The 72089-nt window shown below is 41.5% G+C and overlaps 1 protein-coding gene across 1 annotated transcript; it reads right to left on the bottom strand.

Moving 5' to 3' along the window:
• Nucleotides 1–15200: 15200 nt before the first annotated feature.
• MINDY4B (MINDY family member 4B) lies at nucleotides 15201–52804 on the bottom strand. Its single transcript, XM_032263256.1, has 12 exons — nucleotides 52556–52804; nucleotides 52313–52340; nucleotides 50534–50701; nucleotides 41204–41323; nucleotides 40309–40400; nucleotides 37689–37854; nucleotides 37074–37139; nucleotides 32171–32241; nucleotides 29401–29473; nucleotides 28609–28770; nucleotides 18406–18586; nucleotides 15201–16204 (listed from the first exon to the last, which is right to left on the bottom strand). Exons 1-12 carry the CDS (start codon nucleotides 52666–52668, stop codon nucleotides 16062–16064), a joined length of 1383 nt encoding a protein of 460 aa, XP_032119147.1. The 5' UTR covers nucleotides 52669–52804; the 3' UTR covers nucleotides 15201–16061.
• Nucleotides 52805–72089: the final 19285 nt, after the last annotated feature.

Below are 72089 nucleotides of genomic sequence, written 5' to 3'. Positions count from 1 at the left end.
GCCTGGGTGCGGCCAGTAGATTAGAATCACTGTTGTTCACAAAAATTTCTTTGATTGTTCCCGGAAAGGAGTATCACATTGAGGACGGAACAAGGAGATTCATCAGACCTTATGTCCTTAGTCCTTGGATCTATTAAATTCTTGGCTCTTTCATCTTTTCCCTTGTACTAGCAGCCTCCACTTGAGTATTCAGGACAAGGTGACCTGGGTCACTTCATGGAACACAGCGTTTTCCATGGTGTACCATTTCTTTTTTAAAATGGAAAATTTTTGCTCTACGGAAGAAATTACAAATTGGCTTTTAATTTTACATGGCAATAGCTGGGGCTGCTACAAATAACTTGAAGCAAAGATTATAGCAATGTGTACATAACAATTTTTTGTCTTTTTGTTACCCTGAAAGTTTATGCCCTGGAGTATAACATGCCTGATGTTACTCTGAACTGGATTCACAACTCAGAAATGTCTCATAGTATGCATGCTTGCACATACCTCATCTGAGATCCAGCACTGCTTGTATTCTGAGACTATCCTTCAAACAACCAAATGGGAAGGCCTATTTTATTTTCTACAGTGACAATTGAGTTTGCTTAGCTAGCCCATTTGTAAACCTCTTGTCTCTCTGTGGTTTTAAATTGCTTAGTTAGTGAATCCATCTTGCTTTTGAGTAGCAGTCAAGTAGTTGCTTACCTGCCACTTTCATTTTGTCCATCAGGGTTTCCCTGTTTTTCTGCCTGGCCATGTCTGATTAGTTCTTGAAACTGCATGCTACCTGTAGCACATCGCATGCCCATTATGGTCAACCACTAAGGAGAGGAAGGATAAAGAGGATAGTGAACTTGAGTGTCCTCTGGGAGAGGAAGGGGCCAGTTGAACTACACTAACTAAAATTGAGTAGATCAAAGAATGAGCCAGATGAGGGGTCTACCCATTTTGACCAAGCAGTCTGTTTGTTGTTCCTATGCAAGTGAGTCTCTTTAATACCTAATGTATTAATATATACGCAACAAGAAGTATCAGCAACTGCACAGATTTCTGCCTGTTCAGCCGGTAGGCAGTCTAAAGCAGTTCTATTATCTAGTACAATTTTAGCAAGATGATTTAAAGAAGTTTGTTGTACAGCTGTAGCTTTTCAGTAGAATCTGCTATAGAGCCAATTATGAGGGAAAGAACCTAGCAAATAGTGTCCCTTCAGAATGGTTAATGTTTCTTGGCAATGTTCTCTTTAATCTATGATGTAGGTTGAATAGTGGACCGATGTTCTGTTTTTGACTGATTGTGGAACCACAAGGGTATCATTAAAATTCCTAGCTGATGTTGGCCTTCATCTTCCATCCATCAAAGCATTAGATTACCTACACGTAAGGTTGGCCATGAAATTCTCCACAAATAAAAGTATACCCCATAGGTGACACAAGGTTCCTTTTCCAGTTCTCTTGTTCATGGACACATTATTTGGAATGGTGGAATTAGCAGCTTCTACCCGGGGGTCTGAATCAGTGTTACTACAGGTTGAAGAATGCTATAGTACCTTGTACATATGTCAGTTTGCAAGAAACTCCATTTGGGCTTTTGAGGCAAACCTATCTTGTGATATGCTCATTGGTTTGGTTTTTGTATTACATTACTGGGTTAAATTAAAATAGGGAGTGAGAAAAAGCGGGTCTAGAAATCTTAGCATTGGTACAGTTTCAACAGCAGTCTTGTCAGGAATGTTGCTAGAGTTACCCATAAGGAGAACTAAAGGATCTCTTAGGTCATGTAAAGATCTGTGTTTGGCATGACAGATCTAACACTTCATCAAGTAGCCCCTGGAAGACACTAATCATGAAATTTTAATTTCAGCATGATCCTGCCAAGTGGAAGAGATAGGCATAAGCAAGGAAACGTTAGAGAAGTAAGAGTTTCACGATGGTGGAGAAGTCTTGATCTGGGATCTGGGGAAGGCTGTCCACATCTAGGATGTCATCTGCTTCTAAGGGGCAAATTTCCTCGTTAGCTTTGCCTTAAGGTCTCCAATGGGTGTTACAGTTCTAAGACATTGGAGAAGCCCTTCTGAGTTTTGAGATTATGGACCCAAGTTTTGAGGTCCAGAGATTTTGCTGCAGTGTGGACTCTAAGAACGTGGTATGATTCCTTTCAATGAGGTTCAAAGGTAGTCTTTGTCTGAAGTTGTTGATTGTAATTTCTGCCTTCTGGCTTTAAAATTTTCTCCAAACTGGGGTAAATAGAATGAATTGATTTGGGATCTTGTAATGTTGGCAAACCAGCAGGGGTCCCTCTGTTCTGTCCAATCTTTGGTAGATTTAGCCTTTGTTTTAACCCTATCACTATCTGCTCTACTTATCCCATTTTTCATAACTATTAAAATTTTAAAAAATATTTAAAAAAGAGACAGGGTTTGGCTGTGTTACCCAGGCTGGTCTTGAACTCCTGGGCTCAAACAGTCCACCTGCTCTGGCCTCCCAAAGTGCTGGGATTCCAGGCATCAGCCACTATGCAGGGGCAACTGTTAAAAAGTTTTAACTCAAATTTGCATTTCCAAAATGCTTAGTAAACAAGATAGAAAATTTCCAACTCAAAAGCACAGAGCTGAGACATCAGGTCTAAATACCATTATTTGCCCAGACCAAGAAAGAGGATATAGATAAAGGCCCAGTTAAGACATAATGGCCAAGAAAAAAAACCTTAAACAGGTAAGGCTTGCTATACAAGCCTTACCTGTTTGAGTTGTAACAGCATTTCCTGCCTGATATTTTCCTTCTGAGTATTTGGCATAAGGCCAATTCACAGAAAGTATTTATTCAGGATTATCCAGTGGGGTATCTTGTAAATCAACACGAGGTGCCACTGATTCTAATATTACATGTACATAGTTACTGTCTTCACTGTCATCCAGTAGAAGTGGTGGAGTATCACTGTTAAGTAAGTTGCAGTGTTTTATTTATTTTATTTTTGAGATAGGGTCTCACTTTCTCACCCAGGCTAGAGCGCAGTGCATGGTCATACTCACAGCAGTCTTGGACTCCTTGGCTCAAATGATCCTCCCACCTTAGCCTTCAAAATAGCTTGGACTACAGGTATGTACCATCATGCCTGCTAATTAAAAAACAAGTTATTTTTTGTAGAGACAGCATCTTGCTATGTTGCTCAGGCTGGTCTCAAACTCCTGGCCTCAAGTGATCCTCCTGTCTTAGCCTCCCAATGCATTGGGATTAGAGGTGTGAACCATCACACCCAGACGATAGTGTTTTAGATGGGGTTTGGAAGAAGACAAAAGAATTTCATAAGATGTTAGTTTACTTACTGACAGATGTTAAGTTTGACTAAAATTTAATGGGCTTTCCACAGCATATGGAACTTGCAAAAAAGAGCCTACTCCCTACTAACTTCCCCTTTTTCTATTATCCCCAGAATGAAAAGGTAATTGAACAAGAAGGTTAATGGACTCAAAATATTGAAGTAAAAATAGATGGAGAGAAAAAGCAGCTCTAGGGTTAAACCAGAGTACAGTCCTTTTTCATTACATTCTTAGTTGTTGTTTAAGATTTTTATCTGCCTTTTGCAATTTTTTTTTTAGGAAAGCAAATGTTGATTTATTTAATCTTTTAGATGGCTTTACATACCAGTTAAATAATGCATTTCCTTGTTTTTGCTCAGTTTTTGATTCCTTCTTTTCTAATGTCCCTTGCAAATAAACAACTGTATTCAAATTGAAACTTTCCCCTTGTGGCCTGATAGGGTCTGGCTCTGTGTCCCCACCCAAATCTCATCTTGAATTGTAATTAGAATTGTAGTCCCCACGTGTTGGGAGAGGGATCCTCTGGGAGGTGATTAGATCATGGGGGCAGTTCCCCCATGCTTTTCTCATGATAGTGAGTTTGTTCTCATTGTCCTTGCTACTGCTATGTAAAGGATATGTTTGCTTCCCCTTCTGCCATGATTGTAAGCTTTTTGAGGCTCCCCCAATCCTACAGAACTGTGAGTCAGTTAAACCTCTTTTATTTATAAATTACCCAGTCTTGGGCAGTTCTTTATAGCAGCAGGAGAATGGACTAATACATGGCCACTTTAATGTTGAGTTGTTTCTAGTGAAGTTAACCCATTCTTTCAAAATGCACACAATCTGGGCTCATAAATTTTGATACATAAAATTAGCTGGAGTCCCAAATGGTGTCATCTCAGGCACCTTGAATTGTGACAATCAATTTGCTGCTCGACTCAATTTAGTTTCTGTCTAATCCAGTCAGTTACCTGACGTCTCTTGAGTTCAATTCAGTTAACTATCAAATCTAATCCAACTCTGGACCTAGCACAGTTTTTCCAGAGACTTTCCAGTCACTGCAAACCCCAAAAGGTTATATGCCGTCTCACACTACAAAACCATGGATTCAAAAGCCAAAAACTGAATGGAGTGCTTAATGAGAAAAGAACAGAGCTCAACCTTAGAGGAACTCACAACATTTGAGGCTACATGAAGAAGACAGGTGACCTCAAAAGAGGTCAGCAGTACTTCTCCTGCCTTCCACAAGGGGTCTCAGAAGTTAGGTCTCATCTGGTTCACCCAAAGTGTTAAAAGACAAAATTCCAACAAATTTAACTTAAAGAACTTAACTAACTTTTATTCATGATTCCAGAATCAACATACAAACAGCAGGATTAAAAATTTGCTCACACAAAACTCAGCTCAAAACACAAGCCTGTGGAGCTTTGGAATTTGAGAACTTAACTATAATCCTCAGCTAGGCCTGGTGGGTGCCTCACTTGGTCACTTGCTGTTCCTGGGAGTCACTGAAAGCTCTACCTCAGATCCCACTTCTGACACTAATCTGTTAAAAGAAAAAACTTTAGGCAAATTACATTTCACAGAGTTTAACTGAGCAAGAAATGATTCACAAACCAGGCAGTCCCCATAACCAGAATAGGTTCAGAACAACTCCAGCTGCATGGTCAGATAACATTTATGGACCGAAAAAGAATAGTGATGTACAGAAAACAGAAATGAGGTATAGAAACAACTGGATTGGTTACAGCTCAGCATGTGCCTTATTTAAAAATAGCTTAAACAGTTGACCACTCATGATTGGCTGAAACATGGCTGCTCTGATTGGTTGAGACTCAGCTACTTGTTACAAGAGTAAGTTACAGTCTGTTTACATATCAAGTTAGTTTATGGTTCACTGTGCATGGAGAAACTTTTAGTCCAAACTTAAAATACCTAAGGAGGCAGCTTTAGGACAAACTTAATTCAATTTAACATGTCCTTTTGATTATAGTCCTCTTAGAGGGTGTGAATTGGTATCTCATGTAGTTTTGATTTGCAGTTTTTTAATGGCTGATGCTTGATGGTCTCCGTCTGGACTTGATTTGTAGTTCTTTAATGGCTGGTGCTTGATTGGTATCTCATGGCTTTGATTTATAGTTTTTTTAATGGCTGATGCTTGATGGTCTCTTGGCCAACCCAGCCTCTCCCACACCTCTTGCTTGTAGTTCTCTGAATAACTGGTGAATGTTCTGGGAATGCAACACCCTGAGATAGGGAGGGACTGCCTAAAATACCCTGGGCTTTGTTCCTATCCCTACTAGGAAATTTAACATCTTGAGATAGGGAGTAACTGTCTGAGACAGCTTGGGCTTTGTTTCCCTCCCCTAGAAACAAGATGCCCTTCAATGTTTTAGCCTCATGATTCATAGCCCAAGGTGGGCTGCTTTTCAAGGTAGCTCAGCTGCAGTGCAAACTGGGGAAACAGTCAAGTCTTCATGCACCCCAGGCAGCTTTCCTGAGCCTTGGGAGACTGGCTCTCAATGAATCCAGGCTTCTTGATATTGGGATTCACTTGGGGTGGCTGGCAAAATATTAGGGAAATATTAGGAAAAGTTATAAGATTACAAACCTTTGGCTTAGGAATGATCTTTGGTGTCCTCCATTCCATGGCAGTCATCCTTTGGGATTGATCATTAGTAAACTTGTTCACAGCTAATGATGTTGATGATCTTTTCATGTGCTTATTTATACATTTGTTTATCTTCCTTGGAGAAAGGTATATTCAAATCATTTCACATTTTTAAATTGGGTTGTCCTTTTATTATTGAGTTATCAGTTCTTTATTCTAGATACAAATCTTATCAGATAAATGATTTGCAAATATTTTCTCTGAGGTCTGTTGATTGTCTTTTCTTGATAGCATCCTTTGAAGCATGTTAAGTTTTTTTACTTTGATTAAATCCAACTTATCAATCTTTTTTATTGCTTATGCTTTGGGTGTTGTATCTAAGAATCAATGCCTAATTTCAAACCACAAAGATTTACTCCTGTATTTCTTCTAAGGATTTTATAGTTTTAGCTTTTACATTTAAGTCTATGATACACTTTGAATTAGATTTTGTGTATGCTATGAGGTACTAGTCCAACTTCATTCTTTTGCATGTGAATACCTAATTGTTCCACCACCGTTTGAAGAAAAGACTGTTCTTTCCCCATTGAATTGTCTTGCCTTCTTTCTCAGAAGTAAACTGAGAAATAAAATTTAGTGCTTATTTTTGGACCCCAAATGCCATCTCATTGATCCTCAAATGTCCTATTTCAGAAAAAGCTTCTTACTGGAATATATATAGAAATAAATTTTAAATGTATACTTTTGATGAATTTTTGCAAAGTGAACACAACTATGTAGCCAGCACCCAGACTTAGAAATATAACATTACTAGCACCTCACAAAGCCCCTTGTACCTCTCCTAGTCACTATGCCCAAAGGTAATCACTCTCCTGACCTTTATCACCAGAAATTAGTTTTGCATTTTTTAAATTATATATAAATGGCACCATATAGCATGTGCTATTTCTTATCTAGCTTCTTACCCTTTATATTTTGTTTGTAAGATCCATCCATGTTGTTGCATGTAGCAACATGCATTCTTATTACTGTATAGTGTTCTATTTTGTGGAACTCTACTGTTTATCTGTTCTACTAATGATGGACATCTGGGATATTTCCAGTTTTTAGCTTTGGAGAATAGTGTTGCCATACTTAAACCTGTCTTAATTTAGTAAGCATAAATATGCATTTTAGCTAGGTAGATTCCGCCTAGAAGTGTAATTGCTGGGTCACAGAGTGTATAGAGTGTATATATTCACCACAGTTTTTCAAAGAAGTTGCACAAATTTACATGAAAATGAGGACATCTGTTTGTCAAAAGATGCCATTAACAGAGTGAAAAGTCCACAGAGTGGAAGAAGGTATTTGCAATACATGTATTTTTGTCAGAATGAGCAAATAACTCTTACAAGTCAAAAAAAAAAAAAAAAAAAAAAGACAAGAGAGAGACTGAGACAACAGAATTGCTTCAGCCTTGGAGTTTAAATCCAGCCTGGGCAACATAGTGAGGCCCTATCTCTATTTAAAAAAAAAAAAAAAATCCAAGACAGTCCAATAGAAAAACAGGCACATGACCTGAACAGACACTTTCACAAAGAGAGCAGAATGGCCAAAAACATATGAAAAGGTGCTCAAATTTATTAGTCACCAGAGAAATGCAAATTGAAGCCACAATGTGTTGTATCACGATGTGATACAATATACCTACCATAATAGTGAAGATGCAGGCAATAATGTGGAACAATGGAAAACTCTCCCACACTGTCAGGTAGTTTAAATAGGTACAAATAGCCTTTCAACATGTTCTAGACTATGGCCACAATATTTCCATTCTCTTCACCTTCACTAGATTGTGCAACCCTTCCCCCACCCTGCAAAACATGTTAATGGGTTGAGGAACTGGGGTGGTGTGGTCACCTAGCCACTGCCTGCTGAGCATTCCCTTTTTTTTTTCTACTCTGTGATACACTTCTAAGAAAATCAGTGTCTGATTTTAATCCTGAGGCTGTGGTACTTTCTATAGCAGGGGCGAGCAATCTTAAAGCAAGTGGGTCTGGCTGGGGCAGCACTACAAACCCAGAAACTTCTATATGGGGCTTCCGACATCTCCATGGTTCCACCTGGCTGACTTCCTAGCCCTCTGTTTGCATGTGCTCCTGTGCCTCTTACAGCTTGCTTCTGGTTTGGAATTTGGGTCTCGGCTCTTGCAACTAGACTCTCACTTGCCTGTTGCCTACTCTAGGCTCTGCCTGAGCCTTAGCTCTGCCTTGCAGGCATCACCATCATCTATACATGACTCCAAAGTACTGGACATGGGAAATCAAAGCAGGACCAGGAGTGCTCATATTGAGGTGTGGTCAAATATTAAGTGGGATAAGAGGGCAGGAGGAGAGCTTAATCAGGGCACAAAAGTCAAGGCAGGTACAGTGAACATTTCTTGTCAGCCCAATATCCAGTCACTTGTAACAACTCACTGATTGTCCTTGAGGAAGTGTTGTTTCTGCTCTCTGTTAATATGATTTGGATAAAGCTAAATCCATCCCCAGTTTCAGGGTGCTGAGGTGACTGGAGACTGGTCAAACAGCGTTATGTTTCCCCGGTCACAGAAATGGATGCAGACATGTCCATGTGACTCTGAGCCTTGGTAACATGTCGGGAAATAACTGCTTTTTCTGTAGGGGAGGCTGAGAAGAGAGAAGAAGTGTAGGGTTTGGTTAGTAGCCATGGCCATCTTGCTGGTAGGAAGGGATACTTGCCTCAGAAAGAAGATAAATTGCAGAACAGAGAGACTGAAGAGAGACCAGGCCCCAATCACAATGTTGGAACTCCTCAGTCTTTCTGTGGAAAGCCAGGACCACACCTAGACTTGTCAGTTATATGAGTCTGCTAATGCTCTTTTTGTTTAAGCCAGTTCGAATTGGGTTTCTGCTACCAAAATAAATGGAACTAATTCCACAGGCAGGACTATCAGTGGTTTTCAAAAATAGTTGCTGCAGGAAGGAGTGGATTCAAGGAAGGCATCTGAGGCAGCACCGTGAATGAGAAAGGAGACAAAGTAGGCAGAACAATGGGCCCAGACTGCTTTATACACATCAGCTTTGTGTGTATCCGTTGTGCATGTTAGGATTCCGCATGAAATTTCATGTGAAAACTAGATTTTGCTTCTAAAAAATTTGCAAACACAGTGGGTGAGATAACTGAGGAACAACAAGAAGAAACACCAGAATGTGATTTTTCTGAGAATGAAGTCTGTTTTTCTCATTTACCTGCCCTGTAACACATTTTAATGACAGCTTTCCAATACTTAAAGGCTTTTCTGATGTGATTGGTGGTGATAGTAACTACTGAGTTGTTTCATATGTTATAAAATGATTTTAATAGTCTTCATAATTCATTGAATCAGTATGTTTCAAATGACCAATGCATGGGGAAGATCCATTCAAAGGGTAAGATACACCAGTGGAGTTTAATAAAACAAATTTGAAAGGTTCATTGATATAGTTTCAGGTTCCACTTTGCGACTGACCCCTTAAGCTGTTACCCCTTGTAGAGTTTTGGTGTAGTATCAAAGAATAGCCACAAAGCTATTAAGATTCCTCCTCCCTTTTTAGACTAAATATGTGAAGTTAACTTTTCTTCATGTATTTCAACCTAAACAACATATCACAACAGATTGAATGCAGAGGCAGATATGAGAATATCACTATCTTATATTAAGTTGGCCACTAAATAAATGTACAGAAATGTAAAATAATGCCACTCTTTTTACTATTCTTTCCTTGGAAAATATAGTTGCTTTCCATAAAATACTATTTTAGGTAAAAATGTAAAAGGTTTTATTGTTATTTTAAATGAAGAGATAAATATTTAAACATTTTTTCAGTTTTAATTTCTGATAGGATAAATACTAACAGGTGTAACCCAGATAAATAAAAGCTCTTTGGGGTTCTTAATTTTTAGGTGCTTAAAGGGATCCTGAGATTAAAAAAAGTTTGAGAACCACTGACTAGTGGGTAGTTAGATATTTAACACATAACCTCCAAATAAGGATATAATTGTAAACCTGGGTATATTAGTCCATTTTCTTACTACTATGAAGAAATACCTGCATCTGAGTAATTTATAAAGAAAAAGAGGTATAATGGACTTATAGTTCCACATGGCTGGGGGGTGCTTCACAATCACCGCAGAAGGTGAAGGAAGAGCAAAGACATGTCTTACGGAGTGGCAGGCAAGAGAGTGTGCAGAGGAACTGCCCTTTGTAAAACCATCAGATGTTGTGAGACTTATGTCATGAGAACAGCACAGGAAAACCCACCCCTGTGATTCAATTACCTCCCAGCAGGTCCCTCCCATAACACTTGGGGATTTATGGGAGCTACAGTTCAAGATGAGATTTGGGTAGGGACACAGCCATATCACTCAGTGATATAAAGGAAAAGAACAAGGTGCTAAGAGAGATGAACCAGGAGACCTCATTTAGATGGGGGATGGTGTGAGAGGTGGCACCACTGAGGAAGTGGTTTTTAAGCTAATCTGAAGGAAGAGATGGGGGTGAAGATTGTTGTGGGCAGCAGGAACAGCAGGAAAAAGCCCCTGAAGTGGGGACAAGCTTGGCTTGGGTGGAGCATGGTGATAAGAGGAGAGTAGCCTGAGAGGAGCCTGGCAGGAGATGAAGCAGGGGCTAAGCCTTGCAGGCTCTTATAAGTCATGTGAAGATTTTGGCATTTTTGCCCTAAGTGCATAGAAATGATCATAACGTGAATTACTTTACTATAGTTCATCAGGCTTGAATTATTTAAAGATAAACTAATTAGGCTTGAATTGTTTTGAAAGATAATTAATTGCTGTGTGGTGCTGTGTGGAAAAAGGGATTGGAAGGAGACGAGAGACGGTGAGGAGAGCAGTTGGAGGGCTATTGTAATAGCCTAGGTGAAAAATAGTGGTACCTGTATCATGGAGACAGCAGTGCAAATGGAGCTATTTCAGAGCTATTATGATACCATTTACAGGTTTTGCTACAGCATTGAAGTGGAAGAGGTGATAACTCCTAGGTCACAGCATTCCTACACACTATGCTTAGTGACACCAATCCTAGGTATCACAAAAACTAAATATCCATTATATCAATTTGTATAAATATTTAAGGTTTGTAGGCATGTGTGCCCATGTATATGCATGTGATTAAATTACCCATATTTACTTTGATAATTATATGTTGTTATGAAATTGAAAGTCACTCTCATAGCACCACCTTGTGGACAGTAACAAAAAGTGTGTGTGTGTGTGTGTGTGTGTGTGTGTGTGTGTGTGTGTGTGTGTGTGTGTTTTGTTGGATTCCATCACTAATATAAAACACAATAAAAGTTCTCTAGAAAGTTTACCAGTTTTCAGCCACCCTAAGTCCTTGGAAGGAGAGGGGCTAGAAATACATTCAGAAGAGTTAAACTGGCTATCCTGAAAATAATAGGTTAAATCCATTCATTGCCTGGTTGATTTTAACATAAAGAGTCATTGACTAAAAGTATCTTTTATTCAGATAGCTCCTGACAGCCCATAATAATACTTTTAGTTTTTACGTCAAAATGAGTTTTTTTTTTAAGTGCATTTACCACTTATCTTCATGAGATTAGGGGAAGCATTTTTTGTATAAATATCAAGTCTGATGGAAACAGATTTATCTTAATTCCTTACTTAAGTTCTGAACTCACCTAGAATTGCATCCTCTGAGACTGGGCTTTTCTTGCTGCCATCTTGAGTCTGATTTGGTTTTCTCTGTTGCGCTTTCTTTTTTGCTTGTATCATTTCCTTCAGACTATGTCCTTTAGTTCATCATTCTGTCCTGTTCTATTGCTCTGGGCTTCTCAGGAGACCTCTTTCCTTCACAAGACTGGCTTCTCCAGATGTTAGAAAGTGTCTCTACATGAGAAACAGATCCCTCTCTTAATATCCCAAAGCACAGGGTTAGAATGTTTAACATCTTAATTCAAACACAAAGGAATTACAATGCAGGAAAACCTCAAATTTTACTTCTCCTGATCGTGTCTGTCCTTTGAGAACCCCCCTTGGACTTCTGATTGCAGTTCTCTGCCACTTGGCTGTGTTCCCTAAGTGTTGGTCCAGGCGCTGGGCAAGGCCCCCAACTCTGGCAGGGGCATTAGGGTGGGGAGAGCCTTTCTTCTCTCCTCTTAGGCCTGCTCCTTCCAGCTCCCACAATGATTGACAGAAGAAGTGCCTGTCCTCACGTACAGGGGGTGGTTTCTAGACACAATTCAATTCTCATTCTCCTCCTCTGTCTCTGGCTGTTTCTACTGAGCCTCCTTTCCTGGCTGGTCGCACGCTGCCTGACTGCTGACACTGGGAGATCCTCAGGGCTCAGCATTAGGCCCAGCCCTCTTCTTGCTTCATACTCTCCTTGGACAGTCTTATCCCAGGCCACCACGTTACTTACCCTTAGTGACTCCCAGATGTATTTATTTCTCTGGTTCAAACCTCTTCATTGATTTCCAGATCCTTATTTCTGATCCATTGGTCTGCCTTTCCACTTGAACATTTCATGTCTAAGACTGGACATGTGATTTCTTGCCCTCAAAATCTGGTGTGCTTTGAGTGTTTCCAAGTTCCATGAAGGCACAACCTTCCATCCAGTTATCAAATCAGAGACCTAGAAGTCATTCTTGACCCCTGTCTCTTTCTTCCTCATCGCCCTCCCCATGTAGCCTTTTTCAGCCTTCTCCATTACCTACCAAGGGGTGTCTCCTGAGGGGCCTGCTTCGATCTGCTTGAATTGCCCCCACTCTGTTCTGAGCATCTCTTGTCCACACCACTGTTACAGCTGCCTACCTCATCTCTGCATGGAGCTCTCTCCAATCCATGTTCCACACTGAGGCATGTGTTCAAATTGCAAGTCTTACCAGGCCACTGAAAACCTTTCCAAGGTTTCCCAAACCTCATAATCCACACTGCCTTGGAGTGGCCCCACCTTTGCCCTGGCTGCTTCTCAACCACTCTCCAGCCCCCAGGCTTTTCTGTTCCTCAGGCACATTCACCACAGGGCTTCACATCTGCTCACCCCTCTTCCCCCCACCCCGTTATCTCTACGCAGCCAACCATCTCCTCCTCAGAGATGCTCTTTCCTCTTCTTTCACTTCTTTATTATAAGATTGACACACCCAAAATCTCTTCCCTCAGTTCTCAAGTTTATCTTTTTTAAAGTGTTTTTTTTGATTAATTGCCATCTTCTCAGAGAGTCTAAGTTTCATAAGAAAAGAGGGGGGTGCCACATCTGATCTTGCTCACTGTGCTGATTTTCCCCAGCATTCAGCATAGTGCCTGACACATAGGGCATGTTAAAAAAACACTGAATGGCTGAGCATGGTGGGTCACGCCTGTAATCCCAGCACTTTGGGAGGCTGAGCAGGTGGATCACTTGAGCTCATGAGTTCAAGACCAGCCTGGCCAACATGGTGAAACTCAATTTCTACCAAAAACTACAAAAAAATTAGCAGATGTGGTGGCACGCACCTGTAGTCCCAGCTACTCAGAAGGCTGTGGCACGAGAATTGCTGGAACCCGGAAGGTGGAGGTTGCAGTGAGTTGAAATTGTACCACTGTACATCATGGTAATTTCCGCAGTGTGAAGTGAAGGGAATCTCAGGCCTCCCCAACCCTGGCCTGCTCCTACCTGGTCTTGTGACATTGGTGAAAATGTTCTTGGAAAAATGATTCACACATCTTCTCTAAAAGCAAACAATAATTCGGGGGAATGTTCCAGTCTAAGTTGATATTTGAAAGAGGAAAATAGTTGCCATCTCCTCAAGGGTTCTTTCCCATTAAAGATACAGTCAGTTTAGATGACTATTCAGAAAAATTAATATCTCCGTCTTCAAGCAAACAGCTTTCTCCTGCTTAATATTTGAGAAGCTGAAAAAAAGCAGTCATTTTTCTCAAAACAAAGTTTAAGAGTGAACTAATGGCTCTGAGAAATTTCTAGTTGCTTTTAAATAACATGTCCCCACTCTAAAGAAAAACATAAAATATTACTGGGTACCCTGTTTATAAAATAAGAACTTACTTTCACTGAACATTGATGTACAAAGTAATATGTTTATTAAAATTATTAAACTTTTACATCTAAAACATAGGTACTTAAGCTTTCCTCCATAATTTTAGTTATTTATAAACTTGTTCCAGAAATAATTTAACCCAAATTCCAACACCATATAAAATATGGCAAACTGGCATGAATTATAAACAAATTAAAAATTCAAAGGAGAAATAAGGGAAGGAACATACAATGGATACAAGAATGAGGTCAGTTGAAAAAGTGGCTTTTGTAAGGACCAATATACTACCTGACAGTCATCCTGCTTTGCTCCCTTCTAAAGAACCCTGATTTTGTTCTAATATCAGGTGCCCTGTGCTCGGTCTCAGAGGATGAATCATGATTGATCTGAGTCACACATACCCTAGCAAGACAGTTCTTGTTAAGTGGAATATCTTTATTGTTTGAGTCTTTTAGTGAGATCTCTTACTTGCAGCTGAGCAGTTCCTTACTAATGCACTTGGTGTGGTTTCTAATGCTCTAGCATTCAGCTCCAAAAGAAACATTTAGTAAGAAACAATGCAGTGTCCATAAAACAAAAAACAGGCCTGGACCCCAGGAAAAGCACAATATAAGTAAGTTTAAGACTACATAAGACCAGAGTCTGTAGGGATACACTTATTTGTCCAGTGTGTTTAAAATCCCAAATGAAAACACCAATGATAAAGATATTATAATCCACAGTCCAAGCCAAATTGCCTTTCTCTTCTGATGTAATTTATTATTCACCTTGAAGTTTCATTTTTTGCATGGTCCTTAAGTTAAAACATTATTCTTTGAGCCAAATGCAAATGCATTTAATAAATTAATTTGAATGAGTACAGAAAGATTGTTCTTTGGAAATTAACCTTTGGATTGTGAATACAGAGCCCTAAGTCTGTGAGGTGGCAGTTTAGTGGGATGGGTGGGAGTATCTACATTATTCTCGTGTACTTCTGTTTTTTTTTTTTTTTTGAGACAAAGTCTTGCTCTGTCACCCAGGCTGGAGTACAATGGTGTGATCTCAGCTCACTGCAACCTCCACCTCCTGGGTTCAAGTGATTCTCCTCAGCCTCCTGAGTAGCTGGGATTACAGGCGCATACCACCCGGCTAATTTTTTCTTTTTTTTTTTTTTCTTTTTAGTAGAGATGGGGTTTCACCATGTTGATCAGGCTTGTCCTGAACTCTAGACCTCATGATCCACCCACCTCAGCCTCCCAAAGTGCTGGGATTACAGGCGTGAGCCACTGTGCCTGGCCTTTCATGTACTCCTTTTAGAAGAAATATATGTCTACTCGGTATCTCTTCAGAAAGACCATAAGCATTTAACAGGACAGGGAAAGATTATATTCTAAAAAGAATTGTTTTCCCTTTTGGATAATGAGATAAGAGATTTTATTTTTATATATAATTTTATGTAGAAACCAGAATTTTTCTCAGTGTATCTGTTTGTATTTATATCCAGTGTTGAAGAAGAGAAACAAATATAGCACTAATAAAAAGAATGTCTCCTTGTGCCTACTGGAACCCACATGTCAACTGCTATAGCTTCCAGCTCACCAGGAATAGCCCCTGCTCAAGCCCCAAGAAGCCCATTTACTATTTTAATGACAAGAACTTGATAATGAGGGCATATGAACTGTGTCCTTGGAAAGGAATGCTATGCATACCAGGAAGTCTTTGAGAAGGCTTGAGTTCTTTCCATAACTAAAATCTGATGATGTATTACCAATGACTTCATCCCCAAATGAAAGCTAGCAGCCTGCTTCCATAATCTGTGTGGACAGTTACACCAAAGACAACTTTGGAAAAACATATAAGAAAGAGCCTACGTTTTCTCTTTTGAGTAAAGGAAAGAAACAGTCTGTGTGACTGTGGAGGAGCCACCGTTCGGACCCTAATGTAGGGCCAGCGTTTCTCCTACAACAGTGACAGCAAGGGATTTACCAGACACTTAAAAAATGAAAAAACTGCTAATGATATTTTTTTTGTTGGGGCTCATGAATGAGAAATACACACACAAATGGTCTCCCTCACATGAGGCTTTTGCATCCCAGCAGTTCTGACACTTCAGACTTCATTGCACGGCCTAGTTTTCCCTTTAGAAAAAAGGAACGGTCCCATTCCAGTTGATGGTGGCCTCGCTCCACTTGGTTCTGATTGCCATCTCCACTGGAGAAAATCGTTGTCTTGGTCCGTGTTTATCCTCCTGTTGGTCTCTTTCCCAGTGATGGGAGTGAGTATCTGAAGAAGGAACAGCCAGCATTTAGACCCAAGCCTATAAGCACCATTCTGGAGGAAACCACTAAGGAAGGACAGAAGGGTGGGTGGGCAGGAGTCAGGCTCGGCAGACTGTGCTCCTACAGCTGATTAAGCAGAGGGATATTCATGCAGGTGGTGTGCTGAAATGCCCCATACAGAATGAGTCAGTGGTAACCTGGGTGGTTGTGCATATTGGGATGAAACTGTTGATATGTTGTGTAACATACCTTCCGATACCATGATGTGACACCTGGAACCAGGTATAGGTATTATCAGGGAAAAAAAAAAAAAAAAAAAAGGAAAAAGAGGCCAGGCGTGTTGGCTCATGCCTGTGATCCCAGCACTTTGGAAGGCCGAGGTGGGTGGATCATCTGAGGTCAGGAGATCAAGACCAGCATGGCCAGCATTGTGAAATCCTGTCTCTACTAAAAATACAAAAAAATTAGCTGGATATAGTGGCGGGCACCTGTAATCCCAGATATGCGGGAGGCTGAGGCATGAGAAGTACTTGAACTTGGGAGGTGGAAGTTGCCCTAAAGACTCTAGCCTACGTGACAGAGTGAGCAGAGTGAGACACTGCCTCCAAAACAAACAAACAAACAAACAAACAAACAAAACCCCACTTCTCAATGCTTCTCAGAATACATTTGCATTTTTGGATGGAGGGCAAGGCATTTTATCTAAGGTAAAAGGCAAGAACTGGGTTCAGGTCTTGAGTTTATCTCATATTAGCCAGGTGACATTTAAGAAGATACTTAGCAGCTGGGCGCGGTGGCTCATGCCTGTAATCCCATCACTTTGGGAGGCTGAGGCAGGAGAACTGCTTGAACCCAGGAGGTGGAGATTGCAGTGAGCTAAGATCACTCCATTGCACTCCAGCCTGGGAAACAGAGCAAGACTCGGTCTCAAAAAAAAAAAAAAAGCTACTTAGCATCTATTGGTAAACTTCATTTATTCAATTAGTAACTACTTATTAGGCACCAGAGTCTCCACTTCATAAAAATAGAAATCTAGTACTTATTTTATGTGACTATTGGGAATGTTATGGGTCTTTCTTTTTTTCTTTTTTCAAGAATTCCTGTCTCAGAGGCTTTCAACACAATGCCCAGAACAGAACGTGGATGATTCTTGTGAGCAAATGAAAAATGTTGCTTTACTCAAAGAAGAAAGTTGAACTGGAAACAATATATTGTAAGGAACATATTGTCAATGTTATACTAACTTAAACAGGCTAATATGTATTTCTCATAATTAAAGAGAAATAATTAGAAGCTGCACAGATGAAATAGTCACTAGATGCTTTTCCACATAGAATGATAATAATGGAAGATTACTTAACGCTGGGCTTGTGGTGCAAAGACAGACATAGCAATGCTCCATAAATGCTGCTAAGGCTACAGATACAAACTCCCAGTCTGTCCAATGTTAATCCCTCGTCCAGGGGGTCAGTGTTTAAAGACATTTTAAGGCTAGTCTTTTTCCATAAGAAGTTTAAAAATAAGTCCTTTCAGTCATAAATCATCTGTTTAGTTATCTGCTTCTCCTGTTGTACTGGAACCTCCCTAAAGGTTTATGGAACTTTTTTTGAATGCAAGAAACCAGTCTAGGTGACTATAGAGGAGCCACCATGCAGACTCGTGCCACATTCATCAGTTTTCCCAGTGTCTAGCGCCGTGCTTGGCACACAGTAGGTCCTCAAAAATGTGTTTTGCATTCGTTCGAACAGAAATGTACTATCAGTTTGGTTACTTATGTCATTGATCATCTGGTGTCTGGTTGTGAGATAGCATCAGCCAGTGCTCCCATGGGTTTTCCCAGTTATGTCCTCAGGTATTATATACCTCATGCTCAAAGATAAAAGGCTCTGGAGAATGCTTTTTGGAAATTTGGCTCCACACCTTTTGTTTTTTCTCTTACCTAAAAGTTGTTGGTTCCTCTGTGCCATCTCTAACTGCGCCCCCCCCACCCCCAGCCCCTGCACCTAAGTAAAGCAGGTTTAGAACTCCCACGTTGCAATGCTTGGGTTTAGGTCCATGGGATTGATGTGTGGGCTTCATTTCAGAAACAGAGCCTAGCATTTTCCTGCAGAGCTAGCATGGGTATCCACACAGTTGTTCCACATCAGCAGCCACATCTCTTTGAGCACATTAAAGTCCATAACGCTTGGAGTCTGAAATGCTCACCTATTGTAAGATGCACAGGCTTTTTTTGTGAGGGCTGGCCACTGTAAAAGTACAGATCAAAGCGACGTTCCATTTTCCAGTCTGTTAAGAGCTGCCTGTTTGTGCAGAAAAGGATGCTGTAATTTCCATTGATGTTGCACAGCCAAATAGGTAATTTGGGAGTCTTCAGCATGCTGCCCACCTGGAAGGGGGAAGGGAAATGCAGAGAAATACAGAGATTTTGTCACATTGTCGTACATGCCGATACATGATTGTGATCAAAAAGCAGCTCTGAGGTTTCATGTTGCACTTGTGGCTGTGCAGGGCACTGTACATAGAGTAAGATTTGAAATGAAGGCTTCCTTATGAATGAATTTGCGTTTATGAATGATCTGGTGTGCCACTTTAATCTTAATGAATTAAAATTTTTTTGGTGGTCTCATGGAGGAGGTGAAACAACTTCAGTTTTGTTTTGAGGTGAGGTAAAGAATAAATAGATAGGCTGGGCGCAGTGGCTTACGTCTGTAATCCCAGCACTTTGGGAGGCTGAGGCGGGCAGATCATGAGGTCAGGAGTTCAAGACCAACCTGGCCAACGTGGTGAAACCCCGTCTCTACTAAAATTGCAAAAATTAGCTGGGTATGGTGTCGAGTTCCTGTAATCCCAGCTACTTGGGAGGCTGAGGCAGGAGAATTGCTTGAACCAGGACGCGGGACGTGGAGGTTGCAGTGAGCTGAAATTGCACCACTGCACTCCAGCCTAGGCTATGGAGTGAGATTCCGTCTCAGAAAAAAAAAAAGAGAGAATACATGGATAAACTAAAATAGGAATGTAGTGGTGGAATAACAGAACTCTAATTCTGTCTTTGTCATTGACTAGCATATCTGCTCCCATTCCCAAGATAGGGCAATAATTCATTCAGCAGGTAGTGGTAAGAATTCTGGCAACATCAGCTATTTATAATATAGATAAAAGGATATTTAGGATATATAATATAGCTTGTGGAAAATGAGCAAAACACATACACACATCACATATATACACATGTACCTACAGGTTACTATGCAGATCAATTGTGAAGATGTTCCTAGACAGCAGCTTATCTGTTTTTTCTAAGTACCTGTTAATCAATTAATCTTGCTCTGTCACCCAGGCTGTAATGCAGTGGTGTGACCTCAGCTGACTGCAGCCTTGACCTCTTAGGCTCAAGTGATCCTCCCACCTCAGCCTCTGGATTAGCTGGGATTACAGGTGTACACCATCATGCCCAGCTAATTTTTGTATTTTTTGTAGAGACAGTATCTTGCCATGTTGCCCAGGCTGGTCTCAAACTCCTGGACACAAGCAATCTACCTGCCTTAGCCTCCAAAATATTGGAATTACTGTACCTGTCCTGGCCTTTAATTCTTACAGCTAGTGAATTAGATTTGCAAAACCAGCACTTGGAGGGTAGGAGCAGGGAAGGGGACGTGGTGAAAGGACTGCAGTCCTACACATTTCCAGTACATTTCTATTGGTGATAGCCTCAGTTTGTCTACACAGGCAGGGAAGCACATATTTCTAAAAGATTTTCATCAAAAGTTATTGGAACCATTTTTAAAAATCTGTTAAAATTATTTCAACTTAAAGAGATAAACATGAGTGACATGGACAAACCCATGATTTCCATGTGATGACTGAGAGAATACCTGGGCCCCTTAGCTTCGCCTTTCTTCCCATAACTGAAGCAGCCAATGTTGCATTCTGTTTCTTTTCTTCTCAGTCCTCAGAGTTGTCCTGTTTGTTCAGGAACAAATTCTGTTTTGTGGAAATCTAGTTTTGAAAAATTATCATGTGCTTTGTCAACTCAAGTAGTAAAGGCTAATAACTTGACATTTTGATTTCTCAATAATTCTATTCAAATCTCTTTGTTTCCTTCAGTTTAAATTCTTCAGCTGTGGGTGAGTGAGGTGAAGTCAGAGATGCTTTTGTGTTTAAGTGTTTCACTTTTAGCTACCACAGAAAAGTTCTGCTGTTCTGAAAAGAAATGACCTCAGCTGGTAGTTCAACAAAGGGTGGAAACCTAGCACCCCAATCAGGACATGTTCATAACAGATGCAGGATTTACTCATGCGCACAGTGAGTACCAGTTTTATTGGAGTTAGCGCCTCCGGGCTGAGTATAATGTGAGCGTTTCACATATCAAACATGGGGCAAGTCTGCCCACTGGCTACATCAGAAATAAAACAATGAAGACATGCCATGGAAGCAGTGGCATATGTTTGGTTCCAGATATCTACCACCGATTTCCAAATAACTTGGTGACTTTTCATTAGTTATAAAATAAGCACTTTCTTTCTTAGGCCTTCTTCCTATGGCACTCTTCTGTATTAAGATTATATGTCACCAAATTATGTTAGGCAGGAGGCCATGGAATTATCGAGGTTGAAAATCTTGAATAAACTAGGAGATTGAGAGCTGTTTGTCATAAAATGTAATTCCACTGGAACTTCAAGTGGACATTCTGGTCCATTTTAATCTAATGAAATTCCCTGTAAATTAGTCTGGGTAGGTGTGATAGAATATACACATATATGATATTGTTTCACAGAATATCTGCAGTGTAGGTAAAATTCACCTGTGTTTATTCACAGATAAACACAGTCTGCCATAGTACTGACTGACACAGTATTGTTACTTTATGCAACAATACAATAGTTTTCTTTCCTGAGCTCAAAGCTACTCAAGGTTTTGTTCTAGTAGGAAGAAAATGTAGTCAAAATGCAACCACCTTCAACCCCGCAAAGTGACCATACAGAGCTCTCCCACTGAGCAGGCAGAACCTCGCTTGCCCTGACAGATTCTGATGAAACAGGAAATGTCATGCATGACTGTCGCTGCACTTGAAGTATTAACTTTAAGAGGCGAGCCTTAAGATTACAGTTGAGAACACATCTGGTTTAAAGTGAGTCCTGCAAAAACAAAACAAAGCACCTTCCAACTGAATCCAGCCAGAGATTACATCCCCCTTTCTTCTTGGCTCACCGTATAAGCAGTTTGACTGGCATTTTTTGTTTTAAGCATTTGTATTGCTTTTGGATAGAAACAGTTTACCAGCTACTCCCTAAAAGCAGGATTCTAAATATGTTTTATTGGTAAGATTCCATCAATGCTGAATTTGTGCATGTTGCTTCATGTTGCCATGGTAAAAAGGAAATTAAATTGTGATACAGTGGAGCTATAAATAAAATACCTTTCTCCTTAGGTTCACTCATTGTGTAATAAGCCCAGTATTTTCAGCATTACATGCAGCAATCAAGCTTTTCATAACATATATCGTTTAAGCCAATGTAAAAGTATAAGGACAGCAAGGAGGCTGGACAAATTCTACACATCAGAATGCAATCATTGAGACCATGTAATTCTTTTTTTATGCTGTCTAGAACAATGATGCTTAGAACATGCCTTTGCATAATGAGCTTGATATTGCAAGTCCCAAGGCCCCAGGCTGGTAATCTGAACAGGAGAAAGGTGTTCGAAACGTTATGCTTTCTTCGCTGATTCCTGGTGACAATTCCTGTGCATAACTGTTAATGGTCTGGCTCTCATCTCTGCCACCTGGAATACAGACTTGATGTAACTTCTCTCACTGAGTTAGCAGGTATGTTGTAAAGACAAATTAGTTCATGTTTGCAGGGTGCTATCTCAGTGACTTAGTGGCAGAGTGCGGTGGGTATAGCTTCATTGGGTACTTCTATGGTTGGATTTCTTCCGATCAGACTCTCTAAAGGGAAAACATAAATTGGGAAGAAGGTATGACTGAGATAGTGGTATGTGCTGCCACGGCTGCCGTAGGAGTAATTCTGGCAAGACCCAAATGGCTTCAGTCCCTGAAAAATCGGAGTGGATTTTTCTTCTCAGTGGCAGGTGTGAAGATAATGTGAACCTCCCAAGGCTTTCCAGATGGCGTTAGACTCAAACTGCTTTATGTTCTCACTTAGGTATTGGAACCTCACACTCAAATCTGTACCTTCAAATAGAAAAGTGACAGGGAGGCTTCAAAATAGTGCCTCATCTTGTGGGTAGCTGGCTGCGTTCTGCAGGAACCATCAATCTGGTGGGCTCTGGGGGGCTTGTCATGTCATCTAATGAGAACACCACCTTTTTTTTTTTTTTTTTTTTTTTAAGTCTCACCCACTGGGCTCTGACATTGGGACTGAAAGGCACATGTTTTTGCAATCTCTGCAATTTTATCACAGAGTAATAAGAGATTTACTTAGGGAAGATGGAGCAGCATTATAGGATGCGTTTCACCTTGACAGCAGAATCTAGCTGTCAGGCTGCACGTTGGTTTTCTTCTGAACTAAGAACTCTTTCTTATATCAGGTTTTTATTATCAGAACATAAAAATAATTTTCAGATTTGTTGCACCTAACATAGGCAGGAGCTACTAAATATCCACAAAGCGCTTATATATCTAGTTGGCATTTTCACGGGTCTCATGCAGAATCACCATGGTTTGGAGCAGAAAGGAAAGGTGGTGGCTGCAGCGGTCTTCAATCCAGTGATACTTAGAGCACTGTCCCAGGAGTGCATCATATTCTTTCTTGAGCAAACTTCTGTTCTGCGCAGTATTTCAGTTCTATGCTAGGATGTTGTGAAATATTAGACTTCCGGGGATAATGCAGCCAAATGGTCTTCTGGTTAGCATGTCTCTGAGCACCACGGAGCTTGGTCTCCTAGGGTTAAGGATTTCCATACACCTGACAAATGTGATCTCCCAAACCAGGAGGCAAAGTGGGGACAGTTCACCATCAACACAAACCCACAACTACTCTATCACAGAAGTCAGTGGATAAAGTTCCAGCTTGTTGAACAAAACCGTCATGCTGTGATTTGCTACCATTTAAATGTTACCAACATAAGTATACCTATAATAGATATTATATACTATATCTATAAATAGATATAATAGATGATAAAAGTACTGATGATCGAGTATAATTCCAAGAACTGGCATTTATATAGTTAGCACTTTATCAGAAAATAAGCGAAGATGATAATGGCAGTCAGCATGGCCCAGTGGACAGAATGTGGTCATTGAATGTAGATAGAACTCAGTTCATATCTCTGGCTCTGACACTTGCCTAACTGCTAGCTTTGGGCAAGTCCCCATACCTCAAGCTGGCCTTTCATCTCTAAAATGAATGACCAAGCAATAGACCTTGGACTTAAAGTAATAGTGATTACAACTTGGAGTGGAAGTGGGGATTAAATAAATAAATGACCCATAAAGGGCCAGGCACACGATAGATGGTACATGCACAAAATTATTAGCACAATGAATAAATAAGCTTACTATATACTTGAATATAAATATACTTAAGTATATAAGAATAAATAAACTTGACTATAAGTAGGCTTCATATATGTTTCCTGTATAATAAACTGATATAAAAAAGCATCTTCAGATAAAATCAACTTGAAATGCATAGGTCTAACATATTCATACATGCCAGGAGTTCAAGTCAGAAAACTAACTGCCAGTCTGTATTTGCTCTTTTTTTAAAAAAAAAAAAAACAAAAAACCAAAAACAAAAACCAAACTTCAAGTGCATGACAGAGACAACATAATAAACATCCTCAGGGTTTCAAGCCATTAGTGCACAATTTCAGGCAATTTTCACTGAGGGCAGGATTCATAGGCGTCTCTCTGGGGAGAGAACACCGAGTCCAAGAAAGAAGGATGAAAAGCCACATTAGTCACTTTTCAAAAAGACGGAAGCATTACAGTCTAATGTCTATGCAGATTTTAAAGCTAGCCTGGGCAGTTTCCATCCTTTGCCCTCCTTCCAATCTGTGAGCAGGCGTTGGATGGTGGTCCTGTTGTCTGGTATGTTTTGTCCTCTTCCCAGCAGGAAAGCTCTTATTTTTTTACCTTGTGCTGTGGCTTCTTGACTGACTTTAAGGTCCCAGCAAACATCCACTTTATCATTGGTAGATATTTTAGGCTTTGCAGGTAATTTTCTTCAGAGCATGATTTAGCAGTTCTGTTGGTCTGAGCAGACTTGTGTAGAAAGAAATGTGATCCAGAAGAAACAGCAGTGCTGGATCCCCGTGAATTCTTGACTCTCTGCGGTGGCATATTCTCTCATACAGTCCCTTTTCTCACAACAACTTGGTAGCTATTTCACAAACACCTGTTTCATTTTGATTTAAGATAAAGCCTGCAACTTGTTTCCAAAGCCTTGCAAATGTTAAAAAGGAACTGAAAGCTGTTGACCTTTCTGATACTGATTGAAGGAAGATATACTCTTTCTTGTAAGTTCAGTTGAAATAGCTGCTTGCCCAATCCTGCACACCATGGACTTAATCAGCTAAGCCTGAAGAGATTTTTTTCCTCCTTCCTCTAAAGGGGTGGTTCTCAACTATGATCACTTCTGCTCCTCATGGGGGCATTTTGAAATGTCTGGAGACATTTTTATTGTCACACTGGGCCAGTGCTGCTGGAATCTAGTGAGTAGAGGCCAGGAATGCTGCTCAGTAGCCTGCAGTAGACAGGACAGCTCCCCACAACAAAGAATTAACCAGTTCACAATTTCAGTGGTGCAGAGGGTGAGAAGCCCTGCTTTTGAACAGAGGTTTCTAATCCTGGTTGCATTTTAGAATCACCTCTGGCTTTAAAAACTTCAGTTGCAGGCCGGGCATGGTGGCTCACACCTGTAATCCCAACACTTTGGGAGGCTGAGGTGGGTGGATCATGAGGTCAGGCATTTGAGACCAGCCTGGCTGACATAGTGAAACCCCATCTCTACTAAAAATACAAAAAAATTAGCTGGGCATGGTGGTAGGCACCTGTAATCCCAGCTACCTGGGAGTCTGAGGCAGGAGAATCACTTGAACCTGGGAGGCGGAGGTTGCAGTGAGCCAAGATCGTGCCATTGCACTCCAGCCCGGGTGACAGTGCGACACTCCATCTCAGAGAAAAAAAAGAAAAACCACTTCGGTCACCCAGATGCTTCCCAGACCAAATGAAGCAGAGTCTTTGGGCAGTGTTGGCCGCGTAATTTGAGGCCCAGTGCAAAATAAAAATGTGAGGCCCTCATTCAAAAATTAACAATTTCAAGACAGTAACACCAGACACTAGAGCACTAAACCAAGTGTGGGGCCTTCCAAGTGCAGGGCCTTGTTAGACTACACAGGTCCTGTGCTTATAAACCTAACACTGTTCTGGGGGATGACCTGGGCATTGAGAGTTGTAAAAGATTTCCAGGCAACTTCAGTGTGCAGCCAGCGTTGACATCACTGCTATCTAGCTTTTATTGCATGTGTCCTTCCTATAGCAATCACTGTATGTATGGTCAAGTATGGCTCATCTTTGTACCTGGACGAAGAGCCTTATAATTAGTATTCAGTTAGCATTTAGCTATGCTGAGTGAACATAGCTGAATAAAGTGCTGCAACATTATGCCTTGTTATCGTCCATTATAAGGCCTTATATGTCTGTAGAACATTCTGGCCTTCCAATGAGCTTCAGCATCCATGATTTCCTCTGATCGTCACATCAGTCCTTAATCTGATCAGGTTGCAGGGCAGGTGCGTGTGGAATGAATGCACCTGTGTTGTCGGTGAGGAAACAGGAGCAGAGAGGGTAAAACTGGTACAGGTTACACCCCTGTGAATGGCATGGAATTTCCTCACCTTTACGCCACATTCCCGTGTGTCTGTCTGTGTGTGTGTGTCCACTGGCAGCATGTGACATGAAAGTGGATGGCACAAGGAGTGAATTTTAAAAAACAAATGTTTAATGAAATATATATTAGGGAAAAAAAAAAGCAGTTAGCACATCAAGCCCATGGCTTCTATTACTGCTGCAGAAAAGGTTAGAACCACATTTAAGTAAGTTGATTGAAAGAAAAACATTAAGCAAATAATAGGCGTAGCAGAGAGGCATGAAAAAGCTTCTGAATTACCTACTCAAATGACTGAAATAGGAGAAATGCTGTTTTAAATTTTTCTAGTTTATAATGAGGATCTAGTGAAATAATCTTATAGAAGAGCTTTTGTAATAATAGACAAAATACTAAAATCATTATTATATTTCTGTGTCGCCACCCTTTGAAACTTGCTTCCAGTATGTCACTCTGTTTTCAAAACAAGTCTTGGCGTATTACTGGGTTCTTATGCTATAAAATACTAGACCATGGACACCAAGTGACCACACACTGTTGAAAGAAAAGAAAAATATGTAAAATAAAATCTATAAATGCTCTTTTTCTGGTTTAGTTTTACTCTTCATTATATGAGTCAGATTTTAAGATGAATTCCGAAATTATCTAGAAAAAGTGATTAGGAACTTCATAATAATCAGTTCCCTGTCCAGGGTGTATTCAAAGTGCAGTCTTTCACATCCACACAATAGAACTCTGCATCATCTAAATATAATGTGAGTCCAGGCCATGGCTCACGCCTGTAATCCCAGCACTTTGGGAGGCCGAGGTGGATGGATCACTTGAGGTCAGGAGTTTGAGACCAGCCTGGCCAAAATGGCGAAAATCCTGTCTGTACTGAAAATACAAAAATTAGTTGGACATGGTGCTATGCACCTGTAATGCCAGCTACTCATGAGGCTGAGGCAGGATAATCACTTTAACCTGGGAGGCTGAGGTAGCAGTGAGCTGAGATGGTGCCACTGAACTCCAGCCTGGACAACAGAGTGAATTCTGTCTCAAAAATAAATAAATGGAGGGTCATATCCTCATATTTGATATTAAATGAGATATTTGTGTTAAATGAAAAAAGTAGGTTTCAGAAGAGTAGAATAAGACATTGATACAGCTGGGCACAGTGCCTCACACCTGTAATCTTAGCACTTTGAGAGGCTGAGGTAGGAGAATCGCTTGAACCCAGAAGTTCAAGACCAGCCTGGGCAACACAGTGAGACCCCTGTCTCTATTAAAGTGCACGCACCACACACACACACACACACACACACACACACACACACACAGATATGAAAAAGAAAAAGAGAATTTCTGAAAAACATTCTTGAAAAGATTGACGCCTGGGTAATGAAATTCGTTTTGCTTCTTTTACTTTTACCTTGTCTATCACTTCACATTTTTCTATGATGAACAAAGAATACAAACTCAAGGAATACTAAGCAAACTTTTAAAACACATTTGTACACAAAATATATCAATTCTGTTAGACACCATTTTTTGATGGCATCAGACATATGTATGTGTTGCAAGATGCTGATTTCGTGAATAACATAGTAGCTGGAGACAATAGTAGAAAGAGGGACAGATGAAGCCCTATATACATGAAAGGCATTTTGAGTGGGAACCAGGAGAGCTGGAGGACAGGACAGTTGCTGAGCAGCGAAGCTTTGTTTGCTGCTGGTGTCTGGAAGAGGTGGTTGGGAGGCTTGTGTAGGTTTACATCCTCCATCAAGCTGAATGACATCTGAACTGGTTTCAAGGCCATTCCAGAGAAGTGTTACTTGTTATAGAATCTGCCTCATCTTCCCTGGGTTGTAGGGTGAAATTTTTGTGAAATACCACAGAAGCAGCTTCGATTTGTGGTTTGGGGTAGGCATGTTTGCTTTCTTACTCTTCTGTTTGTTTTTGTAGTATCACATCTTAATTAATTCCCTGGTTGTGCTTTTCAACAGGACATTTTACTTTCTGGTCGTCAGAGGTTGTAAATCCCCTGAGCTGGAAAGCTTTTTGACAGGAGTTTCAAAAGTAGGGCCACCCCTGGTTTTCCAGTGGGTTTTTTTTTTAAAGCTTTGAGCAATATGTAGGCTGCGTGCTTTCATTTGCATAAATGAAGGATTGGTAGGATACCCATCAACTGGTAACAGTATTTATTTCTGCAAAGGGGGTGTGTAGCTGCATGAGGATGACAGGGGACTTTACCTGTGTGTGTGTATAAATATGTTTGTCAACCTTGTTAAGCAGAGATGTCTGTATATTTCAAATATTGCTTTAAAATTTATTACTTTTGTCACCTATATTTTATGTACATAAGAATATGTAAAATAAAATACGAAGCAAGTGGCCTGGGATATTTCCATCTGTAGCAGTTTCCCTAAATGCCTGTGTGTGGTAGTAGGAAGGTACACAGGCAAACAGTGAGGGAGAAAGTAGGCTCAGGTTTGAATTGCCTTAATAGACAGACTTTTAAACTGTGAAAATATTGGCGTTGTGTTTGTGTGGTTGAGGACTAGAACACACTCACCTGTGAGAGTCTGTCATCTTCCAAGGCGTCCTTACCCCACTGCAAATAGCCGACGTCACTGCGGGTCAGGACTCCATGTAATGTTTCCTGGGACTTTCCTTTCTCACAGCCATTGAAGACATGGGGACTTGCTCTTCCCGTTAAAATCATGTTCAGAACTGCCTACATAGCATATTTTACAGATGTTTACATTTTACGTAGCAATGAAATAATAGCTTAATTTTTTTCTATTAAAAATCATTATTTTTACTGAAAAGAATTAAATCACAGGATACATAATTCAGGAAAAATATGTTCTAAGTATTTGGTAGAGTTAAAACAATTGTTTATGAGCTTTTTTCTTAAAACTTAAAACTCCCTCTGTACCCGACTCTGATCTTCCTGCCCTTCCTCCCTTTACAGTACTTTTAAATGTTGATTTCCATGGTTGTGATTTAAGAAGCATGAAACTACCATTTTTTTTATAGCACTTTTCTTTCTGTGATTAGGGATTCCTGGTGGGTCTTGTCAAGATATTTTCTACTGTTGCTAGGATCTCAGGGATGCAGGGCTCTCGGAGGTAAACTAGGGAGGACTGTTAGGAAAATTTGATGGTAGATTTTGATGCAACCCAGGGTAGTGTCTTCATACTCTTTCAAAGATAACTGGATTGCTCTTTACTTAAGAAGAGAATACATTTAATTAGAAAACAAGCCTAATTCAGATTGATTTTCTTTTTTCCTTTTTCAAACTCTGCATGTGGCGTTTGACTAATTCAGATTGTACAGTAGAAAGCAGAGTCTTCCTGCTCACCTGCCTGCACAGGAAGCCTCCAGCATTTGGTTGTAGCAGCTGAGTGGTGGTGACATCTAGGTCCATTTGAAGCCTGCAGAATGGGAGAAGTCATTGGCATCCAGTCAGAGACAGTGATTGCACCAGGAGCCTGTAGCTTCTTTTCCCCCAAAACACAAAGCAGCAGTAACATGGGCTCTCCTAGTCACTGTCGCTCATTTGAGCTTTTCCACCTCTCACAGGGAAAGCCTCTAGGACTGGGGTTGCAGAGGTAGATGCAGCTGGGGGAAGTGAGTAGTCCGTGGTAAGGAAGAAGGTGCGGTTGTCTCAAATGTTAGAATCCCTGTGTGTGTGCTCTGGGTGGATGCTGGGTTCAGTGAAGAAGTTCTTTGTTCTATGTGACAAGGAATGCACTTGGCTCAGGGTGGTGACACATGACCACACGAGAGAGTGCTGGTTGAAGGCAGAGCTCAATAGATTGTCCAGATGGAAAACTGGCCACAAAAATGTGCCCATTTCTTGGCTGAGCCCATTTCTTGGCTGCAGAAAGGCAGCTTCCGTGGTTGTCAGGGGCCATGGTCTCACCCTTGACAATATAAGGTCAGGGTAATGTGGCTTCTGCTGTCACTCAGGGAGAAGTGCTGTGTACTAGTAGGTGAACTGTATGTGTTCTTGAACAAATCTATTCATGGGACTGGAGCTTCTGTCTTTCTGTGAATGAGACTTAAAGACTGAGCCGAGCATGGTGAGTATCATGGTGGCATCAGACACAACTCAGGATAATGCTTCTCAAAGGGTGGTATGATTTTAGGTGGTATAGACATGAACATTTTAGGATTTTAATAATGATGTATTTATCTCAATATATTTTATCTTTAGCATGGTACATGATTTAAAGAATTTTTTTTCCACATTTATTTTATTGCATTTTAGGTTTTGGGGTACATGTGAAGAACATGCAAAATTGTTGCATAGGAACACACATGGCAGTGTGATTTGCTGCCTTCCTCCCCATCACCTACATCTGGCATTTCTCCCCTTGCTATCTCTCCCCAGCTTCCCACCCCCCACCCTCCCTCCCCTATTTCCCCCCAACTGACCCCAGTGTGTACTGCTCCCCTCCCTGTGTCCATGTGTTCTCATTGTTCAACACCCGCCTATGAGTGAGAACATGCGGTGTTTGATCTTCTGCTCTTCTGTCAGTTTGCTGAGAATGATGCTTTCCAGGTTCATCCATGTCCCTACAAAGGACCCAAACTCATCATTTTTGATGGCTGCATAATATTCCATGGTGTATATGTGCCACATTTTCCCTATCCAGTCTATCGTCGATGGGCATTTGGGTTGGTTCCAGGTCTTTGCTATTGTAAACAGTGCTGCAATGAACATTCGTGTGCACGTGTCCTTATAGTAGAACGATTTGTAATCCTTTGGATATATACCCAGTAACAGGATTGCTGGGTCAAATGGAATTTCTATTTCTAGGTCCTTGAGGAATTGCCACACTGTCTTCCACAATGGTTGAACTAATTTACACTCCCACCAACAGTGTAAAAGTGTTCCTATTTCTCCACATCCTCTCCAGCATCTGTTGTCTCTAGATTTTTTAATGATCGCCATTCTAACTGGCGTGAGATGGTATCTCAATGTAGTTTTGATTTGCATTTCTCTGATGACCAGTGATGATGAGCATTTTTTCATATGTTTGCTGGCCTCACGTATGTCTTCTTTTGTAAAATGTCTGTTCATATCCTTTGCCCACTTTTGAATGGGCTTGTTAGTTTTTTTCTTGTAAATCTGTTTTAGTTCTTTGTAAATTTTGGATATCAGCCCTTTGTCAGATGGGTAAACTGCAAAAATTTTTTCCCAATCTGTTGGTTGCCGATTCACTCTAATGATTGTTTCTTTTGCTGTGCAGAAGCTGTGGAGTTTGATTAGGTCCCATTTGTCTATTCTGGCTTTTGTTGTCAATTTAAAGAATATTAACGTTTAGAAAGAGGTTGATATTTGAATGTCTATTAATTTTTTTTTAAAGTTAAGTGAATAATACCACATACCATAAAAATGTGATGGTGGCATATAGAAAACGTTTCAGGCCCACTACTGCAGGGCTTGTCATTCTTCCCTCCTGAAAGCTCTCTATTTGTGGCTCTCCAAAGGTTACCTTTCTTTCAAGGTTCAGAAGAAAGTCCATTTCTTTCCTGAAGCCTTCCCTGCCCACCCTGTCTGCGGAGGCCTCTTCCTCCTCTGGAGCCCACTGAGATTCATTCTCTGTACATCTCACTTAGCAAATCAGGTACCTCCTGGGATTTGCCCAGCATCTCTGTGTACACGCTTTGTCTTGCCCAGCCTGGACTCTGCAGGAGGACAGGGATGTACTTCTCTTCTTTGTACCTCCCATAGAGCCAAGAACAGAGCTTTGCATATCATAGAGACAAAATACATATTTGAGGATATACCTTATTGTGGATCTAAATATATTTATGAAACTTGTACAAACAAGCTTTGGTGTTAAGCGCCAATATTTATAGCCACAAGAAGGAGGAAACTACTAGGGTACTCTAAGAACAGATTCACACTTGACTGATGACATCCACTTGCCCATTAAGATGGTCAAGCTAACTATAGGAAAGGACGTGTCAACAAAAGAGAATCCACTAGAAGAAAAAAACATTGCATTCATGTTTCCAATATGGAGATTTTCAATACAGGAGTACATTGTTTATGTGATCCCAATCCTATATATTTTCTACGTAGAGAAAATACCTGTGCAAACATCTGTAGAATTTACCTTTCAAATGTTCTGGAGAAGATCAGGCTGTACAGAAACAGGATGACACCATGGCTCCCTTCCCCTCTGAACTGTTTGGAAAACAAAAGCATGTTTGTATAAAAGCAATACAGATACTTGTATCTGTGGATATGAATTTAAGGATTTACAGGCTGAGATTTTTTTTTTAAAGACGGAATCTTGCTCTGTCGCCAGGCTGGAGTGCAGTGAGTTGCACGATCTCGGCTCACTGCAACCTCTGCCTCCCGGGTTCAGGTGATTCTCCTGCCTCAGCCTCCTGCGTACCTGTACAGATGTGTGCTGCGACACCCAGCTAATTTTTGTATTTCTAGTAGAGACGGGGTTTCACCATGTTGGCCAGGATGGCCTTGATTTCTTGACCTCATGATCTACCCACCTAGGCCTCCCAAAGTGTTGGGATTACAGGCATGAGCCACTGCACCCAGCGGCTGGGAGAATATTTTTCTCCCTGGCTGCTGAAAGGATCAAGCTTTCTACTCTCAAGCTTATTGTTTCCCTGCTTCCTGTCTGTCAGTGGTGCTGTCATTCTATTAGCCTTCACCTTGTCTTTCTGTCCTGCACTTCTAGCGTGTGATTCTCTTCAAACCTTGGCCAACGTATAGTGTATCCTTTCTAGCCCACCTCACTGCTGCTCTTGGTTGCCCTTCCCTGCCCTCTCCTTATCCAGCCTCTTCTCTCCTCATGTCCTTCCTCACTGCCCCATTAAACTGAGGGGGAGCAGAGAGGCTTTGCAGAAACCACTTGGGAGTTACACACCTTGGTTCTACTGCTTTCTAACTCCTACTTACTAACTTCTTGGAGTTTCAATCTAATCCACAATCATAGATAAAGAGAACCTTTTCTCCAGGTTCATTGCAAAAGTTAAATGAAGCAATTAATTCATCGAACCTTCCTTGGTTCTTGGAACATGCTAGATCCACAGCAAAATTAGTACTTGGCCCTCTAGGATGTACTTCTCCCCTGTCTCTTTTCTTGGACAGGTTTCTTTTCTGCTTAGAATTTTAAGGTGCCTTGCAAACTCTAGGATCCAATCTAAACTATCTAGTAAACACTCAGAGCCTCTCATTAGTTGGCTTTATTTTAGCTTGATGTCAACACTCTACTTGCTGACAAGTAGAATAGCTTCTCTGGCTGGCTTTCTAGGTGCAGAGTTAAAACATCTTTAAAGTCTTCTTTAGGAAGACTTATGCTAAAAAGCATATGCTTTTCCCTGTGTGGATTCATTTATCCATTTTGCTGTATGTGACCTGACAGCGGGGAGGGCCCTCACGTAGGAGAATAAATTCTAGTGCCATAGGAGCCAGATAGAAACTGAAATGAGTAGGAGAAATGGGAAGGGGTGGGGCCTAATGCATACAGGGATTCTTTTATATATAGATTCCTTATTGCAGCGGTAACAAAGTGCCACAGCTTTGGTGGCTTAAAACAACACAAATTTATTATTATCTCACGGTTCTGGAGGTTAAAAGTCCAACATGGGTCTCACTGTGCTAAAATCAAAGTGCTCACAAACCTGTATTCCTTCTGGAAGCTTTTGGGGTGAATCCGTTTCTTTTCTTTTTCCAGCTTCTAGAAGCCCTCCTCATTCCTTGGCTAGTGGCCCCATATCACATAACTTTCTCCCTCTGTTTCCCTAGTCACATCTCTCTGACTCTCCTGCCTCCCCCTTTCCCTTATAAAGACCCTTTAGATTAACTGGGCCCATCTAGATAATCCAGGATAATGTCCCCTACCCCCCTCAAGATCTTTAACTTGATCATCTGCAAATCCTTTCAATCAGTTGGGTGACATATAGTAGTCTCCCTTATCCATGAGGGACAAGTTCCATTATCCAGTGGATGCCTGAAACCATGGATAGTACCGAATCCTGTATATACCATGTTTTTTCCTATATATACATACTTTTGAAAAAGTTTTACATTAGGCACAGTAATTAACAATAATAGTGTAGAACATTTATAGCAATATACTGGCAGCATTATTCTTGTGTTTGGGTGCCATTATTAAGTAAAATAAGGGTTACTTGAACATAGGCATTGTAATACCATGACATGACTGTCACTGTGTGACTAACGGGTATGGAGCCTTTACAGTGTGGATCCACTGGACAATGGAATTATTCACATCCTGGGTGGGATGGATTGAGATGGCAAGATATTTCATCACAGTGCTCCAAATAGCATGCAATTTAAAACTTATGGATTGCTTATTTCTGGAATTTTATATTTAATATTTTTGGACCCTGGTTGACCAGGGTAATAGAACCAGCCAAAAGCAAAACCAAGAATAAAGAGGGACTACTGTATTAATATGTTTCTGGGATTAGGATGTGGACATCATTCAGTCTGTGAAAACTTGTCTAATGAAGGTAGCTGCCTCTTATGTCAGCTAATTGAGGACATGCAAGAATATAGGTCCTGTGTGGCCAGATTTTCTGATTTTTTGATAAAAACCAAAAATGTAGTTTTTACGTGGAATTTCCTGATTGCTTCTGACATTCATTGATTCAAATTTGTAAAAAGCAGCACTGTAGGCTAATGTGCAGATCCTATATGACAGGTGTGTTTGTTTCCTGGGGCTGCCATGAAAGACTACAGAAAACCAAATGGTTTAAAACAATAGGAATGTATTCTCTCACAGTTTGGGGAGCTAAAAGTCTGAAATCAAGGTAGGGCCATGCTCTCTCTGAAGGCCCTCAGGGAGGATCCTTCCTTGCATCTTCCTGGTTTCTGGTGGTTGCTGGCCTTCCTTAGCTTGTAGAAGCATCACCCTGGTCTCTGCTTCCGTTATCACATGGTGTTCTTCCTGTGTGTCTGTGTTCAAATTTTTCCTTTTCTTATAAAGATACCAGCCACTGGATTAGGGCCCAACAAAATTGAGTATGACCTCATCTTAACTTGATTACATCTAAAAGACCTTTTTTTCAATAAGATCCACATTAACAGGTACTGGGAAAGAGGGTTAGAACTTCAACATATCATTTTTGGGGGACATAGTTCAACCTATAACAAAAGATCTGCAGCTCACATGTGGTCCTCAGACTTCGAGCTTGAGATCTCTGCCAAATGGAACGAGACACAGGATTGATACATTTTCATAGTGAGGCTGGTTTGGTAAAGTTCTGGATGGGGTGCTAATCATAATGTGCAACCCTGTGTAGGGGAGGCCCTTGAAAGGAATATATATACCATCAAGTCCCCCTCACTCAGGAAATGGCACCTGCACTTGCCCAGTGTGGCTAAGGTAATGCTTAGCTCTCGCGTCAAGCCCACTTGTGTTTCAGAGCCCATTTCTGTACAGGGCCTTCATTATTCCAGCTCAACGCTTAGTCTCGACTGGGGAAGCTTGTATATAGCTTCAGCTCTGATCCTCTGATCTCAACCATGGCTAAGTTTAAGAATTTCTTGCAGATATGGGTGGGGCCTGGGGGAGGGGAGTTTCTTCCTATTTATTGAATCAGATTCTCCCAGATTTGAGTTGAGGAGATGGAAGACAGGGAGGGAGGGATTTGCCTCTTTTTGCTAAAAGGGCCATTTCTTAAATGGTTACTCTATGTCTGTGTAACCCCATTCAGTGTCTCCTGCCCACAACAAAGAATCCCTAAGCAGGCTTCTAGCTCAACATTTCATGTCAGGTACTTAAAATCTATCATACTGGTTTTACGAGGTTCATATTGCTGCTATAACAAATTACCGTAAATGTAACAGCTTAAACAATACAGATTTATGATCTTATAGTTCTAGAAGTCAGAAGTCTGAAATGGATCTTAATGAGCTAAAATCAAGATGCCAGCAGGACAGCTTTTCTTCTAGCAATGCTAGAGAAAAATCTGTTTCCTAGTCCTCAGCAGTTTCGAAAGGCCCATTTTCCTTAGTTCATGGCTCTGCTCTTCTGTCATGGAAGCGGATCGAAGCCAGCAACAACAGGGGGCGCTCTTCTCCTACCGCTTCTCTCTGACTTCCTCTTCTGCTTTCTCTTCCGTATTAGTGACCCTTGTGATTGTGATTCCACCTGGCCCACCTGGGTCATCCAGGACTTTTCCCCTATTTTAAAGTCAGCTGACTAGCAACCTTAATTCCCCTTTGCCATGTAATGTAACGTATTCACAAGTCCCGGGTATAGAATTTGGGCCTCTTTAGGGGGACTAGTCCTCTGCCTACCATACAAGTTAACAACAGACCTGTGAGATCACCTTTCCCTGCTCCATACAATGAACAGTTGTATCACTTCATGGTTATCTTGCTAATTGCCCTCTGCTTTCACATTGTATGTTTCTGATTTTTCAGAAAATCAGCTTTTATTCCTTTCTGCATAGAGTTTTCCTAAAAATGTACCTTTCATTTTCTATCATCACCGCACCCTTCTTTGTCCCATCCACTCTGGGGGTGAGGAAGAATCGTTGCAGTGGAGGACACTATACGGAAGCTGCTGATAGACGAGGTGAAACAGGACCACCTTTTCAAGACCTGAAGCCAATTATGTGGAGTCAATGTGAATGGTCACTTTAACAGCTTAGATAAGAACCTTAGATTATTTTATTTTTTCACCATTTTTATTTTTCATTCATTAGATGACATAGGACTGCTTTAACATTCTCTCTTGCTGCAAAAGAAATACTGGTTACATACTCTCTAATGTATTATTCTCTAGTCTTGATTAACCAAAGGAAAAGAGGCATTTGTGGGTGGGTCTGTGTGTGATCTGGCCTCTTTCTAGGTTGTGAGGAGGAAGAGGCAGATCTTTTTTGTTCTCCCATTCTGCCTTCTTAGCCCTCAAAATGACCTGGTTTTCTTAACAGGCATCATTAGAAATAGACTTTATCAAAGGAAGAAGATCCCTGTAAGATCAGGCAACATAAAGGAATTAACACTTAAACACTTACACATTGTAGGTGATCATAGATGAATTTCTCAGCGGCTTCTTTCTCTAAAAATTCAAACAGCTGGAGCTATAAATCAGGAACAGAAGATAAAAATGAAAAGGAAGATGAAAGTTACATCTAAGAGATGTCAACTCACTGTTTTGCCACAAGTGGGATTTTTGTTTCACTGCATAATCACATTACCAAAAATTAACATATTATCTTACACAGAACCATGCGAAACATATACTGTGAAACTGGGTAGCTACCAGCATCACCAGCATTCCTCAGGTTGAAATCATGTAATATCTTGAGCAGTAAAACTAGAAAGAGATTTTTGTCTAATAGGTGAAATTTAGCTGTCTTTCAGACTGTGGATATGGAAATATAGTTTGTGATGATTTCCAATGGGAGATATTTTTGTTCATGGTGAATTCTGGAAGGAGGAATTTACAACTGGATTCCCTGCTTTGTCTGCTTGGATCACTTATAGCCCTTGGTATTTTCCTCCACTCACATCAGGAGCATGGATGGGGCCCCACCTGCATATCCATGGTAAATCTATTACATGCACAGGCTTCGTTGGCCTTTCATCTGGCAGGACAGGGAGGACTGTTATTACCATATTTCACTTACTCGCTCAGTGAAATTGTCCACAGAGTAGTCTGGAGTCGAGGCAACATAAGTCTCCTCAGAAACAAGACAGATGGTGGCCTTCTGAGCTGCTCCTGCAGCCCACAGGATGCCAGCAAGTGCAGCAGCCAGGGCTTGGTCCTGTTCCTTCTTGCTTATTTCACGTAAGCTACAATGCAGAAGCAGGGGTAGGAAACCATTGTAAAGAACATCACCTAGCTATGTGCCGAGGTCTTCAATTTTATGTTCTCTTCCGAATATGGGCAGCAGTGGGTGTTGACCTACGATGTGAGGATGTCACTGAGGGCCTTTTCCTTTCTGCTATGACCTCAGCCAGTCTCTCCCTGTGCAGTATGACCCCCAGGAATCCCAACACTACCTTTTCTCCTGAACTCAAGCAGCAATCAATCCAGACTCCTCAGCTGATAAAAAAAAAAAGGCCTGTTTCAAGCTCAGTCACAACAATCCTTGTAGCGTTATCTGCAAGTTTCCATTTTGCAAACCCTCTTCCCCAGATGGACCAGTCCTCTGAACAGGCACCCCACCTCCATGTCTTTTCTCATGCACTTCTGCTTTTAGCGTCCACATCTGTCCTTTCTGCCTAGTCACATCCTATGCATCATCCGATGGCCACCTCGGATCTCCCCTATTGGTCTGTAGGTTACACTCACCCGGCACTCACTGAGCCTCAGCACTGTGTATGTACTTCACACCTATCCCACGACAGCCCTGTAATGTAGACACTAGTATTACTCCCATTTTGGAGGTCAGGAAAGTGAGACACAGATATGTGAAGTAATTTGTTCCTGGTCATTCATCTTCAGAGAGCAGTGATTTACACCCAGCTCACCTGGCTCCCCAGTTCCTGCCCTTGAATTTTATACTGCACTGAACACACTCAGGATCTAGCCAGTCTTCCCAAGAAGTAGGAGCCAGTCTTTACACAGTGGGAGACCTTTACTCTGTTTATTTCCTAAATATTTAACATTAAGAACTGTAGTCTCTCTAAAGAAACATGGAGAAGGATTAATTAATTAACTCAGCAATGATTTATACAATCTATCTAGCTCTGTGGTGATACAGAAATAACAAAAGGCCAGCCATGGTGACTCATGCCTGTAATCCCAGTACTTTGGGAGGCTGAGGCAGGTGGATAACTTGAGGTCAGGAGTTCAAGACCAGCCTGGCCAACATGGCAAAACCGTATCTCTCCTGAAAATACAAAAATTATCTGGGCATGGTGGTGAACACCTGTAGTCCCAAGCTACTCAGGAGGCTACGCAGGAAAATGGTTTGAACCCAGGAGGCAGAGGTTGCAGTGAGCTGACATTGCACCATTGCACTCCAGCCTGGACAACAGAACAAGACTCCGTCTCAAAAAAAAAAAAAAAAAAAAAATGGAGCCTAATACTCTAAAACCCTATTGCAAAATAGAATGAGAATGACAGAGTCTATGAGAAAAAACAGGAAGTAGAGACCTGTGACTACGGGCTCAGGAAGGCTTCATGCAGATGTAGTTACTTATTCACATTTATTTAATATTCGCCATAGGCCAGGTACAGTGCTGTGCTACGCGCCTTACATTTATGTGACAAATGTGTGTGTTCCATTGGAATTCCCTGTAATCCATTTTGCTCGGGAGATGGACTCATTCCCAGCTGCTTTGGGTACTGTGGCCAGTGGCTCCCACTTTTCTACTTTCTCTGAAGGATTGAAGCCACCTTGCCCAGAAGTGGGCAGGAGTTATGCCTCCTCTCTAAGGTTGGCCCACAGCCAGTGCCTGATTAGAGCAAGAGGTACAGAAGGCCTGCTCCCTCATCTGAAGATGGGGCAGGCTCTGCAGTGAAATCCATGTGCCGAGCTCCCAGTGACATCAGATTGATGTTGCTGGATACCACGGTCTTCCTCAGCTTCTCCTTCCCTGTCCTGGTTCCCTCACTTACTTACAGTGTTCTCCTGAGGGCATTCCCTTAATAAATCACTTGCGTCAAAAATCCCCATCGTGGGCTCTGCTTCTAGGGAACCTGGCAGTTCACAATCTGAGAACATATTATACATTTAGTGCCTCTTTGGGGGTAATAACTTCACCTGCCTGAGGTTAGAGTATTTATAATTCCTCTAATATCTAGCATAGGGCTTTGCACATGATAGGGGTTTGTTAGCTTCTAAGAATAAAGTAATTTGAATAAACTTGAGCTGATCTTTAAAAATAGGCAAAAACCAAACATCATACCTTATCAGCCTGGTTAAATAGGAGGTTTGATCATTTATCAGGTTTTTTATATCACCCCTTTGTTCCTCCCTAATTGTTAGGTTAGCACTTCCCATCAAATATGAACAAGTAGGCCCACCTGAGACCTGGTGCTTAATTCTACCTGACAGGTGGTCTACAGTAGAGCATAAAACCTGTCAACATGATCCCTGCAACTGAACACTCAGAATGACTCCAGCAAAGCCCTTCCCAGTGGTGAAATCCAGCCTCTCTGGAACAGACAGGGCCATTTCTGTCTTAGGAGGCAGATTTCCTTCCTGAGACAACCTGAAATTTTCAGTTATGATTATTTAGCATATAAAGATTCTCTAGTGAAATGAGTAATTCAAGTACTTTTCACAGTCCTCTTACCTGCCAAGGTTACAGTCTTTTCCTTTCCTGGTAAACAACAAGTATTTGATGATGGATCCTTGCACAGCCATCTGAATGCTTCGGGCCCCTCCCTGAAATGAGGATGAATGACGACGTGTGAGACGGAGCGACTTTACAAGTATAGGGGAACCACACGGGCCAACATTACAAAAGAGAACTCTTGGAAATTAACGTTATCGATTCTTTTCTGCAGGCTTCTCCCTTCTGGTATTCCCTGGAGCTTGGCAAAGGGACACCATGCTGTATTTGTTGCACTCCTTTCTGCGGCCATGGCTGGTGCTATGGCTGGGCTGGATTCTGCAGTGTCTAGCAGAATCTGGGGATGTACGTCCTCCATCCTGCCTTCACCATGTCCCTGCTTCATATCAGTTTTTTTTTTTGTTTTTTTGTTTTTTTTTTTTGAGATGGAGTCTCACTCTGTCTCCCAGGCTGAAGTGCAGTGGCCTGACCTTGTCTCACTGCAACCTCTGCCTTCCAGGTTCAGGAGATTCTCCTACCTCAACCTCCCGAGTACTTGGGATTACAGGCATGTGCCACTATACCCAGCTAATTTTTGTATTTTTAGTAGAGACGGGGTTTTACCATGTTGGCCAGGCTGGTCTCGAACTCCTGACTTCAGGTGATCTACCCACCTCAGCCTCCCAAAGTGCTGGGATTACAGGCGTGAGCCACCGTGCCCAGCCCATATCAGATTTTTAGGCTTGTTACAAGGTAATTTTAAATAGTCTGTTATCATTTAAGGTTAAACTTTATATTATAAATATATTTCTACATATGATTATAATGACATGCATTTACATGGATGTGGACAGAAAGGGTACATGGATAAGTAACATGGGATTAAGATTTTTTAAAATTATAAACTGGCTATTACCTTTCCCACTTCCAGAGTGAAAGCTAGTTCAGAAAAAGGATCGTGGAATCTGAAATAGGCCTTTTTCCAGTTATAGCTGAAGACACGGACTGTGTTTCCAAACAGAATCTGCCGCAGCTTCTGAAAAGGGGATAGAATTTATTCAACCAAAGATAATTCTTCCTAGACATATTTCTCATGGTGAGACCAAGGAGTGGGCCTCGTTCCTTTCTGTATTCAGGCTTACATATTACCCTAGTCCCCAGTTTTAATTGTGTGAAGTCCTGGGCAGAAGATGCCTAGACGACGTTTGTCCCTCGCGTCTCACCTTCCTTTGCCAGCCATCTACCTTGTAGTTCACTTCGGCTGCTCTGTGTCTACAGCTCTTGCCCCATAACCGTGGCTGTCACCCTGCCTCTCCCATCTTTGGGTTTTTGTCTCTCACTCCACAAAAAAGGAACAGGTAGGACCTCATGTATCTAGCCTAGTACAGTCACGATTTTAATGATATGAAACAAGCGTTCTCTCTATCTCAGGGTCTTTGAGGTTTTCCTAAATACTCTGCAGCATGCTGAGATTCAAGAGGATCTTTTAGAGCTTCCCAGAAAAATGGGAACAAGATTTTTATAAACCAAATATATGGGAAAAAAGGGAATTATTCATAATCAAAGACTGATCGATCATTTAGCATGTACTAGGTCCTGTGTGGGATATAGTTATGTAAAAAGTCTAATACCCCACAGCTATGTACAAGACAGAACATGTGACTCTCCTTAAGTAAAAAGTACTATGAGAAACGGGGGTGGCGGGGAGAGAGAACTTCTGATTGAAGCACTCAGGAAGGCTTCCTAGAAGAACTAGCATTTGAACGAGGCTGGTCAATGGCATCTAGCATTTACTGAGCATTTTCTGTGTACCAGCCACTGGGATAAATGCTTCCCATTTATTCTCTTCATTTAATTTTACGAAGTAGGTGCCGTTATCCAGCTTTTGTCCAGATGAGGGAACTGAAGCACAAAGAGGTGAGAGTATTTGCCTTTGTTCAGCCAGCTAGTAGACATAGCTGGGTTACCCATTCTCTTAACACCTGCCTTGCTTTAATCATGTATGTGCCATCTTTATGTTTTCTGTCATTTTTGTGTACCAATTATTATTTTATTAATACTTGAAGAGGCTAAAGATAGTGCCCCAATCTCTTCTAGCTTGTAGGATTTCTGCTGAGAAATCTGCTGTTAATCTGATAGGTTTTCCTTTGTAGGTTACCTGGTGTTTTGGTCTCAAAGCTCTCTTCGTTTGTTTTTGTTTTGAGGTGGGGTCTCACTCTGCTGCCCAGGCTGGGGTACAGTGGCATGATCTTGACTCACTGCAACCTCTGCCTCTGGGTTCAAGTGATTCTCCTGCCTCAGCCTCTTGAGTAGCTGGGATTACAGGCGCGTGCCACCACACCCAGTTCATTTTTGTGTTTTTAGTAGAGACAAGGTTTTGCCACATTGGCCAGACTGCTTTTGAACTCCTGGCCTCAGGTGATCTGCTCACCTCTGAAGTGCTGGGATTATAGGTGTGAAACCACCTGCCTTGTCTCACAGCTCTTAAGATTCTTTCTTTCATCTTAACTTTAGACAACCTGATGACAATGTGCCTAAGTGATGATCTTTTTATGATAAATTTCCCAATTGTTCTTTGTGGTTCTTACATTTGGATGTCTATGTTTGAAAAGAGGGGAAAGAAATGAGAGCCTTCCCCTCTAGTAAGGCTGGGGACGTTATTCTCAATTATTCCCCCAAGTATGTTTTCCAAACTTGTAGCTTTCTCTTCTTCCTCAGAGATGCCGATTATTCTTAGGTTTGGTCATTTAACATAATCCCAGACTTCTTGGAGGCTTTGTTCATATTTTCGGATTCTTTTTTCTTTGTCTTTGTTGGATTGGGTTAATTTGAAGACCTTGTCTTCGAGCTCTGAATTTCTTTCTTCTACTTGTTCAGTTCTGTTGCTGAGACTTTCCGGAGCATTTTACATTTCTATAAGTGGATCCGTTGTTTCCTGAAGTTTTGATCGTTTTTTATTTATGTTATCTGTTCCTTGAATATTTCTCCCTTCACTTCTTGTATAATTTTTTTTTGATTTCCTACATTGGGCTTCACCTTTCTCTGGTGTCTCCCTGATTAGCTTAATAACTAACCTCCTGAATCGCTTTTCAGGTAAATCAGGGATTTATTCTGTTTGGGTTCGTTGCTGGGGAGCTAGTGTAATTTTTTTTGGGGGGGGTGTCAAAAAACTTTGTTTTGTCTTATTACCATAGTTGTTTTTCTGGTTTCTTCTCATTTGGGTAGACTCTGTCAGAAGGAATATCTAGGAGTAAAGGCTGTTATTCAGATTCTTTTGTCCCACGGGGTGTTCCCTTGATGTAGTACTCTCTCCCTTTTTCTATGGATGTGGCTTCCCGAAAGCTGAGCTGCAGTGATTGTTGTCTCTCTTCTAGATCTAGCCACCAGCAAGTCTACCAGGCTCCTGGCTGGTATTGGGGGTTGCCTGCACAAAGGTCCTATGATGTGAAACATCTATGGGTCTGTCAGCCATAGATACCAGCACCTGTTCTGGTGGAGGTGGCAGGGAGGTGAAATCGATCTAGTTAATACTCTTCACTAGCTTGGGATGCATTTTGTAACTTAGAAAATATTTAAGAAAGACACTTTATATAAACTTCCTTAAATGGGAATCAAAATCATTTGCCATGCATGATAAAAATATGAAAATAAAATAATGTTATAAATTACAGCTAGAAACTGCTGCCTGTGAAAGCTCTGATTGGGCCTTGTACTCTTAATAATTTAAAAGGAAGGTAAGAAGTATTAAAGAGGTGTGAATGTGTACTGCCCTTTACTGTACTGTCTGTCTCTCTGATCTGTCAGAGTAGAGAAGGGGATCCCTTTCTCACTAGGTAACTCAATGATACATAATATGTTACTTAATGCCATATCCCTAGAAGCATCCCTTGATCCAGCAGAGAGACACATCCACACCGTGGGACATGCCACACACCAGCCTATTACCTGTAACAGGGGGGAGGCTGGAAAGAGAGCAAGATCTGCAAACACACACACATCAGTACCTGGGGTGTCCTGGGATGAGGAGTAAGAGTTCAATGTGACTGGAACTGTGTGTGTGTGTCTGTGTGTGTGTGTGTGTGTGTGTAGGCCAAGGGGTGGGAAGATGAGTAGAAGCTCAGATTGGAAAGTACCGTGGGCCTCATCCTGGATGACTTTAAATATCATATTCAGGCACTTGCAGCCATTCAGAGTGTGGACAAATGGAGCATGGAGCTCAATGGACCCAGGGCCAAGGTGCCTTTTCCCAGCTGTGCATGAAGCAGGCCCTGAGAGCAGGCCCTACTGGTTTCATAAAAGGATGAAAAAAAAGATGTGGGAGAAGCATGCATCTGTAACATTCTTCCTATGATTGGCCCAGGGACTGGTTTAAGGTTAGAATTTATTTCCTGGCCATCTCTACTTTCACCCTCAAAAGAAAAGATTGTCTCTACCAAGAAAAGGTGCAGATGCATTTCAGTGTGAGCAAGGACCCACTTGAAGAAAAACTATGTGTTCTCTGTCTCCAAGCAACAGCACATCAAGGAGAGGTAGCGGAGAGGCACAGAGGCTGCACTGGAAGACACAGACTTGGTATGTGCTATGGCCAAAGAGGGTCCTCGACCCAGAACATCCCCAGGACAGGCACTGAAAACTAATGGAAAACGTCTCCCTGACATTGAAGATTGCACAGTACAGAAAGACTGCTCCCAACTCAAGGGCAGAGAAGCCCCAGTTCTGCTCCTTACTGACCATGTGAACTTGGACAAATTACTGAAACTCTCTAAGACGTAATTTACTTGACCAGAAATGGGGTGACCCTTGCTTGGTCCACATCCTGGCTCTAACTGAAAGAGAAGCATGGAAAAGGACTTTGGGAACCCTAAGTTCTAAGTGAATGTAGGGTGTTATTACCTTTGTGAAAACACAGCCTGTCTACCCAGGAACATCTTGTGCTGTATGGAAGAAAGTCCTGACACAGATGGAAAAAGACCAGAGACTGGCATCAGTAAGAGAGGAAAAGCCGTGTAGAAATGCGGAAGATTAAGACCGTTGAGACTAAGAAGGCTTAGAATTTCACTTCAATTTAAAAAGTTCTGCAAGCCAAACCACACTCTTGTTTCTGCTGCCAGTTCCCACCTGCAACTAGAAAGCTTCTCTCTCCAGCTGTCCCTTTGAGGAGGCTGGAGAACAGAGGGGCTGCGGGTCTCTCTGGGCAGGCCCCGTTGGCCAGTGTGCCAACAAACATGACCCAACTTACTTGTGTAACATTTACTTTCAAATATCAAATACTATTTATACTGAGATTAACCTGACACATAACTACTGTGCTGTTGTGCTGTCTAGTAACTAGAAACAGATGGTAAATGGTCCTAAGAAGTGGCCGCCATGATTATTAATACAATCAAGCATGGTTTATAGTTTTCTCTTTGTGCTTTGCTAGTATTCTATATTTGTGAAGAATTCCTTTCTTTCCTAGCACTTTGTTCCATTTGATTGCTATGATGACAGTGATGGTGATCATCATTTACCCACACATATTCAAAGATAGAGGCCCTGATTCATTCTTTCCAACAGGTTTAATCTTTTTACCCTGACTGCTTTGTACTTTGTCCCTGGGTTTAGAGCTTTCCTGTGACCACCTGCCACCCCTAATTTGAGGTAGACCAATCCTCTTTGAAGCTCCTTCCCTAAATCTCTTCTTGCCTTATGAATGACTAGACCATCATGGAATCAGAGCTTTTAGAATTAGTGAGTTCTAAGAAGACATTTCTATCCTAGACTGATGAATAGAGTAGGCAACTCTTGGTTCTATCATGTTTGTGATCAATTTCTTAGCATCTGGTGTGTGCCTGGTATGTAGGAGGCTCAAAATAAGTATTTGTTGAGTTTTTAAAATTCTAATTTGACTCTTTCATTTTACAGTGAAAGGACTGGAGGCCCAGAACAGCTAAGCGGCACATGCAAGGTCACATCTATAGTTAATGGCAGTGCCCAGACTCAAATGCAAGCCTTTCAACTTGTACCAGCCAGTGTCCCAGCAGGAAACAGATGGCATTCTCAAGTCAGATAATTAATTTGAGGAACATTTAAGACAGAGACTATTTATAAAGATGTGGGCTGGGCGTGGGGACACCACTATGGGTAACGTAGTGTCCCAGCAACAGTGGGAAGTCATTATGACCCCTAGCCCTGAAGGAGCACGCAAAGGAATGGTGACTTGAACCAGAAGGAAGAGAGAGCTGGGGAGAGGACTGCTACGAGAGGAGAGGGAATCGTCCAGCCACGAGCAACCTGACTTCCTTCACTTCCCTTCCCTCCCTTTAGTTTCCTTTCAGGCTCCCCATTGCTCAGATTCAACAGGAAGCCAGAGGAGGAGGGTGCCCTGTTGATGGAGGTCAGTCTCTCCACAGGTCCGCCTCGCTACTGGGCAGAGAGTAGGCTGGAAAGGGTGGACCGTGCGTCTGGAGGGGTACACGAAGGACACCCCTACTCTAGCCTGAGGTGCACTAGTAGATTATCCAGAGGCACTGAATTAATTTGTACCTATCAAGGCCCATCTATGAGCTAGACCTTATGTGGGGGATGCCAGGCTGTGCTTCCTTCTCCCAAAAAGCACACCCTGCCTGTTGTCCCCTTTTAGAGATTCATTCATTTGAGTCTCTCAGAATATTTTGATCTCTTGGTATTGCATTGTTGCTGTGATATTCCTGGATGATATTGCAGCTACAGAAATGTGTTCAAGGCTGAGTCCAGAAAAGGGCTTGGGAGTGGGAGACGGGGAGAAACTGCCACTGGAGAAAAGGAAGACCATTAGGTGAGGCTGGTGGAAGAGCCTAGAGGTGATGCTCACCTTTCCCACGATTTCACCTTGGCCAGAGTTTGCTTCTCCACACACATTCAAAGATGTCAGGTTGGGTGAAGGAAGAAGGCTGTAGTATTGGAAAGGGGGCAGCAAAAGGTAAGAAACAGGAGAGCTAAGGAAGGCGAAGGTGCATAAGGTGCTTTACCCAACCCCCATTTTCAGAGAAGATTCCCAGCAAAGAGACGGTGTGTGCCAGTGTCAGGAAATGCCATGCATTCCTAATCTAAACAGAGAAAAGAACAGCAGAATGACAACAAAAGGCCTTCTGGAGTGAGCATTAGGATTCAATAGCTCTGACAATTTGCCAGGTGGCTGCACTGCTCAAACATCGATTAGAATTGGTCAAACTTCCAGCCTGCTTCCTTAGAACAAGCACATTTAGAATCCCACGCTCATCATCCTGAATTCCCAAGATGTGTTTAATTAATGCTACTGCTATTTAAAGGACACACGATCATCTGACCCATATAATGGGAATAAATCCAAATTCTTTTTTTTTTTTTTTTTTTTTAAGAAAAATCAATTATCTCTATTTCTGGTACTTTAACCCTCCATCAACTTCATTTCTAAATCTTTTGTCTTCCAGCCTTTTCCAAAGGAGATCTCTACCCTTGGCATAGTCACGGGCAGCCCCCGGTTGTATCATGTTTGTGATTGTAGATAACTGGGAATATTCAGACTCAGAGTTTTTAACCTACCTAATAACGGGGAAAGACGAGGAGATTTAGCAAACATCTCTGAATGCTTTTTCTATTTTTAAAATTTGTGCATGTGTTTAAAAAATAGTATATTCACGTGGTTCAAAATCCAGAGAAACAAAAGGTATGTGGTGAAGATGCTCTCCCATCACGTCTCCCTTGTACCCACTGTTGTGTTTTAGGAACCTTCTGGAATTTACTTCTTTTACAGGCAGGTATCAATATAGAATCATAATTCTCTCATTTTCACATAAAAGGTGGCCTATTTTTCAGATATGTGTAAATTTTAAAATAACATTCTCCAAAGAAATTCATTGCAGAAGCCAAAAATATATTTTTATTAAACTTTTTCATTAAAAACATTTCCTTGTCAAGTAAAATGCAGATAGTTGCTCTAACTTCTGGTCTATTTCACAGTGTAGGCAGCAGAATCACTGAGGCCTGGGGGCCCTGGCAGGATTACATATTATCTGTCTTCATTGCTTGAAAATACAGCGATGAACTATCTGTGTAAGACACAACTTGAGGTTCCAACGAGAGGCTTCAAGGCCACTGAGTCAAGTGCAGTGTTCCAGGAGCTCTGTGGACCTGCCCATCTTCCTGTGACTTCAGGCATTTGAGCAAAAAGAGGGAAGCAAGGTGAATTGAGGCAGATAGATTTATTTTCTTTCTTTCTCTTCTATTTCTTCTTTCTTTCTTTTTCTCTCTTTTCTTCCTTTCCTTTCCTTTTTCTCTTTTCTTCTCTTTCCTTCTTCCTTTTGTACTTTCTTTTTCTTTCTTTTTTTGAGACAGAGTCTTGCTGTGTCACCCAGGCTAGAGTGTACTTGCAGGATCTCGGCTCACTGCAACTTCCACCTCCTGGGTTCAAACAATTCTCCTGCCTCAGCCTCCTGAGTAGCTGGGACTACAGGCATGTGCCACCATGCCTGACTAATTTTTATATTTTTAGTAGAGGTGGGGTTTTGTCATGTTGGCCAGTCTGGCCTTGAACTCCTGGCCTCAAGCGATCCACCCGCCTCGGCCTCCCACAGTATTGGGATTCCAGGCGGTGCGAGCCACCGTGCTCAGCCGAGGCAGACAGATTTTCGACAACGAGAAAGAGCAAGTGAGGCCTCCCAGTGCATCTGTACTGCAAGTGTGACAGTGGAGAAAGTTGTTCAGTGAAGCCTGGGAGGATTTGTATGATTAAAAAAAAAATAACCCAGGGGCTGTGGTCTCTGCATCTGATTGTGTCCTGTCTCAGGGAGCTTAAGGAAAGGTTAAATTGAGAGCTGGAAATACTGCAGTCGGGGCCACCAGCCTTCATGCTCAAAAAGCTGATGGAGACTCTGTGTTAGGCTTCATGTGGTTTCCCCCAAAGGGGGAGTAGTCCCCACTCATCCTCTCAGGTGGTATCTTGTGTGAAGTGCACAAACTGTGCAACTTGATGTACATGGCAGGCCTGACTGCAGGGCCAGTCTTGCTAGCCTTTGCCCAGATGCCTAGGCTGGTCCTGGGTTGTTTCTGCAAACACACATGTCTGGCAGCACGTCCTCAGGAAGGAAGTGCCTCTTCCAACTCTCATTCTTAAGGCCCTGGGTAGAGCTCTCTGCCTGAGCTTCTAGAATATAATGTGGAGGTGTAGGAGATACGGAAATGATGGGGAAATTGTCTTGTGAAGCCCTGAGTTTTGTTTCTGATTCAAAGGGCTACATTGGAGGGCAATCCAATGGGACGGACCTCTTAGCCTCTCTGGTGCTTTTACTTTGGCTTGACCCTGGCCTCTGCTTCCCCAGTTTCCAATGGCATCTTTTTGACCATGACAGCTGGTCCTTTTGGATCTCTGCCTCAGCCCCTTGCCCCTACTCGGGGGAAATCTTCCAATGTTTTTTTTTTTTTTTTTTGAGACGGAGTTTCGCTCATGTTACCCAGGCTGGAGTGCAATGGTGCGATCTCGGCTCACCTCAACCTCCGCCTCCCGGGTTCAGGCAATTCTCCTGCCCCAGCCTCCTGAGTCACTGGGATTACAGGCACGCGCCACCATGCCCAGCTAATTTTTTGTATTTTTAGTAGAGACGGGGTTTCACCATGTTGACCAGGATGGTCTCGATCTCTTGACCTCGTGATCCACCCGCCTCGGCCTCCCACAGTGCTGGGATTACAGGCTTGAGCCACCGTGCCCAGCCAGGAAATCTTAAATTGAGCAAATGGTCCCTAGGACCAGTAGCTTACAGATCCCGGTGATTTGGATCCTGCAATGTCATGTTCTTTTCAAATCTGTGTATTCATTGGCAGCCCCAGAAAACTATTTCATGCGATCAGCTTCTTGCCCAGGACAGGGCCTGGCAGGTTCCCCCAGCCCTCTCCCTCCTGCACACATCCAGGCTGGGTACGTTCTTACACATCTACACTGTCTCAGTCTGTCCTGTCCTACCTTCCATAGTGAGTTATTTTAATATAACCCACTCTCTCAAATTTCACTGTCAAATTGAGGAAGTGAATAAATAGATCCTCAGAGTTTGGGAGGAAAGGGCTATACCACTATCAATGTCCTTGAAGAATACCATAAATAAGTCATTTTAATTATATTCTCTTTTACCAATAACAACCGTCTGCAGTCTTATCTTCAATAATACTCTTACATGACAGCAGATAAGATTCCCCAGACTTGTTGTTTTGGGAAGATTACGTTTCATTTCATGTTTAATTGACAAGCTATACTTACCGTGGTCATTGCTAGGGAGATAGGAAAGCCGCCCAATTTTGAAGAGATGATAGAGGGCTTGGGAATAGAACAAAGGCCACTTGATGGCAAATGTCCTTGTCCTTTGGGCTGAGGTATTCCTGTTGTATCTTCATTTTCATCAGCAGATGTATGGTTACATTCATGATTCTGTACAAATACCACCACCCAAAAGACAAAGCAAACAGAGCTGGTGATGACCTTGTTTTAAATTTTCTCTTTCTCTCTCTCTCTGAAATACCAGTGTTCAGAAAATGTTGTCTCACTTTGAAAGATGGCTAAAAATTGTGATAAACAGCAACAAAAAGGCAGAAAAATCCCAGTGTCTGTGCCAAAGGGCTTTCTCATAAGGTCTGTGTGACTCGGAGAGGTTAAATGTAACTATGGAAACATAATTAATGCCATCAGGACCTTGAGTTGAAATTATGTTTAGAGAAGAATGTAAATGTCACTGTCTCTTGTTTTGAGAAAACAACATTTTACAAACTTAGAAGGAATCTTGCCAGTCTACATAAAGTATTTCTCATTACATTGTTAACTGGCCAATAAATGAAGTCAGGTTATCTCTTTTTAATTCTTTCAGATTCCTACTCCCCAACAAGTGAGTATAATAGTTCTTTTTCCTTAAAAAAATTATTTTCACTTTTCTTGACTGATTCTCATGACATGTCACTGTAAGTTAACATCAACTCTTCCTCAAATTTACTTAGGTTTTATACAATGTCATGAAACAAATCTGTCCTATTGGTGGCTGAAACATGGGAGAAACTGCCTTTTTAGTTTTTCTGTATTCCTAGAGGCAAAGACTTTCTTATCTCAGAAGCACAGCATCCAAGTCACAGACTACTGATCAGCTAAGACGCAATTTGTAAATCAAATGGAAAATCTTTACATTTGTGCCAATGGGTTTTCCTTACCTTGGGTAGGGCATAATTTGACTTTTTTTTCTTTTAAAGATTGTTTTATCTTTTGAAATGTTCTATCCCCCCAAATGATAGATATCTCCATTTAATACTTCCAAGAGTAAGATAGAAGCATTATTGCTCTGATTCTAATTTAGACTATGGTTAAGAGCGTTTTAGCGTAAATAAGACTTTTGATCATAGGCTATTTGGAGCAAGATTCTTTAGCATTATAGTTAAAATATTAATGATTCAATTGTTTGATCATATATACTAGTGCCAGGAAAACCACCATAATATTTTGTGCTGTTTGCTCAGTGATTGAAGTAATACCTGAAATACAAAGTCCATTACCTTCTAACCTTTTCAATTTACATGAGGCATAAATATCTTTCATCTTATATTGTATATCATATTTTAAAATACCTTTTTAGCACAAGAACTCATTCATCTTTCTCTTATTTGAAAATGGTAGAGGAAAACAATTTTTTACAAGCTGAATAAAAATAACTATTTTCAAAACTGCTTTTCTTCAGGGACACAGAAGCACTTGGTTGTCAGAATCCACTGTTATTTCACAAATATAGGAACTTTAGATTTTAATATTAACTTTTTTCTAAAATAATAACTATATGATGCTCTTAATGATAAAAACATAGCTCTTAGAAGTAGAAAGATACTTCTATAGAAAAGCGCAAGAAAAAAGATTGACAGGCTTTCTAGTTTTAGGTTTTCATGCATTAAATGCCAGTGCCTGAATGACATTATGTGCAAAGAATAAATGCAGATTATGCTGTTAATGTGATTGTTTGAAGAAGCAACTAAAGGAGAACACATTGGCTTTGAGAAAAGTAATTACCTGAGGGGTTGTATTATTGGTTCTCAACCTTTAAATGAAAGAGAAACATCAAGTAAGTTACTCACTCTCTTCACATCTCACATCCACAAACCTCCCAAACCCCAACCTTGCTAGGGAAGTCTCTGTCCACAAATAGTTACGCCTGAAGCATTTTAAAGGTAAATGTATAATGGAAATTTCGCACGTTGCAAGCACCGAAAATCCTTTTGTTTCTGAAGAAATGAGAAAATGAGAACATCTTACCTGTGGTAACTAAAGATTTGCCTCCATTTGTCAAGGAATGAAATTTTCCTTGAGATGTCCTCTAAATCCAGCTGTTCGGAGCTTTGTTCCTGGCCCGAGACCTCCATATTCATTTGGATAATGCAAGGAATTGAAAAGAGGAAGTTCTTACGATGGGGAGAGAGGTCTGGCTGTGGAGAAGCAAGCAAGATGGCTGGCACAGACGGCTAGATGAAGTGTGCTACCCCTACTATTGACCAGCAAAGAGATCACGCCACACAAGTGCTGCTCTGAGCTCACTGTGAGCCCCTGCTATCAGATTGTGATTAAACTTTCATTAGAGGTGGAATACTTTGTGTATTTTTATTTATTTATTTTTTTACTGTATAGGGGCCATGAATTTTTAATCTGACAGATTCATAAACAAAGGGATTGCAATTATCTGTATCAAAGCAATTGAGATAATTTAATTTGTGAGAGAGATGATGCTGGTGGAGAAATGTGATAGTTTTTTATGCTATGATGCCTTCTTGGAAGTGTTTTTGGAACAGAAATACATAGCCAAAGTGGATAGAAAACCATCCTGCTGACATCAGAGAACTTTACCAACTACTGTTGGATAATATATAGGCCAAAAATGACACCGGCCAACTTACGTTTGCTGTAGAGTTTAGTACACAGAAATCTTGCACAGTTGAACTGGTCTGATTTGCGTCAGGAAGAAATCCAAAAGTTATATCATTATATCTCTTCTTGTTGGCTTAATGAGTTATAACTGCAGTACCAGGTGTAATAAAGACTGTCGATGGTTGTGATGATAAATTTTACGTGTCAACTTGGCTAAGCTGAGATACCTACATGGTACCCATCTAAACACCAATCTAGATGTTGCTATGAAGGTGTTTTTTAAAAGATGTGATTAACATTTATATCTGTTGACTTTAAATAAAGCCGATTACCCTTCATAATGTGGGTGGACCTTATCTAATCAGTTGAAGGCTTTAAAATGGTCCCCCCATGAAGAAGGAATGCTCCAGACAGCCTCAGGACTCAAGACTGAAACATCGCCTCTTCCCTGGAACTCCAGACTGCAGGTCTGCCTGGCAATTTTCAGACTTGCCCGCCCTCACAATTGCATGAGCCAATTTCTGTGTGTGTGTGTGTGTGTGTGTGTGTGTGTGTGTGTGTGTGTGTTCACACATATATATCTTGCCTATTGGTTCCATTTCTCTGGTAAACCCTAATATAATGGTGTTTATAAAAAACAGTACTGTTTACCAGTAAAAGTTTTCTTGCTCCTTCTGACTTGGTTGAATATAAAACTTGAACTTCTTTAGCCAGAAGGTCGTTTTCTCTGTAAACATTTCTAATCATGAGTTATATGAAATCCAGGGAATGCTAAGAGGTCAAGACAAATAGGCTATCTGGATTTATTATGACTAGAGAGGTCAGGGTTGAGGTTACTGGTTATTTATAATATTGCAGAGACCTTGAAACATAGCAAGGCACTAAATAAACCAGAGGTAGATTCAGGTGTCCACAGTCTTGCTTACGGAGTACTTCACCACCAGCTTCTTAAACTAATTTTTGTTGGTTGTTTAACCATTTCATATCCTCAGGTCTCATAAATGTCCATCAGATTTACTATTTTTATTATAAACATAAGAGGCCTAAGTAAATCACTTTTTATTTCCCTTCGCTAACCATAAAAACTCCTTTCTTCTTTAAAAAAAAAGGCACTTCACTACTGTTTTCTGTTTATAGTTTTATAATTTTAATGGTGGCATTAGTATTAATATTTATTGGGCACCCACAGTGTAGAAAAAAGAAATTACATGATTCTTGCTCTCAAATAATATAATGAGAAATGCTCTGGAATTTCCTATTTAAAAAGTCATATTAAAAAATAAATTCTGGATCTGCCATTTAAATTATTTAACAACCCAAAACCAGAAAAAGGGAGCAGCTAAGCAAACCGTTTTTTTTAAGACTCATTATTAAATCTGTGTATGTTTGGCTATATCTGTGCCCTAATTTACAGAAAATTCTGTAAAGGTAGAAGTGTAAATCCCAGTGATTAGATAACTTACCAATAAACCATCCTGTTGAGTTCAATAAACATATTTTGACTGTTCCCTACATACCAGGGACTTAGAGGTCCCTAGGTAAATCAGACGAGGTTCCTGCTCCTCGTAATGCAAGAAATAGACACACAGCGAGGAAAATGATGTGGAACTGCGGGAGCGTGGGGGATGGGCAAGAGAGCAGGCTGTTAAGAGCATGGCCTCTGGGCCCAAACTGCTTAGTTTTGAATCTTGGTTTCACCTCTTAGCTTCCCCTCTTGGTTTTCACCTCTTACTTGCTATATCACCTCAGACAGTTTATTTAATCTCTCTATGCCTCAGTTTATTCATCTGTGAAATGGCGATAATTTCATATCTTTACCATATTGAGACTTCTATGAGCCTCATATATCAATCTATTCGCTTAGATCTTATCTTCCCATATCTTCGCTATCCATAAAAACTCCTTTCTTCTTTAAAAAAAGGCACTTCACTACTGTTTTTCTTTTTATGATTTTATAATTTTAATGGTGGCATCAGTATTAATATTTATTGGGCACCCACAGTATAGAGAAAAATAAGAAATTACATGATTTAGCCTTAATCCTTAGAGGAGAAATGACTGAATCAGATAATACAGTCAATTTAAAGAAGTTTGATACCAATTACCAGGTTTCAACATTGTTCATGATCATCTCTTTCCCAGCCCATCTTACTTATTTTATCCCAGGGTGGAATTCACGATTCCACTCTTTCCAATAAATAAAGTGATGTCTTTCCTTCTCTGCTTTTCTTTCTCTTTTCAGTTAGGTCCTTCATATGGGAAGGGCTGGTCTCTGGAATACACGAAGGGTTAAGAATGCAATTCAGCGATATCCAGGGGAAACCACCATTCCCTTGGGCATTTTGTTAACAGACTTAGAGGAGGAAGCCTGGGTGTAAGAAAGAGGGTGGGAAGCAGAGACGGGGTTGGAGGATCCTGAACCAGGTCTGGAGAGGGGGGAGCAAGGAGGAGGGTACAGAAATATGTGGAATCTCAGATTTCCCTCTTCTATTTTTATGCCCTTGCTCCTTCCTTACAGCATCTGAAGTCACCTAAAGCTCTTTTCCCAAGACAGCTCCTGATGCAACAAAGGATTGGGACTGAATATGGGATGTCAGGCAGCCAGGGGTCTGCCGCAGCAACAAGAAAGCAAAATTACAAAGCAGGGGCCGTGGTGGAAAAGGAGAGTTTCTCTGGCCCCGCAATGGGCCAGTGGGGGATAGTGGAAGGTCCGAAATCTTCCATCTATAAAGGAAACGTACTGTGTGAGTGCAGAAATCTGCAGTGAGTCCATTTACTTTCTTTGTCGATAATTAAAAAAAAAACTAATGAGAAAAGATAATATGAATTTCAAACCTGGAAATTAATATGTAAAATTTAATGCCATTAACATTTGCTATAGTCTCCTAGAAAGCGCTGACTGATCTTTACGATTATTTACTCAAGTCAGCCTTATAGTCAGAGTTGAAAGCCTTGGGCTTGCAAGCTTTTTGACTAGCTTGCAAGATCATCCCCAACCTTTCTTTTTGCTGTTTTCATGTGATGTTTCACAAACAGAAATCTGGAAGCAGAATTTTCGAGGCATTTAATTTTTTTTAAACAAAATCTTGTTAGCGTTTAATTAACCTTATCCCTGGAAAGCTCTTCCTTAGGATTAAGTTAAGTCCTTTATGGTTTAATTACCATGCATTTTCTTTAGTACTACTTTCTGTGGAGATGGAAATTTCCTGATTATATCCCTTCCTAAAAGAATTCTGCCAATCCACTGGAAACTAGAAGATGGCTGATATGTTCTACCTTTGTTCTTTGGTGGTATGGGGAGCAAAAAGAAGATGGAGGTCAGACCCAGGGTCAGATCCCAGCTCCTCCTCCATGACTGGGTAACCTTGGAGAAGTCACTCAGAGTCTCTGAGCTTCACTTTCCACCCTCCTTTGACTTATCTCATGGATTCATGATGTATATGACTTATGTAAAAACTCTTAACCTTAAATCAACATTTTCTTGTCTTCCTCAAACATTTTATTTTTTCTGGAGGAAAAATTTATTTTGTATGCCTTTATGTATTTTAGGGGTGGCAGCATGAGTCGGGGATAGAGTTCAAACTCACAAGTGCTGAAGTGAAGCGACGCAGCACAGGCATTGGTCCCAACTTGGTTCCTCAGTCACTGGTCTTTGGTTGGTCCCCTAGTGTAGGCCCCAGTCATCTTCAAAGGCCTTAAAGACGAGTGTGGTAGAACAGGAAATCTGTATTTGGTCTTTCTCCTTGGTTCCTAAAACCTTGGAATTTCCTGAGTGATGAAGGTGATAGAAACATCTTTTATTCTAATCAGGTGACTCTTGGTGGCCCCCTAAGCAGCTTCAGAACAGGATCTGGTCCCCAGAAAGACCAATCCTTGATTAGACATTTGGAGCTTTTAGCTCACCCCCTAGCCTGTGGGGAAGAAAGAAGGGGTGGAGATGAGTTAGTCGCTAATGGCTGATGACTTAATCAATAATGGCTACGTAATGAAACCTCCATGAAAGCCCTTAAACAGGGTTTAGGGGACTTCCAAGTTGGCAAGCACATCCAATGCTGGGAGGGCGTTGCATCTCAACTCCACCAGGGACAGAGGCTCTTGCACTCAGGACCCTCCCAGACATTGCCTTGCATACATTTTCATCTGGCTGTTTATTTGCATCCTTTATAATAAACTAGTGAGCATAAAAAAAGTGAATTTCTGAGTTCTGTGAGCCAATCTAGCAAATTAGCAAATGATCAGGGAGTCATGGGAACCCCTGATTTGCAGTCTGTCACAGGTACAGGTGACACGATCCTTGCAACTGGCAGCTGAAGTGAGGGCAGGCTGTGGGACTGGGCCCTCACACCTGGGGAGTGTGATGCTAATGGGTAGTTAGTGTCAGATGGAGCAGAATTGTAGGACACCTAATGTTGGGGGATTGGGAAACTGGTCAGTGTGGTAAAATACCTCTCTCCTTTGGTGTCCAAAAGAACCTGATCACCAGCACTTGTCACAGAGATCCTGGAGTCACACTGGGTGGGAATCTCTGCACCTCTTCTGTGTTAGTTGTCCATTCTGTGTATTAAACCACCACAGACGTGGCAGCTTAACACCTCCCATTGGTTATCTCACAGCTTTCATGGGTGAGGAGTCCGGGCATGGCTTAGCTGGGTCCTCAGCTCATAAGGCAGCAATGAAAGTGCTGGCCAGGTCTGCAGTCATGTCTAGACGTGGGATCCTTTCCTAAGCTCACATGGTTCTTGGCAGAGCTCGTTTTCTTGTGATTGTAGAACTTGTTTCTTTAAGACCAGCAGGAAGAGAGAATCTCTGCTGTTTGAAGTCTCTGATCCTGGGGAAACCTGTGCTTTTTTTTTTTTTTTTTTTTTTTTTAATTCGAGACAGAGTTTTACTCTCTCACCCAGGCTGGAGTGAAGTGGTGCGATCTTGGCTCACTGCAACCTCCACCCTCAGAGTTCAAGTGATTCTCCTGCCTCAGCCTCCAGAGTAGCTGGGATTACAGGCACGTGCCACCACGCCCAGCTATTTTTGTATTTTTATTAAAAACGGGGTTTCACCGTGTTGTATAGGCTGTTCCCAAACTCTTGACCTCAGGTGATCCGCCCATGTCGGCCTCCCAAAGTGCTAGGATTACAGGGATGAGCCACCGCGCCCAGCCACCTCTGTGCTCTTACAAAAAACTCACTTGATGAGGTCAGATCCACTCAGGATAATCTCCCTTTTTATTAACTCAAAGTCAAACTGATTAAGGATTGTAGTTACATCTGCAGAATCCCTTCACCTTTGCCGTATGTAACCATGGGAGTGACATCTCATCACCTTTGCCATATTCCACTGGCAAGAAACAAGCACAGGTCCTGCCCATGCTCAGGGGAGAGGATTCCACAGAAGCATCACTGGGTGGTATTGGGGTGGGGTCACCCTAGCTGTGTGTCCATCACATCTATTTACTGGTAGGGATTTTGGACCAACCATTTCACCTCTTTTGCCTCAGTTTCTAGTCTTGTAAAATGGAGATAACAATATTAACTCTTTCACTAGGCCACTTTGAAGAGTCATTAATACCTGAAAAGCATTTAGAACCGTGGCACATAGCAAGAATTCAATTACTTTTTAGCTGTTTACCTTCAAAATCAGGACAATTCCTGTGTGGCTGGCCTCTTGGGGTCGCTATAAAACTTCCAAGGGGCTGGAAGTTCTCTGCTAACTGAAAAGGACTATGCAAACAAGATGGGCTATTATTTTAGGGTCTTTCATTTTATTTTGTCTTTCTTGTTTAACCAGGACTCTTGTCTGTAAAGACCAAACTCAGTTTAAACTGGTTTAAGTAAAAAGGGAATTTAGTGTCTCGTTTGATTTCAAAGGAAAACCTCAGTTTAGATATGACTGAACATGCTCAAATGACACTGTTGGAACCTAGTCTCTCTCCATCACTGGGCTTGCTTGCTTCTGTGTGGGCTTCATTTTTAGGAAGGCTCTCCCATGACAGGAAAGGTGGCAGCTCCAGGCTTACTTGTATGAGTTAAACTGCTCCAGCAAGCATACCCCTATTTCCTATTGGAAAATTCAGCAAAATCCCAGGATTGATTTTCATGGAGTCTTTGGCCGAATCTCGCAATGTGAAGCACTAATTGGTCAGGCCTGGCTTACGTGCTCACTCTTAGAGCCGGAGGACAACATTAGACCCCCGACTGAGGGCGAGGAAGAATGGATCTCCAATAGAAACTGGAAAAGCTGTTACCAGACTGGGAAATGGATGCTCACTTGTAAATATATTTTAAAAGAAGGCTCACCGTACTCTTACAAAGTATGAACACCAAGACACTCTTCGCCAATAAAGCATAAACATAATGTAAGAGCTATTTCTGAAAATACATGTGGTCTTCTCCGGTTGAATCAAACTGTCACTGCTGCAGGGATCCCAGAAGCCATCTAGTCAACCTCCCCCTCCCATGTACCCAACAGATGGTCAGCCAGGTACCCCTGGAATACTGTCAGCTGCTTTATTTTCCTCTCCTACTTTCTTCTGTATAAAAGCTATCCTGCGGCTGGGCGCAGTGGTTCCCGTCGGTAATCCTAGCACTTTGGGAGGCTGAGGTAGGTGGATCACAAGGTCAGGAGTTAGAGATCAGCCTGGCCAATATGGTGAAACCCTGTCTCTATCAAAAAAAAAATACCAAAAAATTAGCCGGGCGTGGTGTCAGGTGCCTGTAGTCCCAGCTACTAGGGAGGTTGTGGCAAAAGAATTGCTTGAACCTGGGAGGCGGAGGTGCGGTGAGCCGAGATCATACCACTTTACTCCAGCCTGGGTGACAGAGCAAGACTCTCAAAACAAACAAAAACAACCCTGTTCTGCATCTCAGGTTGGTTCATTTTCTTGCTCAGCATTTCTGAAGCCTCTCTTCTAGTCCTTGCTTCCTTGGCCTCATTACCATCTTGCATGCCTAAAGTATACATGAGGTGTTATGGGGAAAAGCACTTGGTGGAAAATTGAAAGGGCAGTGTTTGATTTGCTCCCAAAATAATGACAGATTATTTTATCATCAATATGTAGCTGTTCACTCAAAACATGTATCTGTATGTATGCATATAATTAAAAATACGCCCCAAACCATATTACATCATGAATTAGGATGAGGGAAAAGACAACCATTGCTTCAGACACGCTATATAATATTCCTGAGTGATTTCTCATTTCCTTCTTCCAAAGAACAGACATCCCGTGTACACTTCCAGAGCCCCAGCCGAGTCACTAACCCTAAGAACTGCATTCTACAAGCATTGTGTCTCAGGCATCCACTGGATGCCTCCACCAACTTGTGACCCCCCCCAGTGTCTTTTTGTCCCTTATTCTTTTAACAAATGCCACCTCTTCTCCTATTTTTGTATAATTGTGCAATGACACATAATTGTCTATTTAAATTTGTGGACAGAAGGAAGCGAAGGCTCTGCATTGATTCATCATGTTGGCGTTTCACATCTGTCCATTTGCCTGCTTTGAGATATTTTCTGCCCTGTTTTAGAAGCTGCTCGGGTATCAGAAATGTTATGAGGCAGTGAGTAACAAGATCTGTGTTCATTGAATCTGCTGTGTGATCTTTTGTAACTCACCCTCTCTGGGCCCCAGGCGGTAAAATACGGAGTTGGACAACACTAGATCATCTCTGGATAACCCCTTCTTGGCTTATCCTCTCTGATATTGGCTTAATTTGTCAATTCTACCTAACACCACCAAGAATCTCTTGACTCTTAGAAGAGGCCAATGAGACCTCTTCTATTTATAGGCTGTTTGTGGTTTTCTAATGCTTTGTGTTCCCTCTCTGAAGTTCAAATCATCCAATTTTCTGTGGAACCAAGAAAGCCCTTATGAGGCAGCAAAGTTCATTCTCAGGAGCATAACTCTACAAGTCAGAAGCATACTCGTACTGACAAAGTCAAAAAGGGAGGCAAAATTAACAGATGCTTCGAGTAGGGTAATGAACAAGGTGCAGAAAGGTTTCTCATCACTGCCTCCATAGAGTATAAATAGGAATGCATGCCTTTCTTTCCATCGCCCCTCACACCATCTGTTATTTGTGTCGGGCAGTCAGTAATTGCTGTATGTGACCCTTGTTGTTAGTAACAGGGACAACACTGTACATTGCAGCTTTCTTTGCTTTCTCCCATCTCCTGGCAGCTGCGGCTCGAAGATTTGTGAATATGCTAAGATGGTAGATTAGGATTTCCCTGGCTCTTGTAACTAAATATAATCAAATCACTCACTCTCCCTATTGGGAAATCGGTTATAAATAACAAGTCAGAGCAATCTTTCATCAGGGAGGCTGCGGTTACTAGGAGACAAGCACTACAGTCAGGCTCTCTATTGTCATTCTATATCCACTTGGCTTGGGGTGAAGCTCAGGCTCTCTGTGGCCTTTCAAATGGTTCATGAGTATACTGTTCTTGCATTAAGGTATCCCTTTGTAAATGTTAAGAAATGAAGACTTGGGTTCTAACACTGGCCTTTCTCATCAATTTGCTGTGTGACTTTGGGTGAATTGATTCACCTCTCTGGTCCTCAGTTTAATTCTCAGCCACAGATGAGGAGGTTGGGTTAGATCAAGGCAAATTGTGGCCCATAGGCCAAATCTGTTCTACTATCTATTTATGTATAGCCTGCGAGTTAAGAGTAGATTTTACATTTTTAAATAGTTGGAAAAAAATCAAAAGAAGAATTCATAACATAAAATATTCTATTTCATAGCATAACAATATATAATTATGTAATATATTTCACAAAACTTATATAAAATTCAAATTTGTATCCACAAACAAAGATTTGTGAAAAAACAGCCACACTCATTTGTTTACATGTGGTCTGTGATTGCTTCCATACTCAATGGCAGAATTGAAGAGCCGGGAGAGAGACTGAAATATTTGCTATCCGGCCCTGTACGGAAAGTTTGCCGACCCCTGAGTTAGACCATCTCCTATGTCCCTGTAGTTTTATTTAAAAAATTTAAAAAATTGACTCAACATAGAATTTCTCAACATAGCTTCTTCTCAACCTGAGAAATTCCAGGCTGCAGGCAAGCCGGGCCTGGGCTGCTTCTAGAGGGAATCTGGAACCGCTGCCAAATCTTGGAAAGGCCTGGGAAGTGTGTTGGCCACAGATAGGAGATGATGCTGAACTTCAGCCCTCCTATTCTTGCTCTGGGTCAACCCAATCCTGGGAACCAGTGTGATGAGCCATGAGCTTGCCCTGAAACCTGGGGGCTGCAGTGGTTGTGGGCTTAGGATGTTGCTGTTGTGACACAGAGATCCCAATGAACAGTGACTTAAACAAGCTAGAAGCATATTCATCTTTCCTGCAAAAGTCCCGGGAACTTATACACTGAAAGAGACATATCAGTTTATTGCGACGTATGGAATTTATTTGGATCCTGCAAAAAAAAAAAATTATGAGATAATTGGGGAAACTTAAACACTGCATTTTGGTAATAAGGAATTATTTATGTTTACGTGTGATAATGGTATTGTGATCATGTTTTCAAAAGAGAGTTCTGAGAGACATACTAAAATACTTATGGATGAAATGATGTGATGTCTGAGATTTGCCTCATGATGATACTCCAGATGGGGTGGGCTGGAAGTCGATAAGGCCACATGGGTGAAACAAAATTGTCCAGGAGTTGGTAGCTGAATACGCATAATGGGTACCTGAAGATCATTATTCTACTTTCAGTAATCATGTATATATTTGAAATTTTCCATAACAAAAAGTTTAAAATAGTTAATGTTCATAACCAGTGATTAAAAATTTATACTTTAAAGAAATTTTGTTCATGAAAAAGCTCACATAAGTGCCAAAAATATATCATTACAGTCATCATAGCTGGGTTTATAAAATACCTGGGAACAAGTTTCCCTATGAGAAAAAATTTCCTAAAAAGGAAGAGTTGTGTCAAAAGTTTTAAGCATTTAAGAATTTTAATTGATGGAGTATATATTATTAATAATTTTATTATTGATATATAGTAATTTTTAGTTTTTCCATATATAAATAAAGAGCAGATAAAATACTATTCCCTAATCAATTATACTTACTTTTTTTTTTTTTTTTTTGAGACAGAGTCTTGGTTTGTTGCCCAGGCTGGAGTGCAATGGTGCAATCTTGGCTCACTGCAACCTCCACTTCCCGGGTTCAAGCGATGCTCCTGCCTCAGCCTCCTGAGTAGCTGGGACTACAGGTGTGTGCCATCATGCCTGGCTAATTTTTGTATTTTTAGTACAGATGGGTTTCACCATGTTGGCCAGGATGGTCTCAATCTCTTGATCTCATGATCCACCTGCCTTGACCTCCCAAAGTGCTGGGATTACAGGCGTGAGCCACCACACCTGGCCAATTATACCTACTTTTTATTTTGTATTTCTAGCTGGTATATTAATCGTGAAAGCATTTAGCAATTATGGGAAGTTTACTGTGACACCATGAATGATACATGGCATTTTATTATTTCTTTACTATGACTGCTATGAAATTATTTCTTAGGCTAGAAAGTAAGTCTGGGTGGACAGGATTGGTGTGATGGTTTCTCAGTTATGAGGCTTCCAGGCTCCTTACACTCTGTGCCTCTGCCATCCTCATACTAGTCTTGCATCTCATGGCCCAATATGCTGCTTTGTTTCCTACCATTAACTCTGCATTTCAGAGGATAGAAAGGAGAAAGAGAGAAAGGACATGCTCTATAAGGTCATGACACAAAAGTCGTACATGTCACTTTTGCTCACATCCCTTAGGCCAGAATCATGTGCCCGCTGGCTGCAAGGGAGGTTGGAAATGTAGCCTTCGGTTGGACAGCCATTGATTCTGCTAAGAACATTCTTACTGCATAGGAAAGGGAAGATAACTGGTGGGGAGCCATGGATAGCCTCTGCCTTGGATGCCTTACGGTTGTGTTGACCTGCGGACTCCAGGAAACTTCCTCTTGATCTGAGTCTACTTCTTGCCTTTCCTTTTCTTCCATCTGTATGCTGGTACCTCTCCTCTTCTCCCTGCCTTCTTGTCAATGGCTTGGTTTAGGAGCCCAAGTAACCACATTCATTCAGTCCCGGTGGTTCTGATGTAGACACCCACTCATATATTGCTCATGTATTTCTACTCGTTCAGTCACTTGTGTCTCCACACCCACATTCACATAGTTGGTTTTACAGCCCACGAGATGTGGATAAGTCCTGCCTTTCTTACTTAGTCTACCTGCAACCTTGGGTAAGTTGACTAACCTTCATAGCCCTCATCTTCCTCCCCCTGAAGAAGGCATCACTGCATCACAGCAGAGTCCTTGCTTAGCCTACCTTATGTGATCATTGTGAGGATTCAAAGAGTCTTGGAGACTTGGGGTTTGTAAAGGGTGAAGAGCCACGTGGCTGGGAAATAGGGTGGGGCGGTGCTCCAGTGTGCTGTGTACTTTCCCCTAATCTGACCAGTGTCTTTCTCACAGAAGGATCCCCAGGGATCTGCACAGGAACCCAATCTTGGCCATAGCTCATTGGTTCAGGCATGGAATCTTATCCTTAATAAGCTTGATTATTTCTTTTGGGAACAATGGCCTTTTGACTCAAGGGTCATATAATGATGACAGAGTCCTACTAGTGGCTGAGGTCTGTAGAGAGACCACCCACATACCTGAGGTACTAGAGTACTCCTTCCCAACTCCTAGAGGTCAGAAGTCCTCATACTCTGAGAAATACCTTATTCCTTCAATACATTCCAATTCTTTGCTTAAATTTGTTAGAGTAATTTCTCTTTAATACAAGAGACTTAAGCAATTTTATTATTGGCAAAATTGACCAAATTTAATATTTGGTGCTTTAGTCTTAGAAATCTGTGCCTTTTTCACCCCCTCAAGGTAAAAGGCAAATTGTGGTTTCTTCCTCGTTTCCATTCTCTTTCTCAGATCAAAATTAGTCATTCAAAAAGACTCCAACAGCAATCATTGACACTGTAAAAATTCATGAATTTGTAGATCTCTACCTCTCCTAGAGTGACTGTGTAGCCATAATTCTATTACATATTAAAATACATTTTTCCCTGAAAAAGAAATTATATACATTGGGAAAGACAGGAAGAAGTTAGTTTTCTGAAGAAAGTGAAGACTTTTCAACCCCCTGCACCTCTGCTTAACCTGGTGTGATGCAGGGGACTACCTGGTTTGCTTGTGGGCTTGTCCACAGAGGGGCATCCTCACGAATGTAGATAGCCACATCACACTGTATGCTGCACAAGCAAGCATAGCTGCACTGGGTTTGAAGGCAGAAGACCTGGCTCCTTACGCATTCGCCTGGCTATTGCTCCTAGCCCATTGAGGCATCATCCAAGCGTTTTGAACTCTTGCATGAAATCTCCAATTGCCTCACTGAGCTTTGGGCCCCACTTCTGAGGCATTAGTTCTGCCTTCAGTATTCTCACCCCTCATCCACTTGTAACATTTGGGTGGCTTGTCTGTGCATAATAGAATTTTTTTCCCATTGGACACTGATTAAAAACAGCAAGACAGATTTTATTAGGTTGCTGCAAAAGTAATTGCGGGGTTTGGCATTAAATGTAATGGCAAAAACCACAGTTACTTTTGAACCAACTTAATATTGAGCTACTGCAGAATAGACTTGATTCAGAACAGAGGTTGACTTTGAACACAGTAAAGAATCTGTTCCTCACTCCTCACATCTGATCCATTATCAAATCTCGACGACACATTTGCATGATGCACATTTCTGCATCCATCTACTGTCTGAGTCCAACTCTCATAATCTTTCGGGTGAGTTTCTGTAAAATGTTCTCACTGGTTGACCAGGTTCTGTTCCTATCCCTCCTTGACAGGCCCCAGCATGCTGTTCTGTAACGCAAATCAGACTATGTCATTTCCCTTCAGTGATCTGCTGGATAAACTCTGACGCGCAGAAGGCCCCCCTTTCTGAGATCTGCACTTACATCCTCTGCGCTGCTGCCAGAGTTAGCCTTCATCAGAACACCAAGCACCTCTCCACGGCTGGATAGATTTAAATCAGCATTGCCTGTGCCTTCCTCGGCTCTATCAGCTTGCTAAATCAACACAGTCCTCCCTAGTATCAGGATGATACTTCAGCTGAAAGCAGTGATTAATTTGACTTAGAATCTGGAGTATTTGTGACTCATGAGCTACTGCAGATATAGCTTTGAACTTCTGAGCAGGGAGCAGATTTGGAAAGCCCTCAAGGTGCCCTACAAAGAAACTTCCAATTTCTCAAGTCATTTTAAAACTATGATATAAACCTTTTACTGCTTAAAGAAAAAATGGGAAGGCATACTAAGATTAAAAAAAAAAATGAGAAAGCATAATGATGAGTTGGGCATAGTGAGGCTTGACATACTGACTGCTCATCTTCTTGTCTCTTTGGTCCGTGTGGTGGGACCATGTACAAAACAGAGTTGCAAATGCCCACCTGGTTATGGCGAGCACTGGTGCCCTCTGCTCACCACAGCACTGCAGAAATAAATGGTCCTACAGTGAGCTACACCATGTGGTGGTTCGGTGCTCCCAAGGAAGCCCAGGATTCCTTGGAATCATTGGCCCTGCAGAGATCTTTTGGGTGGATCCTCTTTCGTGTAGTGGATAATCCAAATGTGGATTGAATCCCGAGTCTACACAATGTGGGCTGGGGACCCTTCTGGAGGCATTGATAAGACATTAATGAGAGCTGATGGGCATGAGGCTTCTCCTTTTTGGTCACAGAAGGAAATGTGGTAGCTAGGTACTTGGAGAGGAGAAAAGAGGGACCTGCGACAAGAGAGAGTGCAAGCAGATGAGTGGCATCTCAGACAGAAGCAGGGCGGTCAGGGGCGCAAAGATGGGGAGTGCCACAGCAGTGGGAGGGGCTGTTCTCTACCCCAACCCTGCTCTACCGCAGGCCTCAGTGCGTTCTAGAGCCCTGGGTTGCAGAGCATCCCTCAGTGAACAAATCCTTTTCTCAGCCAAGCAGTCTTCTCACAGAAGCCTCAGGAGCAGGTCAGCTGTGAGCTGTGTTAGTGTGAAAACTAGGATGACAGTCTTGTTCCTGGGGACCCAGGAAGATTTAGAAATTCCCGGAATGGAAGGAGAGGCACTTGGGGAGTGGGCAGGGCTGGGGAGCAATGCCTTGGTTCTCTACTTGGAGGGGCTTGTAAGAGCCATCAAAATTTGGAAATTAAAGCTAGTGTGATGGTTATTTATGTGCATATATGCAGGCAGTTTGGAGACATTTAATTAGTTTCTGATAGGTAAACAAAGTTCAGGAAATGTTCAGTAACACCCCAGACTCACAGAACTGGTGAGAGGAAGCGTGTGGGCTTAAACTTAGTGCCCTTTCCACTTCATCAGGCTGGTTTAACTTGAATTTACTTACTGAGAAAACAAGCTGTACTTTTGTACAGTATAATTTCTGTGATTTTTGGAAACTGATTTGAGTTCTAGGAACAGGGGCTATGCCCTGTACTTTGCTTTCAAGCAGGACACATGGATGACGCTTAGTCAGTATCTTATGAGTCATTTGATTCATTCATTAGAACAAGCATCAGCATCTTCTCTTGAGTGCAATGGACGGTCACTGGCAAAGGATCAGGAAGATATGGCAGGACAATAGATCTTATGACTCAAAATAATCGCCTCTTTCAAAAGGAAAGTGTGAAAACTTCATCAGATTTAGAGTTAGATAGAACTTAAGGAAAATGGTAATGGCAGGAAGCTGACTGAGTATGGGAACCTCAGCCGAGATTGGAAGCAGTCAGGTCTCTGCAACAGAAAGGAGGATTGAAATTGGCCCTCAGTCATTCAAGAAACAGTTTGTAAGTACTCAGCACATGTTAGGCATTGTTCTAGAGACCAGGATTTAGCAGTGGACAAAACAATTGGGTCATAATTTATTTACATTTCTTCTTCTTCTCATATACCTTTAGTACTGTATAAGATTTGGATTTGTAAAATTTATACCCCACCTGTTATAAAAAACTTAAAGCAACTTACAAAGGTGTAGTGATGCCAATAAATTAGGAGTTAAAAAGACAGATGAGTAAGGAAAAAATGGAATAAGAAGCATCAGAACCCAACTGAGCCAGGAATAAAGCTAGTTCCCAGTACACAAAATGCACCCATGAAATTCTAGATACTGCCACAGGTGAGCCACAGATGTCACCTCAGGCTTTGCAGTGACTAATCCATAGTGAGTGATGATACGACCCATGAAGGCAAACACTTAACAACAAAAACAAAACCCTTCTTTGGCAGAAGAACAGCTAATCCTGATACTGAAACCAGAAGGAAATGTTTCTAAGAATCCTTCAGAATCAGAACGCTCTGTGGCTGTGCTACAGGACTATGTCATGAGCAAAACGACACATGAGGCTGGAAGAGGGAGATGTCACTTTGAGTTCAGCAATTGAATCTTTGTGAATTGATATTGAGTCTCCAGAAAATAATGAGGGACGAGTATGCCATGGTATAAGTGAGTCTCTAGATTTGTGTGGCAAAGACATTGCACATGTCTCCTGAGAAAAAGAATATATTGTGATTCACCGAATAGCTGGGAGTAAGGCGAGAGGGATAAGGTGGCTTGATGTCAGTGTCTTACAGAGAAATGTCAGTTTGCAAATTTGATCAGAATAATCTCAGCTCAGGCCAGTTGGTTTGCCCTGTTCCTTATATATGTGTGGGTTTGGCTATAGGTCTGCTATAATGTGGGCGAGGGAAGAACAGGGAAAGGATGAAAACCCATGTTAGAATAGAAGAGACACCTAGATATAGTAATAAAACCACTTTGTCTACTCACTAGAAACTATCTGAAGTGTTTCTGTTTTAATTTAAGGAAGTCTCACTAAACTGATATATTGAAGAACGAGATGCACATAAAAAAATTAAATGCTATGGAAAATGTCTTTCTTTGATTTTAGAAAGCAATAAAATGAGTTAGAAATTTGGAAGACAGTCTGGGTGCTGTGGCTAATTCCTGTAATTCCAGTACTTTGGGAGGCCAAGGCAGGTGATCATGAGGTCAGGAGGTCAAGACCAGCCTGGCTAACAGAGCAAAACCCTGTCTCTACTAAAGATACAAAGATTAGCTGGGCATGGTTGTGCATGCCTGTAATCCCAGCTACTCGGGAGGCTGAGACAGGAGAGTTGCTTGAATTGGGAACCAGGAGGTGGAGGCTGCAGTGAGCCGAGATCATGTCAGTGCACTCTAGCCTGGGCTACAGAGTGAGACTCCATCTCAAAAAAAAAAAAAAAAAAAGAAATTTGGAAGACAATTTCGTCCGTCATTATAAGGCAAGAAACTGTATGTAAAGACTCCTATATTATATTAATGTATAGGATACAGAATCACATTTTTTTTAAAACCAATCATGATGGACAGTTTTGGGGAATCTGCCAAGCTCACATCCTCTTCTGTGAGACACACACACACCCCTGCATGCATGCCATGCCAACATAGTGGTAAGGGGAGAAATGGGAGGGAAGGGAAATTTGTTTCCACTGACTTTCCGGCTCCTGGATCTACCCTTTCATAAGGCCTTAATGCACTTACTCCCCTAGTATCCTAGTGCTATGAGAGATGCTGCTGTATCTTTCCATTGGATTTGTAATTCTCATTCTCTCACACTTCGCTTAAGATGATTTAGGTGGTTTTTTTCTCATGTTCAATGCTCCCTGACTGAAACATTAAAATAGAAAGCCTTTCCTTTGTGGTAAAGGATAGAGAGGTACTTGATATGACATGCGTGCATTTTATATTTTTGTATATTTACATATTTTTCAAAGAACATAAGCATATTATGTGGGGTAGAAACATGTATGAAGTTTGTTAAATGCTTAGAAAAAGTCAGGAGTTTCCCGTTGAGAGTTACTGTGCGTGGTAGAAGGATATTTCACTGGTTTTTTGGATGCTCTCCTCCCCTGTGCTTGTTTTGCTTCTCTTACACTCCAGAAATCTCTGTTTAGTCCAGGTAACTGCTCGTAAGCTTTGTGGAGAAGTGGGTGATGCTGGATCCAGGAAAAAAAACTGATCCTTAAGTTCAATAGCCACTAGTTTTGGTGCAAAACAGTGACATTCTTGCATGATTAGTTTGTCTCCAAACTAGCTGGAAAATTCCAAGGACTGAAGTTGGGCAGAAGTTTAAGAGGAGGTACTCCTAGATTAAACGTAGAATCTCTGCTAGAACAAGTACCATCGTTTTCCAGCACTAGAGGACGTTGGAGAAACTGAGTCAGTGCCCAGTGTCTCCTCATTTCTGCCCAGGAGAGGACCAAGTTGACAGCAGGGAGCAGGTCTCCTGTCCACATCCTACAGGAGAAGCATTTCTCTGGGTCTCAACATGTAGTCTGACACAGGACTGTGGAGAATTCCTCATCTGAATGCCCCGCTCCTTAGGGAGGAGGGAACAGCCACACCTCCTAGAGGGAGCCCTCCCAGATCTGGATGGTGATAGAAGCCTCCCTCCTATCTCCCAGCCGCTCTTCTTGATACTTTTTTTTAAAAAGATTTTTAAAGTATTGTTTAATTAAGTAACAGCATTCTTACAGCATTTTGTGAAAATCGAAACTCCAGGATAATTTTTGTTTTTTAAAATGATTTCCTCTGTTGAAAATTTTTCATCAGATTTTTCTGTTATGGGCAAACTTAAAAAGTCTTTTCTTAATACTATATTGAAGTTCTAAACAGAAACTAAAGATACAGAGTCTTCGAGGATATTCTTCTCTGCTCTCAACCAAAAATCAAGAAAAAATGTATTCCTACTCCTTTTACATTAGCTATCCCAATATTCATTGCCTTATACACAGTTACATCTGTAGGAGATGCACGATAAATCCTTTCTGAATAATGAAAAAGCGTTTTTTAACCCACATTTGGAAAGAATCTTGAAGGGCAGCAGCATAAGCAAAAGTGTTTATTTACTCTTTACATACTGATGTAGACAGTTCACTCTCCGGTCTTCATTTCAGTGGGTGATGGGTAATGTGACCAGAGGGCCACAAAGGACAGAGGCATCGAGAGGAGCAAGTGGAGACGGTGCAATATGACGACAGTGCACCTGGCGTAGACTACGCCTTGGGAGCCATAGGGAAGCGTCTCTCTGGCAGGCAGCAGAAGAACTTTCTTGGAGAATGGGGTCTTGTTGGCTAGGCTAGGCTAAATTAGGCTAAGCTACAGCAACAATCACCAAAAATCTGCAGCTTTACAGAGAAAGTTTATTTACCAGTCTTGTACTCTAGTGCAGGGCAGGAAGCCCACCCCTGGATGTAGCCTTCCCTCTGGATCTCACAGACTCCAAGGCTGCATGCAGCACCAGAAGGAGATTGAGCTGGAGGTTTGCATGGGATGTTTTTCAGGGCCAGGCCTGAAAGTGGCACAGGTTAATTCAACAACATCTCATTGCTATATCCACACTCACCTGGCCCCAACCCCAAAGGAGGCTGGGAAATGTAGTTTTAGCTATTTAACTGCACACCAAAGGAGAGGAAACTGGTGAAGAGCACACAGAATGTCCATGGGGGAAAGGGTGACTGCAGAGGAGCAGGGCAAAGGGAGCAGCTATATGGCAGCAAAGGAAAGTCTATAGAGCTGATTCTCCTGGGGCCTCCGGCCTGGGATGTGCAGCAGACACCGGCCTTCCCTATATTAAGGCACACTATTCACTACACTTGGCTAAATAGAAAGATGGCACATTCAAGTGCAAATCAGTCAGCCATGGCATGCTAGAATCCACACCTCTGGATTAGCTATGCTACACTTTTTGCACAGGCAAAGTTCCTGATAAATTGGAATCTGAGGAGAATGAAACAACAGGGTGGTGGATGGTATGCCCTGAAATTGCATGTTTCTGGTAGGGCACTGGCTGGAATTACTTGAGGACCCCAAGCCGCCTCCTCCATGCACCCTCTTACAA

This window comes from Sapajus apella, unplaced genomic scaffold, assembly GCF_009761245.1.
Source record: "Sapajus apella isolate SASKATOON/1434 unplaced genomic scaffold, GSC_monkey_1.0 scaffold4, whole genome shotgun sequence".
Lineage (NCBI taxonomy): Eukaryota > Metazoa > Chordata > Mammalia > Primates > Cebidae > Sapajus > Sapajus apella.
This window is presented reverse-complemented; position numbering and strand designations above follow the sequence as displayed.

Excerpts from the sequence above, each read along its gene's own strand:
- MINDY4B (XM_032263256.1), bottom strand. The coding sequence starts at position 52,668 with ATGAATATGGAGGTCTCGGGCCAGGAACAAAGCTCCGAACAGCTGGAT. Across the intron at positions 18,587-28,608 it reads AAGATGACAGACTCTCACAG|GTGGGCAGCATGCTGAAGAC; the intron begins GTGAGTGTGTTC and ends TCCCCCTTCCAG. Across the intron at positions 16,205-18,405 it reads GCCTGTGCATCTTACAATAG|ATACTCACTCCCATCACTGG; the intron begins GTGAGCATTTCA and ends TTCCTTCTTCAG.